This window comes from Haplochromis burtoni, unplaced genomic scaffold, assembly GCF_018398535.1.
Source record: "Haplochromis burtoni strain Fernald_Lab_line unplaced genomic scaffold, NCSU_Asbu1 Contig_313, whole genome shotgun sequence".
Lineage (NCBI taxonomy): Eukaryota > Metazoa > Chordata > Actinopteri > Cichliformes > Cichlidae > Haplochromis > Haplochromis burtoni.
In genome coordinates this window covers 316,887-375,355 of record NW_024582674.1, presented here as the reverse complement: position 1 = coordinate 375,355, position 58,469 = coordinate 316,887, and the positions used below count along the sequence as shown (strand labels likewise).

The 58,469-nt window shown below is 46.3% G+C and overlaps 4 protein-coding genes across 7 annotated transcripts; 2 read left to right on the top strand and 2 right to left on the bottom strand.

The window, feature by feature from the left end:
- The first annotated feature begins 3,200 nt into the window (after positions 1-3,200).
- LOC102292148 (keratin, type I cytoskeletal 13) lies at positions 3,201-7,483 on the top strand. The gene is made up of 8 exons (XM_005947152.3): positions 3,201-3,764; positions 4,508-4,590; positions 5,161-5,317; positions 5,389-5,550; positions 5,630-5,755; positions 6,277-6,351; positions 6,437-6,582; positions 7,136-7,483. Exons 1-8 carry the CDS (start codon positions 3,282-3,284, stop codon positions 7,206-7,208), a joined length of 1,305 nt encoding a protein of 434 aa, XP_005947214.1. The 5' UTR covers positions 3,201-3,281; the 3' UTR covers positions 7,209-7,483.
- A 3,622-nt stretch (positions 7,484-11,105) lies between these two features.
- On the bottom strand, positions 11,106-20,787 carry si:dkeyp-113d7.1 (uncharacterized protein LOC407709 homolog). 2 transcript variants are annotated; one of them, XM_005947151.2, is made up of 3 exons: positions 20,367-20,787; positions 18,385-19,073; positions 11,106-12,291 (listed from the first exon to the last, which is right to left on the bottom strand). In XM_005947151.2, exons 2-3 carry the CDS (start codon positions 18,847-18,849, stop codon positions 11,167-11,169), a joined length of 1,590 nt encoding a protein of 529 aa, XP_005947213.1. In that variant the 5' UTR covers positions 18,850-19,073; positions 20,367-20,787; the 3' UTR covers positions 11,106-11,166. The 2 variants fall into 2 exon arrangements, with proteins under 2 accessions (XP_005947213.1, XP_042084178.1); XM_042228244.1 differs by lacking the exon at positions 20,367-20,787 and adding an exon at positions 19,766-20,278.
- A 1,239-nt stretch (positions 20,788-22,026) lies between these two features.
- On the bottom strand, positions 22,027-32,360 carry si:dkeyp-113d7.10 (zinc finger protein 16-like). Of its 2 annotated transcripts, none has more exons than XM_042228245.1 (5): positions 31,852-32,360; positions 28,833-29,129; positions 28,278-28,637; positions 27,552-27,769; positions 22,027-27,464 (listed from the first exon to the last, which is right to left on the bottom strand). In XM_042228245.1, the coding sequence occupies exons 1-5, from the start codon at positions 32,090-32,092 to the stop codon at positions 27,225-27,227; spliced, it is 1,356 nt and encodes a 451-aa protein (XP_042084179.1). In that variant the 5' UTR covers positions 32,093-32,360; the 3' UTR covers positions 22,027-27,224. The 2 variants fall into 2 exon arrangements, with proteins under 2 accessions (XP_042084179.1, XP_005947212.1); XM_005947150.3 differs by having other exon boundaries at positions 31,723-32,359.
- Positions 32,361-40,893: 8,533 nt separating this feature from the next.
- On the top strand, positions 40,894-49,180 carry prf1.3 (perforin 1.3). 2 transcript variants are annotated; one of them, XM_005947149.2, is made up of 7 exons: positions 40,895-41,644; positions 41,735-41,776; positions 43,569-43,661; positions 44,747-44,883; positions 45,023-45,521; positions 46,226-46,596; positions 46,877-49,180. In XM_005947149.2, the coding sequence occupies exons 1-7, from the start codon at positions 41,411-41,413 to the stop codon at positions 47,118-47,120; spliced, it is 1,620 nt and encodes a 539-aa protein (XP_005947211.1). In that variant the 5' UTR covers positions 40,895-41,410; the 3' UTR covers positions 47,121-49,180. The 2 variants fall into 2 exon arrangements, with proteins under 2 accessions (XP_042084176.1, XP_005947211.1); XM_042228242.1 differs by having other exon boundaries at positions 40,894-41,776.
- The last annotated feature ends 9,289 nt before the right edge of the window (positions 49,181-58,469 follow it).

The window sequence follows — 58,469 nt, the reverse complement described above, 5'->3', positions numbered from 1 at the left end:
AGTACCTTGGGTTTAATATCGGCACATATGACAAAATAAGCAGCTTCTCTCATTCCTTTTCAAACAGGACAGTGGTAACAGCAGCAGCTACAGACAATGTTAAGTTGTAGATTTTAAACAGGCTGTATACATTTCAATGGGAGCAACAGGGCGGTCAAATATTGCTGATTTCACTACAGAGCAGGACGGATTGTAGGGCAGCAAACATCGTGGGGAAACACGTTTCCCACACTGCAGGTTACCTGGTGTCATGTTTTTCAGCTAAAAGAAACATGGTCTGACTCCTACCAACTGTACAAAGAGTAACGCAAGGTTAAAGGCAGCTAACATGTCCTGTTTAAGGCTCTTCCACCTCCGCTCCGCTGCGTCTCAGACACCATCCTCTGGCAGCAACGGCGCTAGAGCCAGAGCAGGGGAGAGCTGGAACAAACCATTTTGGGAGGGGGGGGGGATATCTATACTTTTGTTGTTAAAATATTCCATCTCAATTAAGTACTGTATGCTTTTTGTATTTTTAGTAGTGTGTCCCACAAACAGCAAATACTTTCAAAAAAAGTAAGAAGTCTTTGGGGTGCTTTGATTCATTTTTGGGGGTGAAGCACCCCCCAAAAATGGGCTAAAATCGCCCCTGCCATGATCTTAATCTTCTCCTCAGCTTCAGCCAGTCTTCCCGCGAGGTCAGTCACCCCGTCCTCCTACATCTGAGATTCTCTGCTCTGCCTCCGTGATGCGTTTGGAGACGTTTTCCAGCGAGGACGAAATTTTCTCCAGTGTCCCAGACAGTGTAGACAGTTTTTGGTCAATTACCTCGCTGATGCTATTAGTCACCTCACGGACGAGAGCTGCGGTCCACCGGGGGCGAGGGCTGGTCGCCTATTGCTACTAGCATGTCAGTTTGGCTAGCACTGTTCGTCATGGCGGCCGTCGTCTTTCGAGTCTGTATCTTTGTCTGTTTCGACATTACTTGTTGTCCAAAAAGCGTAATAAGGGCTGTTGCGTATTCCCAAAACTCTCAGTCAGTAGTTTAGATAAAAATATAGACAATAGTGCGCATTACACTGTAACAGATACAGGTGGCAGCGGGACCACAGTGAAAGCACGTCTTCTAGCCAACCATCTTCACAGGAAGTCCTGTTTTAATTGATTTAAAGTTCTAAACAAGTTTTGTTTCTTTCTGGTTTGTTTTGGCTGCTTTTGGTGGCTTCCACAGAAAATGAACTAATTATTATTATCTTTGTGGGTACTGAATGGTCCTGTGTTGGAGCTGACCTGTGCATTGAGGGCCCCACTGCCACGCCCACTGGAACCTGAAGTGTGATAATCTCCTCTCTGACTCCATTAAAGCTGAATTTATGGCTGAGCTGTTGGATTGCACTCACCTGCACAGGTGTACTTGATAAAGTGCTGAGTGTATATGTTGCTTGCTGTGAGGTGGAGGCTGAGCTGCAGAGGTTAACTTCACACAGAGTTTATACAACAAAGAGCGCTTCTATGTGACAAAAGAAAGTCACTAAGATGCTGCTCTCCATGACGATCCTACAAACAGACGCTAAGCCGGGGGCGTTTTCCCACAGTGAGCACCTTAAATAGGACGCTGACAGGTGATAGATGAGCGCTGGGTGCCAGAGGGCATTCCAGCTGCTGTTATCATCAAACTGAAGACTCTTTGTGCTGAGTGATAGAACACGATATTCACTTCATGTTATATAAAGTTATAGCATGCAGGCCAGAGGCACTGATGTAATCACACCTTCGTACCTTTGAAAAACAGAATCTGATGGGTTTCTGCAGATGTGACTGTAAAGTGGTGAAAACATGAACATATTAATGCACTCTGCATGTTTTCCTCTAAACCATGTTTTTATGCGTAAAATGCTTTTCCACACACGCCCATTTCAACCCAACTGTGTTTACTTCAATACAGACTCGACGGCAGCTTTGAAGCTGAGAAACTAGTTCATGCATTTATTACTTCCAGGCTGGACGACTGTAATTCATTATTATCAGGAAGTCCTAAAAACTCCCTGAAAAGCCTTCAGCTGATCCAAAATGCTGCAGCAAGAGTCCTGACAGGGACTAGAAAGAGAGCAGATTTCTCCTGTTTTGGCTTCCTGTTAAATCCAGAATTCAAAATCCTGCTCCTCACATACAAGGTCTTAAATAATCAGGCCCCATCTTATCTTAATGACCTTGTAGTACCATATCACCCTATTAGAGCACTTCGCTCTCGCTCTGCAGGCCTACTTGTTGTTCCTAGAGTATTTAAAAGTAGAATGGGAGGCAGAGCCTTCAGGTTTCAGGCCCCTCTTCTGTGGAACCAGCTTCCAGTTTGGATTCAGGAGACAGACACTATCTCTACTTTCAAGATCAGGCTTCAAACTTTCCTTTTTGCTAAAGCATATAGTTGTCCTTGTCCTGTCTTCCTGTCCCCAGGACTCGACCCCAGAGTAGCAGAAGAAAATGGATGAAATTAAGTTTTTAAAATGAGAGTCTATAGGACTGACTCACTGCTGGAGCTTCTAGTGGATGTCAGAGGAACCGCAGGCTTAGGGAGGGGCAGCTGTGTGTGTTGATGGATGTAACGAGTGTAACGGGAAAGAAGCAAAAATTCCCCTCAAACAACGAGAGGAGAAGTTAAGAATGGAGGAATGTGCTCTCTGTGTCTCTGCAGATCAGCTGAGGATCTGTCAGAGCAGCCGGGTCAGGACGAAGATTTGGTCTCAGCTGCTGTCGTGTTCAGACAGATAACATGGAAACATGAAGCCTCTGAGCTCTGCCGTGCCTCACACGGAAAACGTCTCTCCCGTTTGTGTCTCATGAATCAGAATCAGAGAGACTTTATTGATCCCAGAGGGACACTGAGCGGTCACAGCAGCACACATACAACAAACGCCAAGCATTCATATAACATGAAGTGTAGAAACAGAGGTATCAATAGATACATATTGAGCTACAGATATAGGTATAAACATGAATATACATAAAAATATAAAAGGACAAAAATATGTGTGTAAATATATGTCATGGTGTGCAAAAGTGCCGAATGAAGTCGGAGAAAAGAATTCAAGCTGGAGGTAGGACATTGTGGACCGCGGCCCTCCCCTCCCCTCCAGCCCTGCCCTCCCCGACCCTCCCCCCTAACCCTGCCCCTGTACCTGCAGTTCAGCCCACCTGAGAAGCTTTAAAAGCAGCGACCTCCTCACTCTCTCCTCACTTCTCTCCTGCTCCTTCCACCGGAGAAGACAGACTGACAAGCACCTCCTCTTTTCTGCTCCATCACTATGACTACCATGATGCTCTCACGAGGCTCCATCGGTGGAGGCTTTGGCAGCAGCCGTTCATCCAGAAGCATGAGCTCGTACAGCGTTGCTGGAGGAGGCGGTAGTGTCAGGGTCTCACAGGCCGGGAGAACCTTCGCTGTTGGTGGCGGCCTCGGTGGAGGAGCTGGTGCAGCTTTCGGTGCAGGTGGAGGATTTGGTGCAGGTGGAGGATTTGGTGCAGGTGGAGGATTTGGTGCAGGTGGAGGATTTGGGGGTGGCTTTGGCGGAGGAGCAGGGATGGACGACAGCGTCATCGGCAACGAGAAGTTCACCATGCAGAACCTGAACGACCGTCTCGCCAACTATCTCACCAAAGTGGCGTCGCTGGAGAAGGCCAACGGCGAGCTGGAGCTGAAGATCAAGCAGTTCGTGGAGACGAAGGCTGGCCCGGCCGCCAGGGACTACAGCGCCTTCTACGCCACCATCGCCGAGCTGCATGCCAAGGTGAGGAAACGGGGCAGATGGTGTTCAGGGGTCTCCGCTCCTATTGGTCCACATTTTAAAGTTTACATTTATGAAATCACATAATGTTTTATGAAAAGACATAAAAATAAAGTTTGAAATTGCATGGAAGCTCAAGTGAACACTGTTTTGTTGTGCCTGAAAAACTCATATTTAAAGAGAAAACCTACATTTGATTTTTCTTGTTTTTAACAAATCCACTCACAGTGCAGTCCAGAAAGATGTTTGCACTGCTGGGGCTTCATTCATACTTTTACAATTTAAGAAAAGCACTCGAACCTTCTGGTGATTTTGAGAAAGAATAGAAAACCTTTGTAATCACAGCAGCTTTTGACCGAGAGGCTGGAAAGAAGAGTAGTGTCAGTAATCTGGTGGGAGGCTCCCAGTGAGTGGATGGAGATCTGAGGTGAACCACACCTGTGTGAGAGTGCTCCGAGTGAAGCAGCCACGCCCTCCAAGACTGATGTCACCTGTAAACCAGTCACTTGTTTTTGGTCTTCGTTTGGCTCCAACAGGAAACACGAGCTTTGTTTTTTCACATTAAAGCAGCTGCTGCGACTGATGGGCGTGTTACGGCGTGAGGAGATCTGATTGGCTTTGTTGTTATTCTCTGTAATGTTTGATTTATTAACCCTTCTTTACTGAATGGCATCATCTGATTAGCATTATTGATAATCTACCATTGATTGATTTCCCTTTTTTTGTGGCTCTGTGCTGGTTTTCAGATCCAGGATGCCATCATCGCCAAAGGTACCGTCATGTTGAGCATCGACAACGCCCGGCTCGCATCAGACGACTTCAGGTTGAAGTCAGTGGCTCCTTTTTTTTCTTTTATTTACCTTTTATTTCTCTTCATGTGTTCTTTGTACTTTCTTGCTGCTGTTTTCTTCTGACAGAAAAATGCTCTGAAATAGACGTCCTGACAGTGAAAACCTCCCTACTGTGATATTGCCTCTCTTCAGCCCCCTCTGCTGTCTGCTGGTAGAAAAACATCAAGAACAGACAAACTCCTCAGTCTGATTTTTTGATTTTCTCTCATCCAGAAAAATCATCGTCCAGCAAGAGCAAAAATTAGACTTAGGTCAGATAAACATGAGAACTCATTGGAGCTCATTTGTTAGAATTTAAAGATGATTTTAGCAGATGTTTCTCAGACAGTCTAAGATTCATTTCTCTTTATTAAAGTTTATTTGAACATTTAACTGTTTAATCCGTAGAAACGAGCCTCAAGATTACTAAAAGAAAAAAATAGAGTTCTGGTTTTTGTCTCGAAATCAGCACAAACACCAAATGCTGATAAAAGTTATTCACAGAATTGTTGTTTGGATTTTATTCATCAGAACTAACCCATTATTTTCTGTGTCTTTAACTTTAACAGGTACGAGAACGAGCTGGGGATGCGTCAGTCGGTCGAGGCCGACATCGCCGGGCTGAAGGCGTTGTTGGGAGAGGTGGACGTGGCCAAGACTGACCTGAACATGCAGATCGAAGCCCTGATGGACGATCTGGCAAGCATGAAGAAGAACCACGAGGAGGTAAGCAGATCCGTCTCACACGCAATGTTAAAACATACTGGTATCCTTAGCCCCGCCTCCCTGTCCTTTAGGACCTGGTGTCCATGCGCACTCAGATGAGCGGTCAGGTGAATGTGGAGGTGGACGCTGCTCCTCAGCAGGACCTCAACAAAGTCATGGAGGAGATCAGAGAGCACTACGAAACCGTCGCCGCCAAAGCGCTCAAAGACGCAGAGGGCTGGTTCCAGGCCAAGGTACGTCAGCTTTCTGCTATTCAACAGAAACCTGCAGCAGCTTGTTTTTGTTCACTACTTCCTCTTCTTCTTCTTTCAGTCGGAGGTCCTCACCAAGGAGGTGGCAGCCACAGAAATGACACTGAAGACATCAACCGTGGAAGTAAAGGAAGTGAAGAGTCAGCTTCAGGCTCTGGAGATTGAGCTCCAGTCTCAGCTCAGCATGGTGAGATGAACCGTTTAACTCATAATTACATCAATACATTTTTAATAATAACTTTATCTAATGAGAGCAACTCATTAAAAATGTCAAACGGTTAATGATGAGCTTGAACATCAGAGGTCCAAGCATCGAGCCCTATGAGCAGGTAACATACTGTTAGCTAACATTAGCCAGAGGAAAGCCAGCTCAGGGTCAGTTCTGATCCCTGAAAATAAACAAGAATACAGCAGCCACCAGTCTCTCTAATGTTAGTGCCGGAGGCTGCTGGACAGAGGGAGTTAGAAGAGGGCACAGAGGGGTCCTCATTCAAAATGTCAAAGGACAAAGTCAAAGAACAGGAATTGTGAGGGTCCTAAGTTCTGGGGAGTAACATCAGGCTGGTTCAGTTACATCTTCACATCGTGGCCTCGTTTCCTCTGATTCCTAAAATCCTGAGTCGCAGAGAGGTGGCTGAAATGTAGCCCAATGTCACGACCTCATCCACAGGTAGAGCTTCTGTCTCTGACCTGCTTGTGTTTTTACAGAAAATGTCCCTTGAAGCCCAACTCGCCGAAGTCCAGGGCAGCTACGGCATGAAGATGGAAGGATTCCAGATGAGGGTGAGTTCTGCTCTCATGGGGTCACATCCAAATGTTCCGTCAGCTGCTTTCAGCTTTTACACTCACACCGGGTTCACCTGTGCAGGTGAGCAGTCTGGAGGAGCAGCTGGTGCAGCTCAGAGCAGACCTGGAGAGGCAGGGACAGGAGTACCAGATTCTCCTGGACATCAAGACCAGACTAGAGCTGGAGATCGCCGAGTACAGGAGGCTGCTCGACGGAGAGGGAGGCGGGTAAGAAGAGCTCACCAGGACGGCCTCAGCTCTCTGTGGCCCTGCTCTCTCCTTCTCCTTACAGAGGTTACTTGGAAAACTTAAATATACAGAGGAAATATCCTTAGTTTTAGTGTTACCATCGGCTGCTAACATTAGTTCAATCTAATCTGATACATTGTGTAATTCCCCTCTGCAAATTAGAAGTAAACTGTTCACCACAGTTTTCTGAATATGCAGAATTTAAGCTCCTCGTTAGCTTAGAAGAAAAAGAGTGTTTATCTAAGGAGCCTGACAGTGTCCAAACTCACATTCATGTTCCTCTTCCTGTCCTGCTGGTCACAGGAAGTTGCACTGCCTCTTTGTGCCCTCTTGTGGTGCAAACTGGCATTACACAAAACCACGGTCTGGCACTCGTTTTTACTTGTTCGTAGATGTTTTGGCTTCTGCTCATTTTGGTCAACTGATGTTGGAAACGTGGGAGTTGCACTACAGCACCTACCTGTAAACGTGTGAGCGGGTTCTGCTTTTCAGGCGAGCATCTCTGACCAGCTTTGTCTCATTTCCCACGCAGATCTTCGCTCTCCTCCTCTACCTCCACCACAACCAAAACAATCATCACAAAGGTTGTGGAGGAAACCATCTGAGGCCAATCACGTGTCTGCCTGCCCGGGGTTGGAGTCGGATCTCCACCTTTCTTCACCTTCCTGCATGCTGGGCGAGTGCACACCTCCACCTGAAGATCGCTTCTCACCTTCACATCACACCAGTTTCCTGCTTCACAGGAAACCACAGGCGGTCTAAAGATGGAGGGTTTGTGAGGGGAAGCATTTTCTTGGCTTATGCTGGTGAAACTTTACTGCTGTGCTTGCAGGTCTTCTGTGTTCCGCTTCAACAAATAAAACGCAACAAAACCCAAAAAGTGTCTGAAATTAATGTCTGTGCTCACAAACTTCCACGTTACTCAAACGAAACGTCTTTATTCTCAAATATCATCCAAAGGCAGTAAAAAGTATTTTTAAAAACACACCTTCACATCCTTTTCACCTCATAGCAACTGTTTCTTCTGCTTCATGAACTGAAATTCAAAACAGATACAAGTTTGCATCAGCTGTTAAAGAAATCGATCACAGTAAGATGAACTGCTCCAGCTTATTATTCACAATCATCCATATTTTTATGGCACAGCTCTTACGCTGAGAAGGTGGATACCTGCAGGATGTTTCAAAAACTAGTTCTCAGCATTTTTGCTGGACGTGTTTCGGCGTTAGAGACCGAACAACAGCAGCTCCTACCTGCAGTTCCTCTGGTGTCCAGCAGAGGCAGCAGTGAGTCAGTCCCCATAGACTCCCATGTTAAAGCTTTTGAGTTTGTTTCCATACAACCTGTTTGGTCTCTAGATCCCCCCCCCCTTCATGACTCTGTGAGGACGGCAGACTTCCTGTTTCTGAAAACAAGCCGACACATTCCAGCAGAAACAGACGGAAACTGCAACATGTATCATTAGTTTCTTTATTAACTTTCTTCCAGTACAAGATGCTCAATTGCCTCCACCTTCTGTTTCTCTTTTTTTTTAACTTTTATTACATTTTATTTTGTAGGAATTACATAATCAATAGATTTGTACACAGTGAGCGATCTAGACGGGAGGGGAGGGGGGGGGTTGGGCTCCTTTGTGCTGATGATGAATTTTGGTCCTCTGGAGCCCAACAACGGTAAAAACTGACTTTAACAAATTATTTAAAAAAAAAAAAAAATAATAATAATAATAAACCGTCACGTGATTATCATCAGCAACAAAAAGACGCCTGCCGTGTCCCGATCAATCAATACTGCTCAATAAAAACGTGGAAAAGATCAAAGAGTTTAACAGTACATCCACATCCTGCGAGTACCCACACCTGCAAGTAAAATACTAGTAAACTGGCAGGAAGTACTCTCACCTGAGTTTAAGTACTTTGACTGCCAAAAACACAAATGGACGAACCTGAAGAGGTCAGACCCCGTTCACCGAGAAATGCGACGTTTCTTCTTTTCACATAAAAACTACAACGCTGTAACAGAGTCGGTCCAAGGTCAGATTCACGCGAGCTCGCAGACACGAACGTCGTACACTTATGAGAATACTGAAGGCTGTGTTAGGGGCTTCATGTTGCAGCTGTGGCTCAACCTCATGACCCACTACACCCGTTTATCGCCCACAGGGTTACCCTCGAGAATCAATGAGGAAAATCAAAACTGGAAGATCAGCGAGCTTCCCTTTCCACGAGCGGGATCGCTGATCGCTCTGCTGTCAGTGAACGCCACGCATTCAAGTCACTTCCGGCTGACAAGTATAAGAGAAAGAAGAAGGATTTTGAATTCTGGATTTAACAGGAAGCCAAAACAGGAGAAATCTGCTCTCTTTCTAGTCCCTGTCAGGACTCTTGCTGCAGCATTTTGGATCAGCTGAAGGCTTTTCAGGGAGTTTTTAGGACTTCCTGATAATAATGAATTACAGTCGTCCAGCCTGGAAGTAATAAATGCATGAACTAGTTTTTCAGTGTCACTCTGAGACAGGATATTTCTAACTTTAGAGATGTTGCACAAATGGAAGAAAGCAGTCTTACATATTTGTTTAATATGTGCGTTGAAGGACATGTCCTGGTCAAAAATGACTCCAAGGTTCCTCACAGCGTTACTGGAGGCCAAGGTAATGCCATCCAGAGTAAGAATCTGCTTAGATACCATATTTCTAAGCTTTTCAGGGCCGAGTACAATAACCTCAGTTTGATCTGAATTAAGAAGCAGAAAGTTAGCGGCCATCCAGGTCTTTATGTCTTTAAGACATTCCTGCAGTTTAACTCATTGGTGTGTGTTATCTGGCTTCATGGACAGATAGAGCTGGGTGTCATCAGCATAGCAGTGAAATGTATGCTATGTCTTCTAATGATGCTGCCTAAGGGAAGCATGTATAATGTAAACAGAATTGGTCCTAGCACTGAACCCTGTGGAACTCCATAATTAACCTCAGTGTGTGAAGAGGACTCTCCATTTACATGCACAAACTGGAGTCTATTAGATAGATATGATACAAACCACTGCAGATCAGTACCTGTAATACCTACAGCATGTTCTAATCGCTCTAATAGGATATTATGGTCGACAGTATCGAACGCTGCACTGAGGTCTAGCAGGACAAGCACAGAGATGAGTCCACTGTCAGAGGCCATAAGAAGATCATTTGTAACCTTCACTAAAGCTGTTTCTGTGCTGTAGAGCTCTGAAACCTGACTGAAACTCTTCAAATAAACCTTCTTGCAGATGATCTGTTAGCTGTTTGACAACTACTCTTTCAAGGATGTTTGATATAAAGGAAGGTTGGAGATTGGCCTATAATTAGCTAAGACTGCTGGGTCTAGAGATGCTTTTTGAGTAAAGGTTTAACTACAGCCAGCTTGAAGGCCTGTGGTACATAGCCAATCATTAGAGATAGGTTGATCATATTTAAGATCGAAGAATTAATTAATGGCAGGACTTCTTTGAGCAGTTTTGTAGGAATGGGGTCTAAAAGACACGTTGATGGTTTGGAGGAAGTAATTATTGAAGTTAACTCAGAAAGATCAATTGGAGAAAAAGAGTCTAACTTAACATCAATGGTACTAAGAGTAGCTGTAGATAATATTACATCTGTGGGTGATTATTGGTAATTTTTTCTCTAATGATAAAATTTTATTTGTGAAGAAGTTCATGAAGTCATTACTAGTTAACGTTAAAGGGATGGTTGGCCAACAGAGCTCTGACTGTTTGTCAGCCTGGCTACAGAGCTGAAGAGAAACCTGGGGTTGTTCTTATTTTCTTCAATCAGTGATGAATAGTAAGATGTTCTGGCTTTGCGGAGGGCTTTCTTATAAAGCAGCAAACTATTTCTCCAGGCTGATCTCTTTGCAGGGACGGTGGCGAGCACAGCAGACTCGTGAGATATTTCACAGAAACCTGAATGAATCAGAACTGCAGCCGATATTGTTCGGGTCACATAGATTTAAGTTACAGAGGAAGGATAAAGCTTCCATCAGTTATCAGCGACACCACAGAGCGACTGGACTACGAAGCCCGATTCTAGCGCGCTGTAGAATGGGAGGCTGGGATTTTGGACCCTTTCGTGTTCCTTTAGAGCGTACCGAGATGGCGTGTCAGTGCCGTGAGTGTGCAGTTTTCGGTAAACGGGGTCACGGTCTGTCAGGAACTGCTGGTCTGAGTCAGTAAAAAACAGGAAATACAAAAATGAAGTACTCAAACTGTTGGTCTCTTAAGTATTTGTGCTTGTTAAGGTCTCCAAAAATAAGTCCTGGTACTCTACAGTCAGTCCAGTTTAAAGATTATCTACAGCCCCACCCACCCGCCACCCCAGACACACGGTATATAACGTGTACGCACACACAGACACTTGCATAAGAGCAAATGCGTCAGTCCGCCCTGCCCACAGATAAAATGCAAAAAGAGCACAAAAGGTATGAAAATGTAAGAAAAACTCATGAGGAAAAGCTTTATATATCGTATTTATAAAAAAAAAAAAAAAAAAAAAGGAATAATACTTTGTTTTTCCGGAGGTTAAAGGGTTTGCAGTTAGCTACTGTCACTGCCCACGGCGCTGCTGCCGCCGTCACTGCTGGTGCTCGCCGTGTCCGCTCGCTCTCGCTTGTGGATCTGCTCGTGTGCTTTGAGGTGGCCCGACTGGCTGAAAGTCTTCCCGCACTGGGGGCAGGCGTACGGCCGCTCGCCCGTGTGGATCTGCTGGTGCGCCTTCAGGTGGCCGAGACGGCCGAAGCTCTTCCCGCACTGCGTGCAGCCGAACGGCCGCTCGCCCGTGTGGATCTTCTCGTGGGTTTTTAAGACGCCCGAGTTGCTGAAAGTCTTTCCGCACTGCGAGCAGGTGAAGGGCTTCTCGCCGGTGTGGATCTGGACGTGGTTGCGGTAGCTCGTCTCCTTGGTGAAGCTCTTGCCGCAGTGCTGGCAGCAGTACGGACGCTCGCCCGTGTGGCTCAGGTGGTGCGCCTTCAGCTCCTTGGACTGGCTGAAGCTCTTGCCGCAGGTGGTGCAGATGAACGGGCGCTCGCCGGTGTGCAGCCGCTGGTGTGAGCGCAGGTCGTCGGCTTTGGTGAAGCCTTTGGGGCAGTGGGCGCAGACGTACGGCTTCTGGCCTGTGTGGATGAGCTGATGCCGCTTGAGGTTGCCCGCTTGGCCAAAGCTCTTGCCACACTGCGAGCAGGTGTACGGCCGCTCGCCCGTGTGTATGCGCTGGTGCGTTTTCAGGTTTCCCAGCGTGCTGAAGTTTTTCCCGCACTGCGTGCAGGAGAATGGTTTTTCACCCTGCATGTTGCGAGGTTTCCTCACCGTCGGGCTCTGTGTTTTAGTCGTGACCACCAGACTCCCTCCTGCCCTTCCTGCTGCCATCATCGCCTCTGTGGAGGACTTCCCCACGTGTGCGGGCTGCAGCTCGTACAGCGCCCCCCCTCCGAACTCAGCGTCCGGTTTGCCGATGCTGTCCAAGTGCAGGGAGTCGGGGCGGAGCTTGTTGAGCTCCGTGCGCAGCTCGGCCATGTGGATGGACTCGAGGCCGTTGTGCTGCAGGTGGGCGGACATGGCGTTGGTCTCGGGGTACTCCGACTTGAGCGCGCTCAGATCGGTGGTGTAGTAACACTGTAGGTCCACGTGGTGGTCCGACTTGATGTACTCCAGAGTGTCAGTGACCTACAACAAGAAAACAGCTGCAGTCACATCTGCTCAACCTGAGCATCGAGCACATCAGGTCTGCTGACCAACATTTTATTAGTGAAGAAGTTATGAACGTTAAACGTTAACGTTAAAGGGATGGTTGGCTCAACAGAGCTCTGTTTGTCAGCCTGGCTACAGAGCTGAAGAGAAACCTGGGTTGTTCTTATTTTCTTCAAACAGGGATGATTTCTTATAAAGCAACAAACCGTTTCTCCAGGCTAAATGATAAAGAACAGCAAATCAGCCTCTGATTTCTGGTCTGCTCTCAGCGACAAAACCTCAAGGAAGACAAGAACTGTGACCTTCAGCTGCTGATGCAGCAGATGTTCATGCACTCATGTTTGATGGTGTTCTGCTGTTTTCACACTGCTGCGTGTCTGCACTCTGTTCTCAGACAAATCTTTGCATTTCTCTGCTCTTTGTTGCTATTGCTCAACTGACTCTACACTAAACTGCATGATAAAAGACTACAGCGGAAGCATCACTGTCAGTACTAGACAGCATTAATGTGGGCGGGGATTCAATCACACCCTTTCTGTCCACACAGACCTGCAGCTTTTATGAACCCCCACTAGATCTTGGAAGACTTCCTACAAGACGTCAGTGTGTGTGGGACGTTCACATCATCCATCGCGGGCCTGACATACCTCCATGGACGGCTCTTTGTGCACTTCCAGTTTGCAGGTGCTGGATTTTATACGCCTGTGCCACTCAGGCTTAAAAACACCTGAGTTCACCGAGGCGTGGCCCACACAGTGTGAGAATGACTTTATTGTGAATTCAGCTGTTTAAAAGGACAAATTTCACATGGCTGTGATAAAAACACACAGAGAGTCTTGTGTGACCGACCTCCATGAAAGGCTGTCTGAGAGTTTCAGCCCTGATCTGCTTTCAGACCTCGGACAATGACTCACCACGATTCATCAAATAACTCGATTATTCAAACTAACAGTTTTTGCTTCGATAGCGAGAATGCCGACACGCTCGACTTCCTTCATTGCAGCCATATCAGGGGTGGGCGATAGAAACGATATACGATAGAAACGATATAAATTTGGCCAACGATACAGATTTTGACTAGGGCTGGGCGATATGACCCAAAATTCATATCTCGATATTTTTTAGCTGGATGGCGATATAAGATATATATCTCGATATTTTTTTAAAGCCATAAAGTAAGAACAAAAAGAGAGTTCTTAGTCAAAGCTGTGTCCCAGATGTCACACAGGCACTTTTATTAACATACAGCACAGATGTACATGAAAAATACTCAAAAATAAATTATGAGCATTTATTAAATAATAATGCTCCATAAATAAAAGAAAACAAGGTTGTTTTTGTGCTAAACAAAGAGCTCACAATTGTGCAGTCAAAATGTAAACTAAAAGACGCTGAGCACAATAACAAAGACAGATTTCACAGCTGCTCTGTTCCCAAGTTTTACTGTGTGACTGATAGCCTGGAGTTTGAAATCCGCTTCATAACCACGTCTCTTACAGGTGCCATTTATGGTCCTTATACACACACAATACGGTAATATTACGTTGAAGCACAGTACGTATCACTCCGCGAAGCTCTTCGGTAGCCGTAATGCGCCGACAATCTATCAAGCGGTGCAGCTCCGTAGCTTAGCAAAGTCGTACTCAAACATTTCTGACAGATTGCTGAGCGCCGTGTACCACATAAAATCGGTTCGCGGCCATCAAGCACAACCAGAATTCATACATAAGGCGCGCTATCAACTTTTGAGAGAATGAAAGGATTTTAGGGTTAGCGCTGTTAGCTCGTTAGCGCGGTTAGCTCGTTAGCATGTTTAGCTCGTTAGCACGTTGACGCCGTCCAGCCCCACGCATGGGGCGATGCGCAGTAACTCGTTAACGGAGATTTGCCGTGTCCGTCTTGTCGCTGCCTGCACGTGAAGCGATGGGGGAGGAGGGGGAGTTGTCTTCAGTGAAGGCGAGGCGGAGTAACGTTGCGTAGAGACAAAAGTGGACGAAAGAGAGGCAAACTTGCGGCTCCACAACTATAATTATAACGTAACATAGACTATATCGATATAAAGGATATTGTCACATCTTATATCTCGTATAAAAATATATTGATATGTTTTAAAAACTCGATATATCGCCCAGCTCTAATTTTGACTATACCGCTCTATCGCGATAGCACATGTTGATGATGTCATCAAGCTGCGCCTGTTTTGGTCGAAAGCATCGCAGCGGCTACAACCATTATCATCTGCAAATTATGGCGGGCGACAGTCATAGCAAAGAGATGAAGCACTTTTGAAATATGGGGAAAGCCAAAAACTGCGCTTCCTCCACTTCCGTAACATTGATTCATTAATGTTGAATTCTCTCGCAGCTGTTCTGTTCCCATGTTGTTGCAGTATATTAATAACTAACCTCGTATTGTGGATGAATAATCTCAGTTGTTCTCCTGACTGAAGTTTGGCCCGTGTACAGCATCCTGCTATGCGATTGCATTTGTCCCTGACCACCAGAATCCCTCACGTTAACTTTTATCGAGTGGAAAAAAAGTTGGCGTTCATCCTCCAGCTTCACTGTGCTAATGTTATGCTAACATAGCTGTGTCGCTAGCAATCACGTAGCACATCATTATATACCAGCTAGCCCAACTTCAGTAACCCTACAAACGTCACTGCTGTTTAGTTTTCTGTCTTCATTTATGTTGGAAGTGGTAGCAGAGCTGTACGTTTGAATTAGTTTCAGAAATCTCTCAGTCAGAACATGCTATGAAATGTTTAGGTGGAAACTAGCGAGCTAACTTCCTGTTAACTTCTAACTCCGTTAAATTTAATAAATTCTGTTTTCATGGATGTTAAACTTAATTGTTACACCTGGTAAAGCAGCAACGCTGATGATTTAATTAAAGATGAAAGAATTTAGACGTTTTTAACTCTCAGTGTTCGTTTGACTTTGGGACCTGAAGCGGACGGAGTTTTGGACCCAGATTACTCTGAAGCTCCTCACTACAGCAGCCGTAATGCTCTGACGATCCATCAAGCAGTGCGGCTTACAAAGCTGTACTAAAACATTTTTTTAACAGATTTCTGCCAAAAATCGGTTTGAGGTCAGTAAGCACGACCAGGATTCATACATAAGGCACACTCTCGATTTTTGAGAACATTAAAGGACTTTAAGTGTGCCTTATAGTGTGGGAAATACGTTATACAGAAGAAAAGAATATATCGTGATATATATCGTTACCGCACATGCTTCAAATTATATCGCAATATGGATTTTAGGCCATATCGCCCCTACTTCATATTCAAATAAGTGTTCAGAATGATGCAGTGTGTGGTTTGTCCCTCTGAGCTGTTTAAATGAGATAAACAGGAGTGGGATCAGCTCAGGTGTTTGCTTTAAAAGGATTTGCAGTCGTGAGCCCGATGATGAGGAGAAGCTGAGAGTCCTCTCGGAGCTCCTCGCAGCGACGGCTCCCAGCTTCGTCTAACGACAGTTAGACGACAGTTTGGTATAACCTCAGCTCCCTCCATGCCACAGCAACAGACCTGCAGCGGCTCACTGAGGTTCTTCCTGATCCGAGGAAAACAGCATTTTCTTACTGAGCAGCTTAAATGTGGAACCATCTACACGAAGAAGGAACCTTCATCATAAAAACATCATAATGAACACAGTGAAGGACACCAGCGGAGGGAAGCCACTTCATGTTTTGGGTCATCTAAGATTTCCTCCATCGCTGACCCGACTCACAAAAGAGAAAAGTCACGACAACCATGTAAGACAGCAACACAACAGCAGACACTACTAAACTGCAGAGAACCTATTATGCACTTTGACCAAGAGCCACAGCCTTCTGATTGGTAGGGAGACAACCAATCAGAAGGTCAGTGGACTGAAGTGCCCTCGGGCAAGATACAGAACCCAGAGTGCGAGAGTGGGAATGTTAGACAAGGTGATTAGGCACAGGAAAGAGTGTTTGTAAATGAGGGTTGTAGTAAAAAGTCAGATAATAAAAATCCAGATTATCATTAATTGTGTAGTGCAGGGGTGTCGAACTGCAGGCCTCAGGTTTTAGATCTCACCCTGGGTCATCACACCTCAGTTCATTACCAGGCCTCTGGAGAACTGCAAGACACGTTGAGGAGGTCATTTAGCCGTTTAAATCAGCTGTGTTGGATCAAGGACACATCTAAAACCTGCAGGACACCGGCCCTCGAGGCCTGTGGTGTAGTGCTTTCCCACGAGTTCAGAGTCGTTCAGTCAGCGTGACGTTTACAGCCTGATGTTATCGAGCATTTCAGTCAGTCTGACAGTGTTGCTATGAATTATGCGATGGAAATATCTCCTTTCATAAATGAACCCTCAAGTGTTTACTACACTAAAGGAGCTCATAAAGCAGGGGGGTCCAACTCCAGGCCTCGAGGGCCGGTGTCCTGCAGGTTTTAGATCACACCCTGGGTCAACACACCTGAATCACATGATTAGTTCATTACAACTTCAGGAGATTTAAATGAGCTGTGTTGGATCGAGGACACCGGCCCTCGAGGCCTGGAGTCCCCCCATCCCTGTCATAAAGGAAGCACTGAGGCCCTTTCCTTCATATACAAACAGCTCTGACTCCAAGTCATCTCCAAAATGCTCTGATCTCCTAACACAGCGGTCTCCAACCTTTTTTGCGCCATAGGCCGGTTTATGCCCGACAATATTTTCACGGACCGGCCTTTAAAGTGTCGCGGATAAATACAACAAAATCAAACTAGTACCGGTACCGAAAAAAAGAAGATTTATTCATAACACACGTGAAAAGACCCAGGAAAACCGAGTAAACGATCAAAACGATAACAAAATAACGCTGAAAACCGATAAAAACCTGAAAACTACACATTTCACACCTGAGCCTCAACTCGCGCGGCCCGGTACCAAATGACGGGTCCAAGGCCCGGGGGTTGGGGACCGCTGTCCTAACAGGTTTTAACTTTGGGGATAAATCTTTGTTCGTAGAAATCACCAGAGTTCTGTGAACATCATCACCAGGAGCTTCTCTTAGTACAGCTGTCGTCAGATCAGGTCCAGAGTCTCATAAAGGGAGAGCACGTCTAAAAACACTACAACTTCTCAAATATGGCAAAAATTAAACTCAGTTATTCAAGTCACAGTTATCACTTCGTTGTGTTGCTCTTACCACTTTTAATAACCTCTGTATGCTTTGGTTTACTCACAGGGCCTCCTCACACTCCTCTGACCCTCAGGTGTGCGACGAGTTACCTGCCAACCACACACCTGAGCCCTGAGCTGACCCCTGGGCTCCTCCTGCTTTGGCAAAATTCTCAGGGTTGCAAATTTACTGAATTTTAATCTCTGCCGTGATTTTGTCTCCCCGCACTTAATTAAACACGATCTACCAATAGTGACAATTCATTCTTCCTACATGAGCCAATCACAGCTGTCCCCTGCACACCAGATTAAAGTCAGATAAACAAACAGGATGCAACCAAAAGCCACAGCGGAAGGTGAAGCACTCGCAAAGAGCGTAACTGATTGCACCGTCCGACAAAACATGACAACCTGCAGCATAACAGCCGCACGAAGGACGAGGAAAACAAGGCAGCAGCTGCAATCGTGAAGCGCCCGACATCACCTCAGATGTCCATAAAGGTGAGAGCATCCATCGCACTAACAACATGAAGTGGACGCACACTCACAGTGCACCTCGGATGGATCGTAAAACTTCTACAAAGATACCACCAACAACAAAACACACGCCACATCTTTACATAATATATTCAGACCTTTCAAACACAACAGAAGAAAAAAACAAACAAAAAAAAAAACAGCTTGGTGTTGACGGCGTCTGAGTTGGACTGAGCCTTTTACGCTGCTCTGACAGGATAAACAACCTCAGGGTTTCTGTTACATCAGCAGAACTTTAAATGGACTCTGGTGGGCACTTTTATTCACAGAATGTGAAAAACTTTATTTATACCCAATTTATGAAGATACTTTGAAAAAGCACGAACGACAATAACGATAATAACACAATAACAGCGTCGTCGCTCTCAGCTGCCGGCCTCTGGCGTTTTACCTGGGAGATGTAGTCGAACACTGAGCTCGGCTCGTAGTGCAACTTGTAGTCCAGCTCTGTTACGTCACTGTGGTGAAACGGCCCCAGGTGGTGGTTCCCGTGGTGCTCAGACTTGATGTAGTCGAGGCCACTGATCTCCATCTTGATCTGGTCCTGGCCCAGCTCGGCGGTGGACAGCGGCTGGATCTCTGACAGGTCCACGGTCCTGATGGGCTCCAGGTCACCGTCCTCCGGCTCGCTCTTCACGCACGGCAGCATCACCAGCGGCTCTGCGATCTCCGCTGCCAGTGAACTGAGCGTGGGCGTGGGACAGTCGGAGGAGAGGAGGGCCAGAGTGGGCGTCGGGGTTGAGCCGACGGGCCCGGCGCCGCAGTCCACCTGCAGGGAGGAGTCCAGCGGCAGGGGAGGCGAGCCGCATTCGGGGGGCAGGCCCAGGCTCAGGCACTCACTCTCCAAGTCTGTCATGGTGAGGGGGCGGAGCTAATCCTCCTCACCTGCTCCGTTTCAACACCTGAGGTATCGCTGAGGTTGGTAAAAGTCCTCCTCCTCCTCCACTCCCCTCCTGCTGGTGAAGTCTGCTGGCCCTCACAGGAGGGGGGGCTGGGGAGTCCCTGAGAGCGTCCTCTGGAAAACGATGACGTAGTGAAAGATCAGCCAGATGTCAGCAGGTACGGCTGACCATCACGAGCCTGTAGAGAGAAGACAGAGGAGTTGATTACCATGACAACAGCAGCTAAAGCCAATCAGAGTAACATGAGGAAACCCCCAACACTGCAGCACCTCTGAGCATGAAAGCCAGGTATGCAAGAAAGTTTGAAACCAGGATTCCCCCCGCCCCCCAGGGGTTTGAGGCCACCACCGTTAGTGTCCGGCCCTGGCGCCTAATGTGTGGCGACTGGTGAGACTCTACTGAGGTTTTGAGGCTGCACCTGCAGCATGAGCACGCCTGAAAAACTCAGTCTGAATAACTTTACAGCAAACATTTTTACACTTTCAGGGGAGCAGATACCAGCGCCAATGTTAGAGATGACTCTTGGGAACATCCCTATAAACAGCTGCTGCGGTTCCGTTTCTGCACTGGTGCATGACAACAGTAAGACTGCAGTCAGCCGGTCACCGCCATCATGCAGACAAAGCTGATGTGGTGGCAGATGTAAATGGGGCACAGGTCGGCCTGCAGAGGTGCGCTGTTTGCAGGAGCAGGATGTCATTAGAAGAGACAGTCAGCTGCTGCAGCTGTGTGTGTGCAGCGGCCTCCCACACACATGCACTGAAAAGTTTTCAGGTAAAGTAGAACAGCCTCTCTGTGCACAGTGCTGCAGCTTCCTAGCCTCCCTGCCGCTCAGGTGAACATTACCAGCGCTCCTCCCTTCCATATTACCTGTCACCCCGCGAGCACTCAGGTGGCCCCTCCACTCGCCACGCAGCCGCCGCACTGCCTGCCTCCCGGGCTGCTGGTGGTGGTTCTCCCCGGAGGTTGCTCCTCTCCGCTCTCGCTCTAACACCTCCACATTCTTCGCCAACTCTGCACAACTTTTACTGTGGTTCGCACACACAAACCCACGGCTGCCAGCGGAAGGACACGCTCCGCAGCCGCCTCACAGCCCTACAAAGACGGGCAGGCTGCCATGTCTATCTGGCTGGCTAGCTAGCTAGCAGCTAGCCAGTGGCCATCTTGTTTATCGTCTGCAGCCTGCTAAGCTAGCGCGCTGCTGCTGCTACTGCTAGCAGGGGGAGAAAGTGAGAGTGAGGCGGGGAGAGGGCGCAGCGGGGGCAGCGGTTAGCCTGGCCCCCTCCCCGGGGTTCCGGCGCTACGGCGAGCGGCTGACATCGCAACACAAAAGGAGCCAACAAACTACGGAGCCCGAGCGGCGGCACGGCGGTCATCTAGCGTCCGGCGGCGCGGTAAAACGGCAGGAAACCGAGCGGAGCGACGCGGCGCGGCGACGCCGAGCAGGCAGCCGATAACGGCCGGACGTTACCTGCGGGTGGTCCGCTTCATGGCCGGCTGGCTGTCCACCTTGGTTCGGCTCCGCTGCCCGTCACTCGTAGCTCACTCCGCCGGACCCGCCACGTCCACCTCGGCAGAACACCCGCCGCCTCGCCTCCTCTCCTCCCCTCTATCACTGACTAATTCCGCTCCCTCCCTCCTTCTTACCTTCCTTTCCTCCCTCCTTCCTCTCTCGCTTCTCCCCCCCCTTTCCTTCCTTCCCTCCCTCCCTTCTCGCTCGTGCACATACCCGTTCAGTCGGGTATGTAGGTAACTATGACAACGGTAGTAGGTGGGTACAGTTCTCGGTGTGTGCGCGCGCGGGGCGGGTATGCGCTCGCTACATTGTTGCAACACAGACACCGTCGTCCCCTCGCGCTCCCTTTGATCTCGGCTTGTTTCCATCCGCACGCGCCGGTGTGTTAATATGAATGAATAGGGAACAGCACGCGCCCACAGAGCCGGGTCAAGGCGGTCAAGTGCAGGCGAGTGACGTCAGCACGTGTCCATGGGGTCGGCGTCTTTTTTTTTTTTTTTTTTTATTACGGTGGGTATCAGCTGCTAAAACCGGGGTCAGCTAGCTGAACAAAAGCAGGTGGGCGTCTTTGAAAATATCTTTCAAATAAAATACTTTTTTTCCTGCAAAAAATATCAAAAATAAGAGCGCGCCGTCTGTCCTGCTACCAGTTCAGAATTTTACAGAAACAAGTTCAGGGTGTATGAAACAGCTGTAATTCGCATAGTTGCCAGTAGGTGTATGTAAAACTTGAAATTTATTCAAAGCCTTTTGAAATCAGATGACTGTTTCTGATACACCTTGTATTAATGCAGAACTGTTTTGTTATTGTTAATGTTGATCACAGTCACACAGATTGGCTGTCCTTATATGGTCATCTTAAGAGACCCTACCCGCCTGCTGTTTAAATCTGCCAATCAGGTGAATACTGGCTGAGGAGGAGGAGGGGGGGCAAGGTGTTTGTTTCAGGGCAAAGTGAAAGTGAGTGTGGTTTGATTCCACAGACCCAAATCCCCTTCAGGGGTCACTTAAAATCAAACAGGTGGGCCTACCCACTGTGGCGCCCCCTTGTGACAAGGCGATGCAGCTTATAGAAGCTTTGTGTCAAAGTTTGGTATTTTTAGCCTTTATGAACATTTTGTATTTGAGTCTAAATTTGGAAACACTTTAACCTCATACATACGTGGACTACGAATATTTCAAGACAGTATTTGTCTCTGAGGGTTTTTTTTTTTTATCTGTTTAAACAGCATTTTGTTTAAATGTTGAAGCAACCAGGTCAAGTTGATGAACATTTGTGAAATAACATTAACCTCCTAGGACCTGGCGTCCACATATGTGGACATCACATGTTGGGTTATTTAGACCAAAATACTCAATTTTGCTCTACAAGGGCCTGATATTCACTTACGAGGACATTATGCTGCTACTGTTCTATCAAAATTTTAAACGAATACCCTCATATGTGGCTCTTATTTTTCTTAAAAACAAAAATAAGGGGGAAAAAAATCTGGTAATTCTTTGTTTTTACATTCATCAGCCCCCAATATGCCCAAATATCAAAGAGAAATTAAAAATGCTGCCGTGGAAGAGTTCGGGTCTTAGGAGGTTAAAGAACAGTCAGCGTTCCAACCGGTAGTTATGAACATTTATTTGTTTCCTTTGAATGTTAACACTACAAAGTACCCATTCTGCTCGACTAAAACAGGCAATACATTTCTTTTTTTAAAAACAGCCACCGTAGCCTTCATCATCATCATCATCATCATGGCAGACCGTTGTAAGTTGGTGTTTAATGACATTCAGCCCATGCAGCGCTGATAAAACCAGGCACAAAGTAAACAACCAACACATCAGAGTCTGATAACTCACTCAGAACTGACACTGGTCACACAAGGTCAAAGGTCACATCAAGTCTGACCTTTAAAAAAAACAAAAACAAATCCTGAAGCATTCAATCTACCATTTGGCTGATGTCCATTAAAAAAAAAAAACACAATAAAATAAAAAAAAACAGGGAACATTTTATAAAAAGTATTGCATCACATCCAAAAAATGAGATGAACTGTTCTTTGACATACAGCGTTCATCAAGGTTAAACAGGAAGTAGAAATCCATATTTAAAGTTTAAAACAAACCCACCCCCGAATGAAGTTCCCCCGTGTCTTCACAAAGAGCCTGACTTACAGGAAAACCTCCAACTGGAAATATTAACATGAAAAAAACAAAAGAAAACAAACCCGTTCGCCCCTCATTCACACGTCTGTTCCCTGAGGAACTCCTCGCCAACTTTTAAGGATCTTTATTAGTTTTTCGCTCACACCCAAAGTTTTAACTACAAAGGACTGAAGTACGAGTACCACACAACCACTTTTCACTGCTAACAAAAAAGAAAAAGAAAAAAAAAAAAAGAGCTCTGCGATGAGATTGCACGAATGTTTCAGTACTAGAAATGATACGACGATGCGTTACAGCCACGGACCTCTTCTGGAAGAGAAATGCATCTGGTCAGCTACAAACATAATAAATGAATAAAGACCACCAGCAGGGAAATGTTACTCATTAATTATAACTTAAGAGACCTTTTACTACTACGTGAGATCAGGGTTTCACTCAATTTTCACCATCTGGAAAAAGTTCGCATTTTGCGTTGAGATTAGATCAGATTTAATGGAGCTCCAACATGGGCCTCAAACAGCACATAAACAAATGATGACAGTATTATCACGCATTTATGTTGATATCCAGGTTTTTAAACACAAAGTGTTACGCCACTCCTCTTCAAAGTTATTTCTAATATCATGTTTGTTTCTAGGCAGATGCATTCCTCTGTGTAAACAAGGACAGGAGGAGTTGTCATTGGTTAAACAGGTCACATGATATCTCCAACGATCAGTGGTCCGACTCTTCAGGGCAGCATTAAAGTCAAACAGACGAAGCTTGTTCCTACACACTGTACATAAAAGATGGACATAAGGCTGTTCTCTAGTGTCCAGCAGGAGGCGGCTCCTCTGGTCTAAATGGGAAAATGAGCATCCTGCTCAGCTGATCTGGGCTCAGCAAACCCTGTTCTGATGTGTTTATGGTTCAGGTCTGACTGAAGAAAACAGGAAGTTTATTTTGGAGATTTTGGTCCCATCAGTCACGGAGGGACAGGAAGTACGGAAGTCTGTGCAGAAATCCATCGTCTTAGATCACGTCTGCTTTCTGAAAGCTGAGACGGTAAAATCCATCAGCTCAACTCTTCATAAATGCGCTGACCACTGTTTATGCACATCTTTTACATACAGTCTATGGCCTGTGATGGCAGCTGTGTGACATAAAGAAAAAAAGGCCTGACGTCATCATAAACCTGTGATCTCTCATTCAGGTCATCTCCTCTGGCACCTCCGCCCAGTTTTCCCAGAGTTCTGTCCCATTACGCCGAGTGAAGCTGCTTCAGGCTTCAACTCTCAGGAAGTAAAATCTGACGAATGGAGCGATCCGGCCCGACCGATGGGAAGAATACAGTCTGGACTTTAGGTTCTGGGTTCGGTTAATTCTGTCAGCACAAGCAGCCACACAAGGTTTTCAAAAGTCCAACAAGTTCTCAGTTTTTACTGAAATGTAGAAATTTGAACAAAGCAGTTTTGTGGCTTTGTTCATACATGCACAGTTTAGAGGTCCAGAACCCTAAAATCATATTAAATAAAATAATAACAGTGCAAATTTAGCGCTTCACACATCTGAAGTAAAAGGAGAGCTCTGGGCTTCTGTCAGGAAGGCCACGGAGACCCGAGGATTCACGGAGCAGCTGAAAAAAGCTTTTACGTCCTGATTTATCCGCCGCCCGGTGTTTGGCATTCCTCATCTGTCTACAGCTTTAACCACCCCTGATACATGAAAACTAAAGTAGAGACCAAAGAAACGCCCCACAGCCACGTCAGGAGTGCCAATGTTGGAGTCTGTCCACCAGAGGGCGCTCTGCCACGTTCCTATTGGCCAACACAGTTGATGGAAAGGCTGCTGCAGAGAAGGATGCTGGGATAGGGCAAACTGGTTAATCAGTCAGCTGAAGAACAGGAGAGAGCGAGGGACGGCTGCAGGAGGCGCACAAGGAGGAAGCCTTAAAGAGAGATCGGCCAAATTGAGCTCAGGATTCGGATTTTCTGAACTTTAACGGACCGTCCGATCCTTCTTCCACCGGTGCGTAAAAACCACAAAAGCGAGCTTTTCTTATCACCTGATTTTGTACACACGGAGCAGCCACAGTCCTGACAGGAAATTAAACTTCTGTTTGACAATAAAAAGAATTTCATTTTTACTGTGTTTACATACACGTTTAAATTCTTCACTAATGTAAACAGTTATTTACTCAACTTGATATCAAAAAACCAAAAAAACAAACATTTTTTGTCAGATTTTGGATTCCGTATGAATCAAACCTTCAAAGAATAAAGTCCTAAAAAACAAAGAAACATCTCATGTCGAGTGCTTTTTATGTCAGACCAGGCCTGGAAAAAAAACTAAAATCTGCTCGTTGATCAGGTGAGATTTCGCCGCTGCGCTTCAGCTGAGGTAATGAGGTCTCATTGAAACAGGAAGTCAAAGAAACACTTGAAAAATGAGGTACGAAAACGAGACGAAGCGGTCGGTGAAGCAGAGACAGGACAGTAAAAAAAAAAAAAAAAAAGTCTGATTTTCGCCTGAGGTGACCAGAGTTCTGGATCCTCCAACGGTCAGACGGCCCCGGCTCGCAGACGGTTTCATTTTGTGCATTTCTGGTCCTTGTTCAAATTGAACCACGGAGCTCTGCAGAGCTCGCCGTCGTATTGCTTCAGAGTTGAAAAAAAAAGGTTCACACATTTACACAGCGTGAAACAACGGATTCTGTGATTGTTCGTGCTGACGTTTCTCAGAGATAAAAACTAACTCTCAGGATGAATAACTTCCTGTCACCTGATCCTTCCTCCCTCCATCCTCTTCCTCCAGCAAAACATGAAAACGACACGCAGAATAAATCTTTAGATTTTCTTATTCAGAGTTTGACTTGGCGAACACTAAAAGACTTAAAACAGATGTTTACGTTGCATTTAACTATTTGACAGAGTGAAAAATTTGAAATTCGTAATGAAAAATGTAAGAATGCAAATGTTAAAGCAAAAAAATTTAATTCAGGGGGAAAAAAATTGCCACTCAAAGTGAAACCCAATGTTATGTTTTTTGGTAGGAATGGGCTTCCGTAGAGGACACAGCAAACTTACCAAAGGTCAGTTCTTAGAATCAGTTCCAGCTGATGAGCTACGGAAGCCCAGTTGTGCAAGAAAAGTGAAGATTTTGCCTTTATAAAATCAAAATGTTTCACAGCCTAGTAAATCCTGAATTAATGAAGAATAAGTCAAAGTTTCAATCTCATAATCCAGCCTTCATGATAAAAACTGACTGCAGTTCCTCTGACGCCCAGCAGAGGCAGCAGTGAGTCAGCCCCCTTAGACTCCCATGTTAAAATAAACACGTTGGTCTCTGTGGATCATTTCCTCCTTTGTAGAACCTGTACGGGGCAGAACGTTTTCACAACTCACCTGTTTAAAGGTTGCATTATTAGGGGCGTGGCCTCAGATAGGTGGTTGGTGACACAGGCGGCTGTAGCTGCTAGCTTCACCTCACCCCATAATATGACTGCTGTGAGCTCAGCTGGTTTAACCAGTCTGAGCTGTGGGTAAAATGCTAACGCTGAGGCGACTCGTCGCTTCATGGAGTTCAATTATGTCTGAACAACAAAATATGAGAAAACAAAGAAATTCTGCAAGTGTGACACATTTTGTGTTGGTGAGATGGAAGGAGGAAGGAGCTCACCGCTGAGCTTCGCATTGGAACTGAAGACCCCTCCGATGGACAGGAAGTTGTTCCTTCCCTGTGTGTTTTCGTCCTCGGAGTTGATCGAGGAACGCTGATAAAACCACAGACATGGACTCAACGATAATCCAAAGAGAAACCTAAAAAAGGGCACTTCAAAACCAAACGAGTAGAAAACGTGTGCACGCCGCACAGACACAAACCAGCAGGCAGCGAGCAAAGAAGCCAAAACAAGCCTACAATTTACAGGAGGAGGATGTGCGTGTTTTCCCTCAGTTACCCCTGACCTTTGACCTCCTCCGCCTCAAAAGTTTCTGCACTGGTTCAGATTCACGCTGTCGAGTCACCTCCAAAAAACGTTTCCAGGTTCTCAAATGTGCGAATTGGCCTCCGTATAAACCCAAAGACATGCAGACTTTACACCGATCTTCCTCCTGAATTTGAGGCTTTAATTTTGAAATTGTTCTAATAAACTTCAAATAAATGTCAGATTTTTCCTCGCTCGTCTTCCTGTCAAACTGAAATCAAACAGTTTCAGCAGTTTGTTCCAGACCAAACGTTAGTAAACGTGACAATTTTAGATTTCTTTCTGTTTTGAGCTCAAATTTCAGAAAAATTACTGAATTAAAAAAAATAATCTGAAAATAACCGAAACGAACTTCAGACGCAGCCCGCGACTGTGTTCTGTTTTGTCTAAAGTTTTTCTGGTTGAGAAATAAAAAAGTTAGAGACCTGAAAACTTTCAGGAATTTTAAATATTTGAAGAAACAAACATCAAAGTTAGAAAAAAAAAACTTTGGCAGAACGTTTTCGTTCTAACGTTTCCTGTCGCTGAGCCGGATCGTTCAGAACCCGGGATCCTGCTCCGGGGGTACCAATGAGAGCAGGCCGCTCTGATTAGAGGTCAGTTTTGCAGTTACTTCCTGTGGCCTTCCAAACGGTCTGTGTAACAGAATAAAACGTCCCGCTGCTCTCGCCTGCGTACCGTCTGGTCCCAGATCAGGATTGGTCGCTGTGATGCTGAGTCCGGATGTGGCTGTGGAGACGTGTTGCCGAGGAGAACCTTTTACCGCAGTCGGAGCAGCGGAGTGGCGAGGCAGCTCCGGCGGGCGGCGATGAAGGCGATGATGTGGCGGCGTTTCCAGCGCTGTGAGTCTGGCGGTGAGCCTTCAGGAGGGCTATCCGGCTGAACCTGCGGCCGCACTCCTCGCACTCAGACCAAACCCGCCGCCGCTTCCGCTGAAAGACAGGAAGAGATGTCAGCTCGCCATCTAAACATTAAAAATCAACCTTTGTCTGCTTCCTGCCCTCTTGCGCGCTCCTCACCTTCATCCCTTTATCCTCCTCGTCTTCCTCCTCTCCCTCCTCCTCCTCCTCCTCTCTGCCAGTCTGAGCAGGCAGCTCGACGGCGTCTTGCGGCCTGATGGAGCCGTCAAACGCCAGACAGCCGAGCGTCTCCTTGGCGGTGGCTTCCTCATCGTCATCGAGCAGCTGGGAGGGGAGCGTGAGGAGGCGATGAAGCATGGAGGCTGAGGACCGTTGACCTGAAGGAGGGAGCGAGGTCAAAGGTCACGGTTTCAGATTCCTCTCAGTGTCAATAAAAACATCATCAGATATTTTTACAAACACTAAGTTTTCTGACTTTTTATTCATGAAACTAAAAATCATGCATCCTGTTTCGCCCACTTCTCCTTATCAGGGTCATGGGGGGTGGAGCCTATCACGGCTGTGACAGGGTGAGAGGCAGGACACACCTGGGCAGGTCGCACCCAAAACTAAAACGCAGCCATGCAATATTCATACATATATGTATGAAAACATATACATACTGGAAAAATACATATTAGTACATATAACTGATCATTAATGTTGCTCTTTTTATAGGATCCAGTTGTTTCCATTCACGCTGCTTTAGGAAGCGTAAACTTCACTGTCACGCTCTCAGATGTTAAAATGTTACTACTGAGTATTTCCTTCTTATTTAATCACACATAAACCTGTTAATGTTACATTGTTTCCTGAAGCACTGAGGATAAACTGCAGGTGCCTCACATGTGGGGCTGAGGGGGGGTCCGGGTGGAGGTCCGGGTGGAGGTCTGACAGCGGCGGCAGCGCTTATCAGACTGCCCGCAGCTTCATCTTCATCGGGAGAAAACACCTCCATGTCCTCCAAAGGAGTCCAGCGGGGGTCCTGCTGTGGGGAGGAGGGGGAGGGCTCCAGGGTCACTGCCGGGGTGGGGGCGGGGACAATATGAGTCACACTCTCTCCTAACCCCCGCCCACTTCCTCCTCCTCCACCCCCGCCAACCTCTTTGACGTTCCAGACGTCGCTGCACCACTTCTGACCGAAGACTTTGTCCAGGATGGGAACCCAGTCCTGAGAGACAGACAGGACGGGGGGACGCTCCGGGACTGGGGGGGGTAAAGAGGGGGAGGAGGAAGGTTAGCTTCAGCTAAAATAACAGTCACTCCACACACCTGATCTGACTCACCTGTAGAAACACAAAACAGGACACCAGCCACACCCAGTCAGGCTCACTGACAGCCAATCACAACCAACCAGCCGGTCAGAGTACGACACTCAGTTCCTTCCAGCTGATCACTCACCGTGTGTCTGCGGCGTCTCTTTGGACGCAGTGACCACAGCGACCTCCTCACGGGCGTCTTCTGAGCCGCTCGGGGACACAGAGTCGTTCTCCGAGCCCCTCCTCCCCCTACCGCCGCCTTTCCCTTTGTCCCCGCCTCCTCGTTCAGCGCCCTTTCCCAGCCTCTTCTCCAGCAGCTGCTGCTCTCGCTCCATCTTGGTGATCTCCAGCAGCAGGTCGTCGAATGACGCCTCCACGATCTTCGTCAGCTCACGCACGGCGAAGTCCAGGACGTGCTCCATGACGGACTTCAGCTGGTCTGTGGAACAGAGATGGGGGCGGGGCTAATTATTGGAGAGACTGGCTGTGAAATCACAGTTCATGATGAAACAGGTTGCAGGGCCAGCTGAACAGCGCCCAGCAGGGCAGAGCTTCACACAACTAAAACAACTATTTTCTGAAACTTTGATTGATCGATTGATTGGTTGGCTGATGGTTCTGTCACAGTGACAACGACTTTCATTAAAGCTGCTAGCAGCCGAGCAGCCGTCGCGGATCAGAGGATTTTCAGCACGCTACGATTCGGGGATACTTCAGTGACACTCTGTGAAACTCAGGCTTTCACCAGGTTCACCAGCTGTCAAGCATCGTCTGACCGTCAAAGCTTTTCCCTTCAGCATCGTCATCCTTTCTATCCACACACAGCAGTGTGACCTTTGACCTGTGGGTTGTGTATGAGGACGTTAGGAAGTGAACTGATGCTTTCTGACGCCGCCATCGCTGATATCCTGAACTCTGGCGATGCATGACAGTGACCTGGTAATCTCGGCGTGGGTGGGGCTCAGCAGCGTGTTTGTGTGCTGCAGTCGACAGATGTGCGCATGCATGCGAGAGAGCGTCTTTTATCTCCTGCTCACATGTCCCTGCATGTGGACGCTGCTGCAGTGCAGTGAGAGAGAGAGTGTGTGTGTGGCGTGAAGACCTCAGCACAGCGGGCGCTCATCGTGGGGTTACTCCGATTCAAATCATTTCCTGTTTTTTCCTTCAGTCTTTGTGGGAATTTCAGGATAAAGTGGAGTCCCTCACACTCCTGACGTCTTTCCCGCTCGTGTGATAAATTAAATGTTTCTCATCCTTAAACACGGCAGCTGCTGAACAGCGAGCGGACGTTTGCTCGTCAGACATTTTTCCAACCTGCTGTGCAGTGAGATCATTATGTAAACATCTGGAAAAAGTCATGTTATTGAATCAAAGTGCTCACAGTTTAAAACCTGCAAAGACGGCATAAGCAGAGCTCAGAGCTCTTTGGGTCTGTCTGAGCGAGCGCTCAGGAGAATCCTGCCGCAGGGACCTCACTGTAATGGCGAGTAAGGCGAACACACCGTGCGGGGGTGGATTCAGTTTCTGCATCCACGAGTCCACTCGGGTCCGACTTCAGCGTCATGGTGAATCATCCACAGAGAAACACTGACCGAGGAGGATTTCAGAGCAGCGTGACAGTTACGAGTTTAACCTCAGACTGAACCAACGCAGCTGGACTCGGTCAGAGCGCAGGGCGCCAACAGAAAATGTGCCGACACATTCAGCCTGAAACGAGCACGTAGGCGTGAGACGCCAGTCTGTAATGACCTCCTGACTCCAGCCGAGCAGTTTCCTGCAGGGTGATCATGACCCGACAGGACGGGCATCTGTGCGGTCATCACCTGTGTGGAAGAGTACTGAAATCGTGCCACCAGCCGAATCAGCTTCGTGCTGTGAAGTCTTTTCTTTCCACATGATTCTCCGGCAGGCTCCTCCCACCTCCACAAATGAGGAACGCCACACTTGCGGACACCCGTGGCCCGGAGCGGTCGTGCTCCGGCTGATGAATCTGACCCGACATCCATGAAACGTCACTGAGGCGTCACTCAAGTCACTGCGTCAGGTTGATAGTCAGCATGTCCTCCTCCCTTTCTCCTGCGGTCTTCTGCATGCCCCCCTCCTCCTCACCAGCACAACTCCTTTCCTGCGGGAGGGCGTGGCTTGTTTTACGATCCTCAGGCTGCACACCTCGCTTTTTATTTTCAGCCCTGCAGCGTTCACACTCGAGTTCCTTGACTTCTCCTCGTGAAGCTGCAGCGTTACCGTCTCTGACGTGATGCTCAGACGGACGATTACACGCAAACGAGGCGCTGAGTCCACGTTTCTCTGCAGGGTCACTGCGTCCAGCTTCACCTGTATCACAGACACATTAGAACCAATGGAAATGCTCCCCCGGCACACGAGTGTTCTCGTCCAATCACCTGCAGGCGTCACCTTTTTTCATCGAAAAGATGACATCACACCTGCACGTGCTAACACGTAGCATCGCCTCCAAACGCCACAGCCAGCTGCTCTCAGACTGGTCGCAGTGTTTCCATGGAAACCAGTTTGAGCCCGTGAAATACAGTCAAATCCAGCGAGCTTCCGAATGTCACGAAAAAACCACTAAAACACGTGGAATCGTTCACAAATCATCAAGTAACTCTGTCCACCGAACACTGCAGGCTCCTGGATCAGGGCTCAGCGGGCGCTCAGGCGTCCCACCACACGGTGTTTTACGGTTTCTTGTTGAAGGCTGACGTCCGGGCGAGGTCACCGTAAGTCGACCTGGAAGGACGCAGAGGTGGCGTCCGACACGTCGTTTGTCGTCCACCTGAGACCGAACACTGTGTCGGACGGCGTTATTGTTTGGAAGCTGATTGTTCAGTTATGGATGACGTCATAATTACGTTGAATTTGTCAGAACTAAAGTGAAACAGTGTGGAGCACGAGGGCTGCCTCACAGCGCCTCCTGCTGGCCAGCAGGCATATTTGTTTGTTTGTTTTTGGAAAACGGGATTAATAGGAAGTGAAACGTGTGTGTGTGTGTGTGTTGTGTAACGGGTGCCTACCCACGACTCGTCCTCTCTGCTCCAGACGGCGTGTGTCGGTGGGCACGCCAGGCCCCGTGCCCTGTCCCCCGGGCTGCTGCTCGGGTTTCGCCCGCCCGCTATCCGCCCTCTCCCCGGCTTTGTTCTTACCAGCCACCGGGGAGCCTCCTCCTCCGTCGTCTGAAGCGGAGGCTCGGCCCCGTTTCTCCCGCGCCTGGAGCTGGAGCCCGAGCCGGCGGTTTTCCTGCTCCTTCACGGCCGTCTCCAGCAGGAGGCCGTTCAGGCTGGAGCCCACCGTCTTGCTTATTTCCTGGACAGCGAGCTGAACGACTTGCTCGAGCACGGACTCCAGCTGGCCCTGGAAGAACGACATATACACGGCCCCGTTCATGTTTGCGCGCCCTGCGGTGTGAGGGCTCTCTCATTCTTCTGTGCCCGAGCCCCCAGCCCACCGCCTGCCCGAGTTCCCGACGGAAATCTGGGTTAAAATCGGCGGCGGGTCGCGGAGCTCCTCCAGCGGCTCTTCGGCGCTGCTGCTGCGGTTGCTGCTGCTCTGTGAGTCGCGCGTGTTCAGCCGCTCCGGAGGAGGCCGGAAAGACCCGAGTAGAGGCGCAGCAGCCTTTTCCCGCACACATGTCTTGGCCCACGCTCGCGCCCTTGCAGTCAGTCACGCCATTTTGGCTGTGAGGAAAATAACATCAGTCATTCCCAAACATCAGACTGCAGCCTGCAGCTGGCCCGGGGCCAGCCTCAGTATCTGCTGCAGCTGCTCATAGATGTGTTCCAGCACACAAAAGCACCATTATTAATTAATGTGAATCCTAAACTCAGTGACCTTATGCATTTAGTGGAGCCGCAGCACACACTGTATATAAAAGATGGCCACAGGCTACTGTTGCCGGTGAGCTCCGTCCTTTGAAGCCTCGCCTCCGTCACCGAGCTGGATCTTGGAGCCCGAAGTGAGGGTGGAGTTATCAACTTATGCTAGCATGCTAGGTGTGCAAGCTGCTTGATCCACAGGGAGCATCACACAGACATATGCTAATTAATGCTAGCATCCCAACGTTATACAAAGGCGGATTCAGGCTTCTGTGGGGAATCTTTGCATCACTGTTGGTATTTCTGCTCATGCTTAGCATTCTGTGTTAGTGTGGTCTTCTCTCGCTGATTTAGAAGCGATATCAGATGATGGAAAAATAAAATGATAGGACTTCCTCTGCTCCTGGGTCCTTGCTCTCTGGTTTCTCAGGTCAAACATATTTGTCCCTCATGGTTTTCCAGTTTGCACGTTCCCGACAGCTTCGTCAGTCTCTCTGTTCAAGTCACTTCAGGATTACTTATTAGCACCAAATCACAACAACAGTTGCCTGAAGTTGCTTTGGTATTAGTGACTCCTCACGTTGAAGCTGTAATTGTGGTTCTCTGTGCTGATTGTTATTCACAGATAAACTCAAACAGTGGGTGAAATGCTCCTGAGGAAGCGATGCTGCAGACCAACCGCAGTAGCTGCGGTCTGGGTCAACCCGATGTGTCATGAACTTTTTCTGCAGGGTGCAGATGGGCGACCTCCGTGGGGCGTTCCCGCCCGTTGTTGTTTGGCAGCTGGGATGGTGGGATAGGTCTCACCGTGTACTCATCCACAAATAATAACCATGAAGACTGAAACTGCTGAGCAGTGCTAGCTTTGAAACGCTGCCATCTCTGAGTGTTGCACACCAACAGGAATTTTCCCACCACATGCTCAGTAATCCAGGTGAGACAGAACAGGAAGTTGCTGCTGAGCGTGTCCCTCAGTGTCAGCTGACACATTATAAACAGCACAGCTGCAGAACTGAAACCGGCAGCACTGACTAACAATGAGCCAGCAGCTCGTTTTCATGGTGTTAACGTGCAAACTGTCCACTCATGCAGGCCACGATCCACGCTCTGTGAGACAGCACATAGCCTCACACCTGCAGTGTTACCATGGTGAAGTAGAGCACCTTTATACGACTGTTAAAGTTTATTCGTTAGACTCAAATCGACCTCTGAGAGGAAGCATCAAGACAAACACATACAGACACACACACTCTCTGATGGATGCATCGGGGAAACTCTGGGTTCTGTATCTTGCCTAAGGGTGCTTCGACATGCAGGTTGGAGGACGCAGGGAGTGAACCCCCAACCTCCTGACCCCACCCCAAACATCTTAAATTGGGAGTTAGTAAAATCAGAGGAGCTCGATGCCTCTGCAGGTGCTCAGGCTGAGGTCGTGCCGGGTTCCTGCTGTGTTCAGGAGCCTGGTTTCTGTCGGTTTTCTGAGCCACATGCGTCGCAGGTTTGCATTGGAAATGAGTCAGCCTTTGTTTGTGCAGTAAAAACAAGTCTTATGTAGGCTCATGAGCTCTGTACACAGAGCTGCCCGTCCACCAGAGACACGCTCACTCCCATTGAAGAGCCATCTTTCTTTTCTGTCGACCAACGAAGCCACGTGCAAACGCGTGTTTCACAGAGTTCATAAAGCTTTGACTCAGAGTCACCTGAAGCCTGATTCAAGTGTGCTGCTGAGGTATCTTTAATGTGCCGTCAGAGATGGAAGAATCTTTGTTGTGTATCGATGTGTTAGATAACCAGGACTTTGATCCGATGTCGATATCATTTTCACTGTTAAAGGCAGAAGCAGTGGATATTTGTGTGTTGGAGGGCTGGGAGGAGGTGGAGTGACTCACTTCACCGCTCACATCTGAGGCTCGGTTTGACTAAGACAGCTGACAGATTTTTACACTTAACACGGATTTGAAACAGAACAGACTCAGGATCAGATGCTTTCATGACACCTGATGCAGATGGGTGTATTTAACTGTCATTGGCTGCTGGGAGATGTGATCTGTGTCTGCAGGTCTGGGTGAGGCCAGCTCCCACAGGCGGGCCCTGCTCTGGTGTCAGGGACCTGCAGGGATGCTGCTTTTGCGCCTTTATTTCGGGATTACGTCACTTACAACATAAGTACCCCCCCCCCCCATCCCCTTCCCCACCTCTCTCTGATTGAGCGCATGCCGCAGAGAAGCGACACGCCCCCTAAAGTCTCGTGCGCCTCTTCTAGAGTTACTACGGCAATCACGTAAAATCGTTGCTTGAGAAGAGGGCGGGGCCTTCCCGTCGATCATCTGCGGCTTTGTTGTCGTGAGAAGCCGAGCTGCACCTGTCCCCCTCCCGCAGCTCTCCGTCCTACCGACCCGGCCTCCAGGAGCTCCAGGCCGCCGCGGGGCTCCCCTCCGCCGTCTGCAGAGGCAGGGGCGGCTCGGTTGGTGAGACGGAGAGCCGCGGGAAGTGGTTTCATCATTTCCTCCTTATTTGTGTTGTTTACCGCGTCACTTACATAAAGGAGGAAAAGGCCGCGTTAATGTCGGAGCTTCAGTTTAATCTGAGCAGGAAGAAGCACTTTCACTTCCGGCCTCAGATCCACGAAAATGCTCTTAAACACGTCGCGAGCCCCATCGTAGCAGAGCCACAGTATGGAAGCTCATTCGTGACGAGATTTTTCGAGCGTAAGAAAAAGTATATTTTTTAATTAATTCTTAAGTTATTGTTTAAAAAATGCTGCTTTGGTCTAACTGACGGGGGAAGTCAAAGTCAAAGTCATTAGTTGTTTTTTTAATTAAACTTTTAAAATTAGAATTATGGAAGAAATAAAGTGAAAGGTCAAATTTTTAAACAGTTTCTTTAAATTGTTTTTGATAATAGTTAATTCTAAATCTTAACATAAATAATAATTCAAACAACTTAATTTATGTTAAATTTGTTTTGGAATACAAACATCAGCACCATAAACAGACTTTAACTTAAAACTAGCCTCACGAATTCAAAGCAGGGCTTAAAGTCAGAATTAATTAACCGAAATTCAAATTTTTTAATTCAAAATGTTTAGAGACGTTTTTATTCCACTGATTGGGTTTTAAGTCTGAATTAACAGTTAGTCTATGAAACTATAAACATCACTTTAACACAGAAACATGGAGGTTGTTTCTGAGCTGCTGGTTTCTTCTTCACTCTGAGACCACAGAAACCTCCTCAGATCGCTGGTGGAGGATGGCGCTCACCAATAATTCATAAGTCCTTCTCAAAACAAACCCATCTGCTGCTTTCTCCTGTGATGGGAACAAAAAATCAATTTCCTCTTTGTCAGCATAATGCCAGCTGTGACAGATGTGCTTCATCTGTTACGCTTGTGTTTGTGCAGGAGGCAAGCACGCCAGCTCCGCCTGCAGACACAACAGAGGGAGAATTAACCCTCTGACCGTCAGACTTTAGCTTCATTAAAGCCACAAGCGTCAGACTTCAGGAGGCGGAGCTTCGTCAGATTTATTCCTAACAAACTGAGAATGGAAGTTAGAATTGAAGAATGCGCCCACCAACACTTCACGGTCCATGTAATCCCACTTTTTCCTGCCTTTGAGTTTAGTTACTTCCTGAAGTATCTGCAGCCTAATGAGAGTGGGTTTAATGAGGGAAGGACAGAAGGAGGAAAAGAAGGATGGAAGGAAGAAAGAGAGAAACAAGGATAAGAAAATGGAACGACGGAAATCAAGGATTAAGGGAAAGAAGTTAGAAAACAGGAAAAGAAGGAAGAATTAGGGAGGAAAGAAAGGAGTAAAAGTAGAAAGGAAGTGAGGAAAAGGGGAAGGAAAGAGACGGAACGAATGAAAGAAAGAAGAAAGAAAGGAGAAGGAAAGGACAGATGTAGGGACGGAAGGAGAGAAGAAACGTTAGCAAAGAAGAAAAAAAGGACAGAAAGCAGAATTAAAGAAGGAAGGAATCAAGAAAGGAAGGACAGGAAGAAGGAAGGATGGAAGGACAGATGAAAAGCATGAGAGAAAGAAGGAAGCAAAAGGACGGTAAATAGAATCATGACATAAGTAGGAAACTTTGGGACTATTGACACATTTCTTTCCCTTTTTTACTGAATAAGGAGCTTCAGTGCTTCTTTCATTACCTCCTTAGGGTAGGTAACACTGGAGCATCCTTTATGAAAAGAGAGGACATAATGACATCCCATAATTCATAGTGTAGCTGAGACTTGATAGAAACCTGATGGTGAGCGAGGTCAGAGTGAACGAGTGGCCTTGTCTCAGAGGACTCGGTGGGACGGGGTCGGCTCGTGGAGACTCCTTCCTCCAGCTTTATCTGCCCGGCCGCGTTCACATATGAACTCTTGCCTTTAATTGTCTCCATTAGCAGCCGGAAACCCGGAGGAGCCGGGCTGTTTGGGCCTCTTTTCTCTCCGGATCATTTCTGACTGAGACGAGCGTTCCCGGGCCGGTGTCCAAGGCACAGGCAGTAAAATCCCTGTAACTACAGGAGTCGAGCGCACATAGGCCTCGTAAAATGGAGCGGGCCCCTCGCTCCACATCAGCCATGAACTCTGAGAGAAAGACGAAACTTTGACTCATGGCCGTGAGGAAGCGTGGAGAAACCAGCCGCCGGGTGACGGATGTTCAGAGACGGGAAAAAATGAAGTGCAGGAGCCAAACAAGTTTAGAGGTTAGCGTTTGTTACCATTGGCTCGGTGCTCGGCCATTTTTAATGGCTGTAACTCCGTTACTGTTTACACCAGGGAGGAAACTCAAATTGTTCCCAAAACATGAGAATTGTTTTGTAATTTTACAACCAGTCGACTGGATGATTCTGTTGAAGGGTTAAAATGATGAGGAAGAGCTGACATCTGGTCCGTCTAATTAATACTTACTTTAAATATTAAAATAAGTTACAGTGTTATGATGGTTTTAGGAGTAAAAGGAATAATAAAACCTTTTCTTCCAAGTCTATTCAAACATCTTTAAACATTTTAAAACATAAAAAACACATCTGGTTAATGAACTGTGAGGCTGTGTTTGCTCCTCTCAGACTGTCAAACAGTGCTGTAGTATAAGGAGAGGAAACTCAGTTGAGCTCTGGGACCAAAGCTCACGCACTCAGTTTCATTTCTGGCTTTTAAATTTCTGGCTTTGACAGACACATGAACTGTGGAAGTGAAACAAAAGATAAAAGAGGAACGATCAGTGCAGAGAAGGCCACAGGAAGGGATGGAAACCCCACTGTGTGTGTGCGCGCTCGTCAGGCTGTCTTTGTGAGGACTGGTTTCATTTTTAGTCCTTACAGGGACGATGAGTCCAGGTTTCACATTTACGGAGCTGCTGGAGGGTGCACACCGGACTCCAAGGAACAGGTTTAGCTGCACTGAAAGAGAGTCCTCACAGAGATGGAAGAACACACACACACACACACACACACACACACACACACACACACACACACACTGCCCTTCAGCCTCCTCCAAGGTGAAAGTCTGCTGCAATGTGACAACAGACCAGCAGGGGGCAGAAGAGACAGCAGAGAGACATCAGGAGGAGGAAGTCTTCAAAGGACCTAAAACTGTAATCTTTGGAGTATTTTTACTTTTTCTGAATTCAGAATTTTACACGTTTCTCCGTCTGTTTTTTACATTTTTTAAATTTCTTTCTTCCTTTCATGTTTCTTCTCATCTTTAAAGCTGTATCGTAGGAGGACAGGAGGATATTTAGCAGCTGTGATTTAACTCAAACATGGTGAAGTTTTAAAAAATAAAACTTTAATATTCTTGTAAAAAATCCCACTTTTCATTTGCTCTTTTATTTAAAAGTGTCTCTTTGGCTTTTTCCATGTTGCCCACCATGTATTTGTTTTTGTTTTTTAAAGGTGTTTTCATATTTTTGATGCAGTGTTAAATTGTAATTTTTGTAATGTTTTTACATTTTTGTTTCTGAAGTTGTTTGAAGTCCTGTTGGATGTTTCATAAATATTATTAATTTAATTAGTTTTTAAATTAATCTTTACATTTAAAAAAACAAATAAATAATTTAATTAATTAACATCTCCAGATTGTTCCTGTTAAAAGGGAGTTCTTCCTCCCCACTGTCACTGAGTGCTGCTCGGGTGGAATCGTCTGATTGGTGGGTTTCTCTCTGACATTGACACTGAGGTGACTGTTGTTGTGAATTGGTGTAGAAACTGTCATCACTTCTTCAGGAAGTTGTTTTCGTGGTTTCACAGTCGTGACAACAGTTTGACTACAACTGCAACTTTTCTGCTGAGTCTGTGCATACACACACACACACACACACGGTAAATGGCCTGTATTTATATAGCGCTTTACACACCCACCCATCCACACACTTGTGATGGCAGCTACATCGTAGCCACAGCCACCCTGGGGCGCACTGACAGAGGCGAGGCTGCCGGACACTGGCGCCACCGGGCCCTCTGACCACCACCAGTAGGCAACGGGTGAAGTGTCTTGCCCAAGGACACAACGACCGAGACTGTCCAAGCCGGGGCTCGAACCGGCAACCTTCCGATTACAAGGCGAACTCCCAACTCTTGAGCCACGATCGCCCTCTAACACACATGTAAACAAAGAAAAGACATTACCTGATGTACTGCACAGACTTACCACTTGGTGGCACTCCTGCCTTAAAAAGATAACAACCTAGACCCTGAACTGTGTTTGTTATGGAAAGCGTTTAAAGGTGAATGCCACCCATTTTGTTGTAAATACAAGTGTACAACACACACACACACACACACAACACACACGCACACACACACACAAACACACACACACACACTAAAACACAACACGACACACACAGCACACGTACAACACACACACACACACACACACACACACACACACACACACACACACACATGTACACACACACACACATCATGCATGCACGTACACACACGCATGTACACACACATGTACACACACACACACACACACACACACACACACACACATGTACACACACACACACACATGTACACACACATGTACACACACACACACACACACACACACACACACACACACAGCCTCCTGGTCTCCTTCACTCCTATAAGGCTGCCGTGTGTGAAGAGCTCTTACTAACAAGCTGTGTTGTTCAGTCTGTTTCTAATTGTGTTGCCATGAACTTTAACCTTTAACCTTTGACTGAGGCCTGTGGAGTCTGAGATGGAGCTGACCTTTGGGCTTTAACACACCTGACCTGCAAACTGCAGAGGTACTCACTCTAATGATGATTAGTTATGAGAAACACAGAAAGGTCAAAGGTCGCAATGTTTCAGTCATTTAATTGAATTATTAATCATCCAGTAAGAAGGGAATTAATAAAGTGAGTATTAATGTTATGATTATTGCAGGTTGAGACTCCACAGCTGATGACTTGAACAAATCTCAAAGTATTTTCTAACTAATAACTGTAGAAGCGTCACGTTCAGGAGGTTAGTGAGGCAGAAATCATTCAGCGATGATCAAAGCCAAAGGACGGATATGGTTCAGACACATGTTTCACTAAAAACTTTACACCTTGTAGACTTAACAGAAATATTAGATTCCCAAAAGAATGGAAAAGGCAGAAGTTTACAAAGGAGGGGACGATGGTTAGACTGTGTCCCAAAGTCAAAGGTTCTTTGGGTGGTTCTGGCAGTGCGATCGGTCGTCCACCACCAAACACTTCAGCCCAGAAAAGCTGAAACTGCAAACGGATATTTTGTCGAACACGTCAAACACTGAAGAAGTGCGACACTTTCTTCACTGTGTGGAGGTGTGATCACGCAGCCACGTCTGGGTTTAAACGCTGCTCCTCGCACAGCAGACTTCACTGATCGCCATCATCAGCAGGTCAGCCGCCTTTCTCATTTCTGATGTTTTTAACGCTAATGTAACTTTAAATATCTAAAAAACACAGAATTATTTTTACTTGTTTTTTTTTTAAATCTGCATCGTATATGTCAAAGTTATAAAATGTCAAATTGGCTTTTATGTGACAGAAAACACAGGATATAGACAGAAATACAAAAATGAATTCAAATAAAATGTTTAAATGTTGTTTAAAACTTTACATTTAAAACAAATAGAAACATTATTTTTTTAATATTTTCTCATGAAAAATGTAAATTCTGAAATATAAAATGATTTCATTCACATATATATACGATCTATTTATATATAGATCGACACAGATGTCAGAGATCAATGAAATTGCTGATTTTGTATCTGAATCGTGTTTTACGTGATGTCATATCCTGCTCTCATAGAATAAATGATTATATATGTGTGTCATCTGCACACGTAGCTGATCACACACGCAGAAACGATGGTGTGAGAAAGTTTTATTTTTCGTATGTTTTTCACACTTTAATGTTTCACATCTTCAAACTCATCGTAATATTGAACAATGATAACAAAGTAAACACAAAATGCAGTTTTAAAAGACGATTTCATTCATTAAGGGAACAAACATGTCAAACCTACCTGCCCTGTGTGCAAACTGCCCCCCAACCCTGATGGCTGTTCCCCCGCGGCAGCAGCAGCTGCAGTCAGTTATTCCTTCAGTGAGTTTTTCACGTCACTGTGGGGGATTTTTCGCCCACTCTTGGAGGGTTTTCCAACACGAAGCATCTCAGTCTTCTAGGCCAAACCCTTCATGTGGGCTGGCATTCTCTTTTTTATTGTTGAATGTCGACCTCTGACCTTAAGTGTTCCGGGTTCCTGTTGACTTGGAATTATTCTGCAGCATGAATTATGATCGACCCGTCCAGCCCGGGTTATCTTTGTCTAATGTTGAAATGTGCTTGCTGATCTGAAACATGTAAGCGATTGACTTTCTTCTTCCTCCCAGCTGCGATGCTGTCCTCCTTCCTCCTCCTCGTCTTCCTCCCTCTCTGTCTGGGGTGTCAGACCAGCTCGTTCACCGAGTGTCAGAAGGTCCCCTTCGTGCCGGGTCACAATCTGGTCGGCGAGGGTTTCGATGTGGTGAAGCTGCAGACCAGCGGGGCCCTTGTGGTCAACGTGAAGGACTACATGGTGGGGGGTGCTCAGGGGAACTGCACCGTGTGCCACAACCGCCTCCTCAACCAGGTGCCTCCCTCCCAAAGCTCTTTCAGCAGTTTCAGTCGTGCCGCTGCTGTTTCTGCTCACTCACAGAGAAATGCTGTCCTCCTCCCACAGATCCAGAAGCTGCCCGTTTCAGTGCTCGACTGGCGCATCAAGGTCAGCACATTCACACGTTTTATTTATGCAGACAGCTTATGTGAACTATTAAAACTGACTTCTTGAAAGAAAAAATAATATTCACATCTATTTGATGTCATTCTCGCACTGTCAACATGCGCTTGCATGACTGACTTCATTCTTTAAACTTTGTTTTAAATATTTCAAAATAATTCGCACAATAATTCCAACAGGGTTAAAAAAGTAATTAAAATGTACGACATGCGCTAACACAAAAATATGACACAACACAGAGTCTGATGACACTTCCTTTTTGTTGTTGTAATCTTACAGATTTCATTCTTAATATTTTTCTAAATCGATAGATGTTTAAATGAAAGCAATAAAACCAAACAAAGTTTAGGTTAATGTCTCTAAATATTCTTATTTCCTCAGCTTTCACATTTCTGCTCTTATTGCATTTGGTGTCAACTTCTGCAGAAATTCGGGTTCTTCATCTTAAGCACTGACGGCAGCAAAGGTCTTTCTGTCCAGCCAGCAGCACTCCGGAGCTCCTTACCAAAGTAATGCAATAATCGTTTGCCACATCATAACCACGTTCAGGATCCATATGCAGGAACTGCTTCTCAAAGTACAAACAGTCACCTCTGCTGGCTTTGGCCTCCATACGCAAATGCCCCAGAAGATTTTCATCAGACATCGGAACGCCGTTCAAATTTTGAAAATGCCTTCAGATGCTTCCTCCTCGGCTTGTGGCTGCACTAAACGTTGTCAGGGAGCTGATGTGAAGCACATGTAAAACATCACTATTGTCTCAACTTTGGTTCAGCGTCTGCTGATGTCCTTGGGATGTGCTCAGAGTAAGATCTGATTCTTCCCCGTGCCTTACCAAGTTCCTTGGAGGTGGTTCATATTCCGTGGCCACGGAGTTTCACAAAGTGCAGGTTGCTGAGTGTTTCTTTTCTTTCTCCAGCTGTTTCTGCTTTGCCTGCTGGAGTTCTTACTGGACACACAGTGCTAAAATCATCACCAGCCTCAGTTTGACCTTTACAGGTGATGACACAACTGACACCATCTTCATCGCCACCCCGTGTCATCAACCATTTCAGTACATCACTGATGAAGTCATTCTTTATAATCTTGTATAATCTCTATAATCTCTTTATAATCTTTCAACATCCTCACCATGGAGTCCATGAAAGGTCCCGACCCTGTTAAGCATCCTTCCTGCCCCACTGAATCCTAAATCCATGGCCACCTTGTTCAGTTCCTTCGGCGTCTCCGTGGGAGCTAATCAACAATTGCCAACCAGCAGCTTCTGTTGCCCCGCAGACCAACACAAATCCCAATGCTAATGAGGACACGTGTACAAGCTTTCTTTTAGTTTTTACATATGAGCTCAAAGCTGAAAGCACAAAGCAAAGATGAACATCAGCCCAAAGAGACTTCAAAGAGGTTGCCATGGTGATTTTACAGTGAACACTTAAACAGGTAGAAACAGAAGCTGCAGGCTGATCATCACTGCCTTTGTTACCTGTTGACCTTCAGGCTCTGGCTGCTGTGCTCGGGTCTGCATGCATTTATTCTTATGTTCACTGTGTTTTCTTTGCTAGCTTTGTGTTAGCATGTGTCTGTACAGATGTGTTAGCAGTGTAATCCAGTTGTTTCTGTCCTGCAAGCTGTTTCCACTTTACAGTCACTTGTCTCTCTAACTTGAAGAAGTTATAACATAACAGAAGTTCTAGCCAACCCCCTTTTCTCCTCTTTGGAGAGTAAACATGGTGTTTATGTCGACATGAACAGCATCACCCAGCGTGCTCTCTGTCCTCAGGTGCAGTGCGAGCACAGCCTCAGCAGCAAGCTCTTTGAGTCCAGCCAGTCAGTGATGAAGGAGAGGAGTTCATCGCTGGGAGTCAGCTGGAAGGTTGAAGAGTTTCTGACTTCAGCAAATAACACACACAAACTGCATATAAAAGATGGACAGAAGCCCATTAAGCTTGCATTCTATTAATGTCCAGCAGGGGGCGACCTGAGCCTGGGGGAAAACCCCCACAGGTAACAGGGTGGACAGGACATAACACTGATAACACACCTATGAATATTTACCCCACCCTAAAGTAATTTGATTTACATTAATCAGATGAAATGCTGCTTCAACTTCATGTCCCAGTCATCCCAATTCACACTGTTTAAGAAAATTATAATCCTGTAAACGTTTAAAAGTTTCCAAATTCAAAATAATATATAATCCCAAAACTTTTTAATAACACTCTCTCATATTTTCAGCAGTCCTTAATTATTTTTTAATTTTAAGTGTTTTATGGACACTTGTATTAGCGTTTGGCATATATTTAACTTTTAAATGAAATAAAGATTATTATGATAATTACTGATTTCCTAGTTTTACATTGGTTGTATCGGTTGACAGGGAAACCATACAGTTGACTGACTGAATTAGGCGATTAATAATAATAAAGAGAGAGCTGCAACACTTTTTTTAATTAGTATTATATTTTTATGTTATAATAAAACACTCGTGTCAGCATCAATCTCTTAACAAAATGCTCAGCTTAATTATTTCAACAGCTTTCAAATTAATCACAAACTGAGCACTTTAATTTTAATCTATTCTATGGTGGTGGGGGGGGGGGTAATGGTGTAAGACAAGCTTTAGGAAATAGATATTGGTCCATTTTTGAACAAAATACACTCACTTTGTCCTGGAATACAAACTCCGAGTCTACTGCTCACGTGATCTCTGAGCTCTGTAAATTCTGATGGTCTCAGTCCAGCACTGCGGTCATGGTTAACAGAAATATTGGACTATGATTTTGAAATAAAACATAGAATCAACACGTAAATCAGATCAAAGGGACCACATCAAACTCTTCGCTTTGCTCTTCCCTGGAAGTTAAACACGATCCTCGCTTATGCTAAATTCTCTTGTTGATGTTGATTTCAACACTCTCTGAGTACCATGTCTCATGTTTCTGGTATACCTCTTCTCAGGTGGGCCTCGGCATTAAGGGAATTGCTGGTGTCGCCATCGGAGGATCTCACTCCATGTCATCAACGTTTGCAGAGTCTCGCAGCCGGAGTGATAAGTTTAGCTTCACTAGCCACGAATTCAAATGCAAATACTACACGTGAGTTTGATTCTCTCGTCCTGACGTCACCTATCCAGGTGACTGTTTGTGTCGGTCCTGAAAAGGTGTCCCTCCTCTGTGCTCCTGTGTGGCTGTATTCTTGCATGCCTCAGTCAACCCTTACCTTCTTTACCGTCAGCTTCCGTCTTCACTCCCGTCCCCCACTGAGCAAAGAGTTTGAGGTCTCCCTGAAGAACCTTCCCTCCACCTATGATCACAAAAACACCTCCGCCTTCCGTCAGTTTATCTCCATCTACGGGACCCACTTTATCCGCAGAGTTCAACTCGGGGGTCGGGTTCACTCCATGACCGCAATCCGGACCTGCCAAACCTCCATGTCTGGACTGTCAATCCAGGCTGTCAGCACCTGTCTGTCTGCCGAAGCCAGCGCAACCATTAAGGGCATCCCTGTTCACGCCTCCAGTGAGTTCTGCCGCCGGAAGAGCAAGAGCCTTAAAACCGCTTCAACCTTCAGTACGGCCTTCTCCGACAGGAAGACCCAGGTGCTGGGCGGAGATGGGGGTATAACGGACATCCTGTTCAATCCCAGAGGGTCTGAGGGGTATAAGAAATGGCTTGCGTCTCTGAAGAGTGTCCCAGGAGTGGTTTCCTACCAGATCAGCCCTCTGCACTTATTGGTGAGGAACAAATGAAGGGTAAACTGAGCTGATAAAGTTATTATTTCCCTTTAAATGTCTTCAGATGGTTTTGGTTGGGTTTGGGTAACCATGGCAGTTTGAGTCATAAAAGTCACGGTTAAAAGAAATCTGACTGCTGACTGTGAATTAAAAATGAAAGTTTGTTTGGGTGACCCATCTCTCCACCCTAACCTCCTCCTTATGCCATGTTCACAACTACTTCAGCAACTAGAGGGTGCTGCTGCTCTAAAATATATCTATGCATCATGTGAAGAAAAGCCCAACCAAGTCTTGAGTTTTTCTTATTAAAGTGACGTTTTTTTAATGCTTACATGTATTTTTTTGGGGGGGGCTGTTTTTTATGTGCGATTTATACAAATATGGTTATAGTTTTAATAACAGATTTTAATAGCTAGTTAAATCCCCAAGCATTATATTCTGCTCACATTTTAAAGGCCGAAGCAATGTTTACACAAACTGTCACAATATTCAGGTCACATTTGTTCTGTCTGCATACAGACACGTGTACAGTTTAAAGATATCAAGTAGAAACTTAAGAGCATCGTTGTTTTTTTTAACCAAATATAACTTGCATCAGTTTAGCTGCCTTTTAGCATCAGTCTGAGCCTCATTCAGTCTGTTGGTTTTACTCTGTTACTTTCAGCCTCAACCAGATTATTTAAAAGCTCTATTGTCTTTGTTAGATAAGAGACAATCCCATCCTAAAGGCCAGCCTGCGAGACGCCATCAGTGACTACATTCTCACAAGCGCCAAGCCGCTCCACTGCCCCGCCAACTGCAAGATTGGCCACCGGAAGCAGAACTGCGCGTGCCAGTGTCAAGGTCATCGAATGGTTGACTCCCATTGCTGTCCTGCTGCGGCAGGTGTAGCTCAGATGAACGTGACGGTGGTCCGAGCTGAGGCACTGTGGGGCGACTATTTCAGCAAGACAGACGGATATGTTAAAGTTTTCTACAACAACCAAGGAGGCACGACGCCAGTGATCTGGAACAACAACTTCCCCCAGTGGAACTACCTCTTTACTTTTGGAAGCATTAACCTCAAAGAACGAAAGTGAGCAACACTAATTATTACTAATCAATTTCAGTTTCTGCAAGATCTGAGACTTACAGCCACTCTATGGGTGGTAAACCAAAACCTGCAGTTTCTCTAGCGTTCACCTGAGGTTCCAGCAGTGAGTCAGTCCTCATAGATTTGCATGTTAAAATGTCCAAATCAAAAAGAGCGTGAGGTATTCAAGAACCAAAATAAAAGATTTCCTAAACAGTAGCTTAGAGAAGCACAAGTAGACTCAGGTGATCTCTGATGTAGTGCTTCTGTGTTTCCTCCACAGACCCGTTGTTTTCGAGGTTTGGGATCGGGACAGCATCTGGGACGATGACCTGCTGGGGAAAGTGTCTGTCATCCCCACGATGGGTCGAAACATCAACAAGAAGTTCAAGCTGAAGCACGGCTCAGTGGTGGTCCGCCTGTCTGTCGTGTGCGGTCCCAGCCTGGAGGGGTCGCTGTGCGAGCGCTACATCCCCTCGCCTACCTACCAGGACGTGATGGGATATGCAAAGAACCACCAGTTCTGAAACTGGAGGAAAAAGCAGTGCATGGATTACAAAATAATTTAAGAAAATCCAAGCAAGCATGAAATGTTGATGTTATCTCAATACCGGTCGCCAACACCAACCCACAGATGGGACAAAACCTTTGATTTGTTCATTGTAATGTAGAAATAAAATGCATGTTTCTGTCTCTTTAAACCCAATACAATTTGATTGATGAGTAATTTGGCCACAAAAAGCCATCTCAGGCAGACCAGTATCACCAGAGGAAAAGACTGAAACCAGTTATAGTGATGTATGAGTAAAATGTCTCATTTGTATGGTGAATTTAACATATCTGGACTGTCACAGGAATCATCCTCTGTCCCTGATATCATTGATATGAAACCTGTTATATGACCTAAGCAGTGTGTAGTCTGTCAGATCAGTGGGGGGACAAACATCCCCAAAGGTTGGAATTTTGCTCAATTCTCTCAATCAAGAAGGTTTAAATTAAAAAACAACAACTTAACACAGATTTCCTGTTGTTAGAAAGTCCAAGAAGGACATTCAGCAGACATTAAATAAAAATATCAGATCAGAATCCGAAGGCAGAGAAGGATGTCCAGAAGGCACTCGAGAAAAACCTATAGCAACATTCCTGAAGGACATCAAGCTATGTTCAAGGTGGACATTCAACTAAGATGTCCAGGACGTAACATCTTCAACATCTGCCCAGTTTTCATTTTGGAACCAACATCAGACACAGAGAAAAGATCAGCTGATGGTTACTGAACTTCAAAACGTTTGCTGTTTGGGAATCTTCAGCTATTCCTCTGCGTAGCATCCAGATGTTAAACTTCTCAAAAGTCTCCAAAGCAGAATGAGCTCACATCATGGAAACTCACCAGCAGGTTGTTGGAAAATGACCCGAACACCAACAAAACTTCAAATCCAAATGAGCTTCATCGATACAACCCAGCAAACACATCGATGAACAGCTGCCCAGCTTCTCTTGCTGTCCAGTCTGGGTTGAAAAAGGTTCCAAAATGAAAAATGTGCTGATGACAAAGAAGGAATTTCACCATCTGCTGGACATCAAATAACCTTTGACCTGTGACAGTCCAGACATGGTCAGTTTACCATGGCAACAAGTAGGATAGAATTTAGATGTAAGGTAAGCTTAATGGCCTCAAAGTGTGGTTCAAATATAAAAACAGGTTCTGATCACAATCATTCATCTGTGCTTCGGTTCTCGCAGTGCTACAGAGACCAGTTTTTACTGGGACGATACCATCGCTGTTCCTACCATGTTTGCTGGGAAGCTTCCCACGGTTGGAGCTTCAGGCTGATATTTGGTGGATTTCCTTTGGTTATAATTGGTTTTATGAATCAGCTGCATAAGTAAAACCTTCTAAATGTGCAGAAAGTTTTTTAGCCTCTGAATGACTGACAGAAGTACAGGATGGAGTATTTTACAGAGTGTTAACTCCACTTTAAAGCTCACAGAGCTCAAACAGTGATGACAGATGTAATGAAATGGTGAATATTTCAGCCGCTGTCAGCAGTCCTGACTGTTAAACAGTCCGAACACACACTGCTGACAGTGTGACACACAGGCTGCGGTAAACTGTCGCTTACTCACTGCTGAAGACTCCTCAGCAGAACAGGAACAAACACAAATCCAACATGTTTGCAATGACAGTGTAGTACGTCACCAATAAATGACAATAATTGATCAGCTGAAATTACACCAACCTGTCATGTTATGAATTTAGAAGTCTGTTTGTCGGTTATGCTTGAGATTAGAGACCTGCAGGAACAAAACCTATACCCACTGGCCAATCAGATGTCTGGAAAGTAGCGTCCCCCTTCCTGGAAGATCCCTCAGACTTCCCAGTGCTGACGGAAGCTTTCAGTCCGTCTTTATCTGATAAGCATCAGAACTACAGATTAGGAGAAACTTTATTTCTGCTTTTTTCTGTTGGCTGCCATTTTTAACTATTTTAATCTTCTGTAAGTCCTGATATTTGACCTTGAGCAGGACATTTATTTGTTTTTGCTGAGCTCGTATTAAATTTCTAAGCAGATTAATCCTGTTTGAATTCTGGTTTCTGACTCATCATTTCCAGTGTTGCTGAAGGAAATTTCTGCATTTCATTGTGAAACTGTGTTACATATTAATTTAAAACCATGAAAGGCGACTTGCTTTATGTAGTCTTAGTCAAATATCAGTGAAGGGAAGTCAGGCAGGTGAGGTGACTCTGCCAGGTGAGTCGCTTATTTATAGAGTTGAAACTCAGACCAGAGAAAACTGCAAAATGAAACAGAAACTGAGAATAACCGGCCCCACCTCTCCTGACCCGAGGGACCTGCTGACTGCCTGCGCAGTCCTGTGAAAGCGTCCATCCTTACTGCTTCCACAAGAATTAAGAGGATGAGCAGCAGCCAGGTGCTGCTAATCAATTGCATTGATTAACTGATCACCATCAGTGTGATCGTCTCTGTAAAAGCTGAAGTTTTTGGCATTTTGAAGGTCTGGAACATTCAGGTGTGTAAACACAATTCCACAATCTTCCTAAGTGTGCAGAAAACCCCAAAACCAGACTCTACAGTTAGCAGGTTAAAGTTCATGACAGCACAATTAGACAAAGGCTGAACGAGGATGGACTGTTTGGGTTGCAGGAGAAAGCAAAAAAAAAAATTACAGCTTCACTTTGCAGAGCTGCACCTGAAGGAAGAAGAAATGAGACCAAAGTGGAGCTGTTTGTTTATAATGCACAGCACCACGTTTGGAGGAAACCAAACACCTCACAATAGCTGTCAGCACGGCGGTGGAGGGATCAGGGTTTGGGCGTCTTGCAGTCACTGAGAGAACTTGGAGAAAACTGGGTCATCAGCAGGACAGAGGTCCATGCACTGCATGCAACCTGGCGAGAGGCTGTGCGTACACGAATGCTGCAAAGCTGAATAAGCTGAAGCAACGCAGCATGGACGAGTGGACCAAAACCCCTCCACAGTGATGACAGAGACAAACCTCCGTCATAAACACCAGACCTGCATGGAGGCCTGCATATACAGTTGACCTGCACGGTCAAATGTATATTATCGTCTTTTCAGCCTCATTGCCATCACTGGTTCAACAGTTAATAGATGATCAATCAATTATGATCAAAACAGGTATGAATCAGTGTGACTCCAGTGTCAGTGTTTCATCAGCAAAGATGATCTAAGATTTATTAAGTGCTCAGATTTTAATCTCGATTGTAAAGACAAAGTAAACTTTCAGAGTCGTTTTCCTTTCTGGGGAAGCAACGTTGCCCGAGCGATGGAAAACCACGGCAACTGAACATGTTTACTGTGGTATTAAATGTGTTTTTGTGCCCTGAAAATCTTTGGTCCTTTCATGACAAAATACAGTTTACTAATCACAAATTGACAACATAAACATAAACTGTGCCTGTGGTGCTGACCCAAAAGCAGGAAAACACGACGGGCAGAACTACGGCTGATAGAGGAACGTAGGAACGAAAGGCAACGTCCAAACTACATTATAACCTAAACTGAGGAAGCCAGGATTAACCATGAAAACTGTGAACCTGAACCCAAGCTCGAAAATAATCCTGTGACTCGAAGTACTCGAGGCTAGAAAAACAAACGACCCGACGCCGAACAGAAGGAGACAGCGGACTTAAATACACAGAAGGGTGATGAGGGAGACACCTGGGAAACACAGCTGGCACAAATGAACCTGATGCCACAAGGGAAGTAAAACTAAACATGCTGAACATGGAAACACAGGACTTTCAAAATAAAACAGGAAACATTATGAAATGTAGACATGACAACACAAGCTTGACAGTAGAACATGGAAACACGCAGACATGACAGACTGGGGAGAAACACAAGGAGAGACATGGGGACAGATAAGGGAGACGAAAGCATAATTAAACATTAAACACAGAGGACACGAGAGACTTACACAGAAGACAGGAAAAGACTCATAAACACGAGACATGGAAGAAACACAAACTAGAATAAATCGCTTGAATAAACCCTAACTAAATAACACAAAAACTTAACATTAAAGCAATCTAACATAAGAAAAACAAAAATACAAAATAAACTCAAAACACCAGGTTATAGACCCAACCCCTGAAAAATGAAGACAAACGCTAACGCTGATGTAGCTTCACACAGAGACAGTATTAGCCAGCTAGCTGCTATCTTGGGTATTAAGCACTCTGTTAGCCAACATTAGCCAGAACAAAGACAGTTTTCTCAAACAAAGACCATCAGATTTGATTTTTGTGAACATTTGATTCGTGAAGGAGTTCTTTGATTTGGAGGTTCAAATCCAACCCTCAGCTAATGTTAGCTAGCAGTTGCATGCATGCTAACATGGACAGATTGAGTATCATGCGTCTGAGAAGCTCGATTCATTTTAAAAGACTTTAAACTGGCAGACCTCCAAATGTTCGGTCATCTTTTAGAAGACCCCAGCTGGTTTTTACCATCAGCTCTGTAAGGCCCTCCAGCTCCGTCTCTCTGTGCTCTGATTGGTCAGAGCGGCATGGACTCGTGACTCAGCTCTGACTCACAGCGTTGACCTCTGGCCGACTGAGTCAGGAGGTTCAGAGACCCTCGTTTACATTTAACGGTGGTGCGAGTGAACGTACGTCAGACGTCTGAGATCTTCGTCGTTAAAACACGTCTGCATGCCCTCTCCTGCCTCACAGCAATGACCCTGTTTCAGATGTTTACAGTTACAGGGCATTATTAAAACTGTAGATATCTGAAGGCTCAAGAGGCAGCTGGGAGGATGAGGAAGGCCTGCTTCAGAGGTAGAGAAGGACATCCTCAGGTTAGAAGTTGTCGTAGTCTTGATTTAATACATTCTGAATGGGCTGCAGGGTTCGCATCACTGCTTTTCTACTATTGTTTCACAGATTTCCCTGAAAACCACATTTAATGCAGCTCCTCCCTGACTTTTTATATTTTTCATCCTTTTTCTTTTGTTCATGCTTTTAAAATATACAAACTCCACTTTGGACAGTGGTTACTGAAAAAGTTCAGAAGTAGATTTGTGAAGTAGTCAGACTCGAACGTCAAGGAAGGTGGTAGGAAAGCAGACTAGTAGACATTTCAGGTTTCCAGAGGTGAGCAATTTATTTACAGTGAACTCAATTTAATGTGTAACTTAACAAAACTTCCCCCCAAAGTAACTTAATTAACAAAACTCAACAGACCATGGCTCTGTTGACACAGCTCACCTCTCCTCTCTCATCTGAGTCTGGTAGAGACTGGCTTTAAATAGGGCCATCAATTTCCAGCCAGTACCCCTCACTCACACTGAGGGATCTAAAACTCTACACAGATGATTAAAAAAGACACAAAACCTCACACTTCTAACATGCACGTTTACACAACTAAATGGCAGTATTAATGAAAAGAAAAAGATTCAACAAATCCCTTCAGACCTGGACACAAACAAAAGGAAGCATCTCCACTTGGTTCGACCTGCTGATGTCATGTGTGACATCATCAGGACTTTAAAATGAGGAAATGCTAAGCGGGCGTTTCCCCACACCTGACCCACGTGAAGACTGAGAAGAACAAAGTATGAACAAATGACTTAATCTGTAACACAATAAAATATAAAGAAACGTGTCACTGAGTATTTACCTTAATTTGCCGGCAACAGAACGCTTCCGCAAACAAACCCGGGATAGTGAGTGCAGCAATGTTACATGACAAATAGCAAATCATAGCAAATACATAGAAACAGAATAATGTGTATAATGTGCAAATAAAAGGTAAACACATATGGGACAAATGGAGAGCATTGCAGCTGCTCATCCACTTTGTCACAAGATTAAAATATCAAAAGATGTAAAATTTTAAGAGAAACAACAAAACAGCTTTAAATCCAAATGAAAGATGGACGACCAGCAAAGTTCATGAAGGAGTCGGTGAGCTCAGATCATTTCTGTAGCACATTTAAACACAGCTGGCGTAAAAGCAACCTAGCAATTAAATATATGGTTAGTATAAAAGAAGTAACAATGATAAAGAATAAAAATAATAATAAAAGACACAGTGAGAAGGAAAAGCTACTGAGGGGAAGAAGAACCTTTAAAAGCATTCAAACATTCTGATCAGCTTTTATTTTGAAATTATTTTCCAACAAAGGCTCAAGGTAGAGGAAGCAAACCGCAAACTGTCTGCTTCAGAAATCTGGAGACATCAGCAGCCACAGCAAGGGATTTGGCGATGGCCGAGCCACGCCAGTGTCCCGCTGGCCGCTGTGCAGGGCTGGACTGGGACAGAAAATCGGCCCAGGCATGTTGACTAGAGACCGGCCCCCCAGGTATTACAGGAAAAGCCATAAAGCCTTTGAATGAAAACAAACGCTGTTGTGACAGTGATGTACTGTCTTGTTGGTATATGTATGATTTATATACATTGTACATCAGATAAAAGATTCAGATAATTATTTGTTAAAAGCAATTTTAAATGAGAATAAGAAAGTATTTCTTTGTGCCCCCCTCTCCCTGTTAATGCCCTACCTGCCCCCCTGGCAACACTTTGCTAGAGCCGCCCCTGCACAGTTACCAGCTGTCAGCTCTAAAAAAGGATCCTGGTGTTATTTGTCTCTCAGAAACAGTTCATAACTTCAACTCTTCATGTCACCTAAAAGGTAAACCTGTTTCTCCATCACCTGTTCAGCTCTGATGATCTCAGTAAGGACATCATCCTGGTTTCATCTTCATGTTTCCCTCTCACCACATATCCAAACCGACTATCATGACCAGCAGCTTACAGCTGTGGCTCCAGCAAACATCAGCTGATACTAGAAATTAATATTAAATAAATTCTAACAACAGCTGATCAAGCTTAAACGTGCTGCTGTTGTTTAGCGCGACATCCGCTGGTTTCCTCTTTCTGGCGCAAAGTGAGGCGATAAACAAACAAGAGAGAAAAGCCGATCAGCTGATCATTGATCAGTTTCATCGATTGAATGAGAGAAGAAGAGGCAGCTGCAGCGTAAAGACAGAGAAAAACTCCAGCTTTGTGTCCGGGACAAACTGTTCCTTTTCACCTCAACACGAAAGACGTAATATTTTCTCTGAATGAAATACGAGACAATTCCGTTTTTTAGGGGACGGTTGGCAACTCTACTAACTAACCTTATGAGTAAAATAAAGTTCACTATCATAGCATTTGCCCGGTATGCCCGATGGCCAGTCCAGCTATGCCGCTGTGATGTCACCTCAGTACTTCAAGTCAAGTTTTGAAGCACAGATGTGAATATTCTGGCCGATGCCGCCTTGGTGCTTTGAGGCTGTGGCGAGTGAGGGCTCGCTGTGGAACGACACCCTCATTGCCTGCAGTCACCCATCAGTGAGCGTATCCTGGGTAATCTTCCAATAAGCAACATTTGTACAGATGACTTTTATTTTCATTCACTGTGACCCGACATGAGTGACTGAGCCCAGAAACTGATCAGCAGTGTTACTGAGGTCAGGCTGATTCAATGATGGGTGACACTGTTCACCTGCGGGGCGGGCGAGGCGGCAAGGTGAATCTGTGATGACACCAGAGTCCTTTTACCATCATGTCAAACAGACCTCCCTCCTCTCCGATCACACAAAGAGCTCCTTTTTTCCGTCGAGCACCGAACATTTAAATAACGATTTGACAAGTGAGGATGAGGAGGGGGTGAGAGGAGTGTGGTAATGGAGGTGGGTGGGGGCTGGTGGTGCTTCTCCCGGGCGCTGAGCCAGCCCGTCGGAGATCCAAAGTTCATCTCCACCATTAAAACTCCATTTAGGAGACCGAGGACTCGTTTATCACGCCCCCTGAAAGCTCACATCTCCACGCTCAGACCTCATATTGCACTGAACACACACTGGACACTTTATTAGGTACACCTTTGTCTTTCACGCATCAGATTCAACAGGCTGCTGGAAACGTTCCTCCATGTTGACATCATCATGATATCATCACACAACCGCCTCATCCATGATGGGAATCGGCTGTCCCTCCACATCCCGAAGCTGCTCTGAGATCTGTGACAATGGAGCTGTGCGCTCAGAGATGCTCTTTTGCAGACCTTCCTTGTAAAACGTACTTATTTGACTTCCTGTTTCCTTCTTATCGGATGCTCAGCGCGCGGCTTGTCTTCACCATACAAGCTTAAATGCCGCTGTTGCCACGTGATTGGCTGTTTGGGTTAATGAGCAGGTGAAAAGTTAACAAAGCGGCTGGTGAGTGTGTCTCATTTGAATTGTTAATAATGTGTGAAATCTTCACCAAAGTTTAATGAACTGTTTGCATGTGGATGTTCGTTCATGTTCATGAACACGTGATGATCCAACAGGAACGTTCCTGTGCTCTCTTACCCTGCTGTGATTTACATGTATGACCCCCCCTTCTTGAACCTGATTCACCTGAATTCAAGCACACCTCCTCCCCCCCTCCTCCCTGCCTCTGCTGCGGACGGGGGAGGAGGGGGAGCAGGTAGGGAGGGCGGGGAGGGAACTGCGCCTGCGCCCAGTCTCTCCATTCCCTCCGCATCGCCCCCACCCCTCTCCTCCCTCCCTCCCTGCCTCCCTCCTCTCTCTTTTCTGCAGCATCAGTACCACCTCCCCCGTGCCTCCTCCCCCTCTCTCTCTCGCTCGGTTTTCCTGCCGGGCTGCTGCTTTGCGCGCTGCGGGGCCACACTGCGACCACACCGAGGAGGAAGGAGAGAAAGCCGCGGACCGACGGGGGGGCCAGCCGAGCCAGAGCGGCGGACATTAAAAAAAAAACCGAATAAGAAGAAGGACGCGGGAGGAAGAAGGAGGCGCGGACAGCGAGCCCGAGGAGCAGAAGCAGAAGGCGGAGACGCGTTCCTCCCTCCATCTCTGCCTCCGTGAAGAAGAGCCGAGAGGAGCAGCAGCAGGAGGACCGCGAGGACCTCGCAGCGGAGAAAACGACGAACGACGCGGAGCCGGAAGCCTCCCCCCCTCCCCCCTGGACCAGGGACGATTCTCCGTTTGTAGCAGCGGCGCGGCGACACGATGAAGGACCGCACGGCGGAACTGCGAAGCGTAAGCTCTCCTCCTCCGTCTCCTCTTCCCTGTCGGCCTCCATCATGTTCGCACATCCTCCTCCTGCGGCCTCCGGAGGAGCGGGGGGAGGGGGGAGGGGGTCTGTGGCTCTGCGGAGCTTCATGCTGTGAATACAGAGCGCGAGGACGGACCGTTACTGTCGGCTTGAGCGCGTGCTCCGTGCGCGTGCGTGAGTGGAGGTCACGGCTGCGGCCGGACACTTTCCCGCTTTTTTTATTTCTGCTGTTTTTTGGGGTTTTGTGGCGCTAACATCAAAGGCCGCCGCAGAGCCCCCCCGTGCATGATGGGAAAACGGCTTCAACACGCGCCCATCCGCGCGCATTCAGGCCGCGCGTGCCTGTGTGACCTGATGGGGGGAAGGGGGGGGGGACCAAAATGCAGAGATTTTTTTTTTCCAGGCCGCATCCAGGAGCTGCGCGCGCCTCCTCCCTGACGGAGCCGCGTGAGTGTGGGGCCACCGTCAGAAGGGAGGGATCGGGGGATGGGGGGGGGTCACGGTCCTGTGCGGCTTTGACGCGCGTGCGGAATGCGGCGTTTATGCGGCCGCCGCGAGCGGACAGCTGATGCTGGGTGGTGGTGGGAGGGAGGGGAGGGGGGATGTCACATCAGCGAGTCAAACTCTGCAGCACCTCCACGCGCCTCCCGCCGCCGACACCACCTTGGGTTCAGCCGGGTTCGCGTGAGGCGGAGCACAGCTGCACGCGCACATTCGTACACGCATCGATCCGCCATCAGTGCGTGTCACCGATTATTGATCGACCCTGGGATGTTTTTATGAATGAATCCTCATTTGTTGCGGTTTCTTCACCTCCATCTTTCTCCTCCACCTCCCTGTGTTTCTGGGAGGAGCCTGATCAATAATACGTGATCAATAAATCAGCAGCTGAATGCTGTATGTGTGTGTTGAGGTGATTTGCATTGAAAAAGTGAGGGGCTCAGCAGCGCCTGAGTTTACCGCACTGCTGTCCGTCCACCCCCCTGCCTCCTTTTCCTCCTCTCTTCCTCCTCTTTGCCTCCTCTCTTCCTCCTCTCTGCCTCCTTTTCCTCCTCTCTTCCTCCTCTTTGCCTCCTCTTTCCTCCTCTCTTCCTCCTCTCCTCCTTTTCCTCTTTGCCTCCTCTCATCCTCCTCCTCTGCCTCCTTTTCCTCCTCTCTGCCTCCTCTTTGCCTCCTCTCTTCCTCCTCTTTGCCTCCTCTCTGCCTCCTCTCTCCTTTCCTCCTCTTGCCTCCTCTCTTCCTCCTCTTTCCTCCTCTTCCTCCCTCTCTTCCTTTTCCTCCTCTCTTCCTCCTCTCATCCTCCTCTCTGCCTCCTTTTCCTCCTCTTTGCCTCCTCTCATCCTCCTCTCTGCCTCCTTTTCGTCCTCGCTGCCTCCTGTGAGGCTGTACCTGACTGGTGTGGCTGTTTACACCTGAGTGTGGGTCAGCTGCTGGTGGGCTGTGCTAATGTTAGCTTGTGTTGCTGCTCTTGTTGTTGCTCTGTAGTGAGACACACTCGCCTGTTTATTTCTGTGAATAACTCACCGAATGACAGAAAAACTTCCTGAATCTTGAATCAGTCATCCGCCCTTCTCTCATTCTCTCCTCATCCCTCCATCTTCACCTCTTTTCCTCCACCCATCCTTCCTTTAACGTGTATTACCTCGATCACTTCTTCTCTGGCCCTTTTTCATATTTTCCTTTTCCCTTACCTCATATTTCATCTTGCTTCTTATTTCCTTATCTGCTCCCTTCCTACACCTTCCTAGCTTCCTCTCTTCTCTCTTTTATTGTCCTTTCTCCCTCTGTCAGTCTGCCTCCTGCTTCCTGATCAAAAAGAAAATCAGTGATTGGAACTTGAGAGCAGCTGAACAGACACAGATTTGACTCTTTCCTCAGACAGAAAGACTAAAATCAGCTAAATTTCACTGAATTATCAGAAAATCGTTGAACTGTTTCCTGCTGTGTGAACAAAGAGACTCACCTGATGTTAAGATGACGATTCTGCCTGATAGATGAGCTCAGACTTTACAATGAGCCGCTCGGTCTGCTAAAACTGGTCCCAACCCCAAGTCCTGGACTCACCAGAGCCTCTGATGTGTCACCAGAAAACGGATCTGCTGAGAAGTCGTTTCTGAAACTTTTCTTTTGGTGAAATCACTGCGAATCATTCTTGTGTCAGACTTAACTTTATAAAATGAAATAGAGCAGGGCGATATGGCCAAAAATATTTATCACGATATATATTTGAAAATTTGCGATAACGATATAACTGACGATATAATTGATGCGAGACAAAATACA

Bases quoted from the DNA above. Each gene is read 5' to 3' on its own strand.
- prf1.3 (XM_042228242.1), top strand. From the start codon at position 41,411: ATGCTGTCCTCCTTCCTCCTCCTCGTCTTCCTCCCTCTCTGTCTGGGG. The intron at 41,777-43,568 runs GTCAGCACATTC...CTCTGTCCTCAG, and splicing joins TGCTCGACTGGCGCATCAAG to GTGCAGTGCGAGCACAGCCT. The intron at 45,522-46,225 runs GTGAGGAACAAA...TGTCTTTGTTAG, and splicing joins TCAGCCCTCTGCACTTATTG to ATAAGAGACAATCCCATCCT.
- si:dkeyp-113d7.1 (XM_005947151.2), bottom strand. From the start codon at position 18,849: ATGACAGACTTGGAGAGTGAGTGCCTGAGCCTGGGCCTGCCCCCCGAA. The intron at 12,292-18,384 runs GTAAAACGCCAG...TTCTTGTTGTAG, and splicing joins TGTTCGACTACATCTCCCAG to GTCACTGACACTCTGGAGTA.
- si:dkeyp-113d7.10 (XM_005947150.3), bottom strand. From the start codon at position 32,092: ATGAACGGGGCCGTGTATATGTCGTTCTTCCAGGGCCAGCTGGAGTCC. The intron at 28,638-28,832 runs GTGAGTGATCAG...TACCCCCCCCAG, and splicing joins AGAGACGCCGCAGACACACG to TCCCGGAGCGTCCCCCCGTC. The intron at 27,770-28,277 runs GTGAGGCACCTG...TCCCTCCTTCAG, and splicing joins ACCCCCCCTCAGCCCCACAT to GTCAACGGTCCTCAGCCTCC.
- LOC102292148 (XM_005947152.3), top strand. From the start codon at position 3,282: ATGACTACCATGATGCTCTCACGAGGCTCCATCGGTGGAGGCTTTGGC. The intron at 5,756-6,276 runs GTGAGATGAACC...GTGTTTTTACAG, and splicing joins TCCAGTCTCAGCTCAGCATG to AAAATGTCCCTTGAAGCCCA. The intron at 6,583-7,135 runs GTAAGAAGAGCT...TTTCCCACGCAG, and splicing joins CTCGACGGAGAGGGAGGCGG to ATCTTCGCTCTCCTCCTCTA.